Source organism: Gopherus flavomarginatus, chromosome 24, assembly GCF_025201925.1.
Source record: "Gopherus flavomarginatus isolate rGopFla2 chromosome 24, rGopFla2.mat.asm, whole genome shotgun sequence".
NCBI lineage: Eukaryota > Metazoa > Chordata > Testudines > Testudinidae > Gopherus > Gopherus flavomarginatus.
Window position 1 is genome coordinate 5,351,437 of NC_066640.1, and position 54,630 is coordinate 5,406,066.

The following is a 54,630-nucleotide window of genomic DNA, read 5'->3' on the forward strand; positions in this document are numbered from 1 at the left end:
CCCCCAGCCAGCCCCCTTCATCCCCAATCCTCATTACACTTCAGCCACCCCTTGGTCACTCAGCCTGGCCGTCAGTGGTTTGATCTGCACCTGTGGGTCCTAACCTAGCTCCAGGGTTTGTTTGTATCGATGCTTCAGAGAGGGGTGGGATTTTCTGCTGCTCTGGTAAAATCAATGCCACCTCCCTAGTAGTGCAACAGTTCTGGCCAGTGAGCTGGAGAGAGCTGCTGTGTAGCGGCATTATTGTCCTGAGCGGACTGACAACACCCATAGGAGCACCTGTCCCGAAGCACAACTGCCCCCAGGCTTGGGGGAGCGTGTAAAGCGTTAGCTCCACCGGCTCGGCACAGCAGAACCTTTGTGGGTGTAGATCAACTGGCACAAGCTAAATCAGTCTCACCCATTTAAAACCAACAGGAGAGTCCACACACCAAAGCTGCTCTGATTTAACTAAACCAATTTAAATGTCACGGGTGCAACCTGTGCGTGTCTAGACGAGCCCGAGGGGGCAGCGCTCAACGCATCCCACCTCGGCAACAGGCGAAGGCGGCTTTCAGTTGCCTAGCGATAGGCGAGGGAAGCCTGCCCGTTGCCTAGCAGAGGAGACGCGTGGGTGACACTTTCATGCAAGGAAGGAGAGAGACTCAGGCTATGTCTACACTACAGCCGCTACGGCGGGCCAGCGGGAGTGCCACAGTGCAGAGGTGGAAGTGGGGGGGGGGGTCCCACAGGTGTAGTTAATCCCCCTCTCAGAGGGACAGCAGCTGGGTCCACAGAAGGGTGGGTGCTCAGGGTGCACGACCGGTCACAGCTGTGGGTGACATTGCTGGATCAAGCCACTCTTGAAACACAGACGAGGCCTCGCTAGTGAGCCGCTGCGCACCCCGGGCTCGCTGGCGGAGGTGGGATGTTCCTGCTTCTGGCGTCGCTCGAGCATGGCACCAGTTTTCAGACCCCGCCGGCTGGAACCCGGGGCTGACGCACCCCGGAACGGCTCAGGAACTGCCAGGCAGAGCTTTTACAGGGAGCCAGGCAAAGTGTCTTGTGTGCGACTGACAGACGCTGGCCCGCCAGGACAGGCCCATCCAGCCAGCAGCAGGGCAGGCTTCCCGGGTGCTGTGCTCAGACTTGCCTGGGGCAAGAGGGCCTTTCTGTGCCATTTGGGCCCTGGCCTCCCTGCACCAGCTCCTGGGTGCTAAGTCTGCCATTGGAAGGGGCAGTTTGCACGTGGCGACACCTCTCGACTGGGAGCTGCCTGAGACCAACAGACTCCATGTACACAGGCCCCTGGGGGCCGCTCCTTGCAACCCCTCCTGAATTCCATCCGGTGACCTGGAGTTCTTTACCCAGGAGCCGTCCTCCCAAGCAGCCAGGCCCAGCCCCCCCCCCCACCGCCCCCCGGTTACAGGGTCCCCCTCTGGGGTCTTTGCTCTGCACTTGGAGGTTCAGCAGACTAGTGTAAATGAGGCTGGCATTTGAGCTGCATTTGCCAACCTAGACAATGGTAACAAAGTTTTCTGTGGGGCATTTCCTAGGTTTACCTTTTAAAGTGACCAGGATTCTTTCATGGGGTGCAGGAAATCTCCTTCCACTGCCCCCGGGACACAGTGTAGGCTCATGTATCTGTGTTTGGATCAGACCCATCTCTAGCTATAAATCCCAGCCACCTAGCAGCAGCATGCACAGGGTAACCATTCAGGGCACAGGGTGAGCTCCACTGACGGGCACTAAAGTACCAATATGGCCCCCAGTAACCGTGGTGTATTTATCCTCAATGCCCCATGAGGAGGGGAAAGTATCCATGGCAGTGGAGATGCTGAAGTCAAAGAGTCTGAGGATCTAGATCCACAAAAGGGTTCAGTGTCTAACTGCTATTTTAGGCACCTAAATCCCAGAATCAGGCCCCACTGGGATTCATAACACACACACACACAATCAGCTGCTGCTGAACCCTTTAAGTGCCTAAACTTAACTTTTATAGATAGGGAAACTGAGGCATCAAGCAGTGAAGGGATTTCTCAAAGCTGCCGCAGCCTCGCTCTTTAGAGCTAGGAACAGAACCCAGTGACCCAACTGCCTTCGGTCACACTCAAGTGAACAGGGGAAGATGCTCAGCGGCTTCCAGGAGGTGCCTGGTGTCTTCATTCCCCAGGTGGAGAGGGCCTGTCCCACCCCCCATTTCCAGTGGGGAATGCTGTTAGCCACTGGCACTACCTGGTCTTCAAAACCAAAACACAACAGTTGTATAACGGCAGGGCTCCATATGCAGGTGCAGAGCTGTTCCGCTGACTCATGCCAAGAGGCAGAGCAGATGTGACCCATTATCCCCACTCCATTCCAAAGGCAGAAGGTCTTGGAGCCAGGAGCTGGAGACAGTAGGTCCTGCAGAGAGAAATGCCACTGAACCTGCTCAGAAAGTAGCTGCAGAGCTCAGGGGTCTATCTGCCAGCCAACTTCTACCTTGGCGATTGGTTACTATCATTAAGGAGGGGTTGCCAATGTCTTTAGCTTCTGCAGCCAGAGCTTATTATCCATAGCAGGGCTCCTTATGTTCCTCCATTTTCCCCCTCACATCCCGCTCTATTTCAGGGACTCCCTGCACTTCCCCTATTTTCTCCCTGGCCAGGGGTTTGTGTGGCCCCTCTTCATACCTCCTCCCATACCCGTGTCAACCCCTGTGAGCAGCTGCGTGCACTCCCAATCCCCCAGTGGCAGGGTCCCCCATGGTTCTGTGTGGCCCCCCATTCCAGCCGCATCCCCCATTTCTCCCTCCATGTCAGGGGCTACGTACACCCCCCACGCCCGTGGTGTTCAGAAGTCATTGCATTACAGACTTACAGAGAAGTGCCATCCCGCTGAGGGTCAGGCCTCATGAGCTCAGTCAATGGAAGCTCGGCCAGCAAGGTGGGCAGGCACCCGAAAGAGGGCAGGGCTGGGTCCGATCAATATTCTTTGGATTGGGGACTGCCCTGCTGAAAGGAGGATGTGGGAAGAGGGAACAGACAAGCTCGAAAGAAGCATCCCAAGAATTAAATGTGTCACGAGTCAAAATATTTCACTGACTTCTTTTTTTTAATAAAAAATGTATTTTAAAATACAGCACCAAGACAGTGCAACGTTTTCAACCCATCCTTCCAGGCCAGCGACCTGAAGAACAGACACCTGGTTAAAAAAGGGACTGACCAACCAACCCCACATTTTGCAAAAGAAAGTTCCCAGGAGGTCTGCTCCCTCCCAGCACCCCGCTCCCGCCTGAGAAGAGACACAGGCTCCTGCTGTCCTGCAAATGCCCAGGATGGTTCCCATCCAAGAACCGGCAGGCCAGTGACCGACACACTCCTACAGCGCTTTGGGCTGGATCTGCCCGAGTTCCACCAGCCAGCCCACAGCTCCGATTCTCTTCCCCGGCCTGCGCCCACAGCCAGCGCCTCAGTTTAAAAGCCGCATCACCGTGTGTTCTGAACCCAGAGGTTGTTGAAACTGAACATTAAACAGGGTGGGGGGACCCCGCTCGTTACAGCATCTGTGCTAGTCACACTTCACTCAGCTCAGCCCCCGTGCTGGTTTTTCATGGATCAGCACAAGATCTGGGCTCAGGACATTGCAAAGGGTCTTGTTTTGATATATCATGTCCTCCCCTGAGCAGAGATCCATGGGGAGAGGGATGCGGGAGGCATGGACTGGAATCCCACCCCCTGCTGGCCAGGGAGCACGAGTGCACCCTCCTGCAAACCCTACACGTGGGTTCCACCCACTGGCTTCTCACCCGCACAGGACACATATGGGAGCGCAACACCCACTATGCTTCCCAGGGTCCACTCCCCCTCCTCCACTCAAACAGCAGAATTGCCACAGTCAAGCTGTACGGTTTGACCCACAAACTGTTAGACAAAATCTAGAGCTTCCTGCTGGCAGCATCAGAGAACCCATCTCCCTCCGAAGTGGCAGGGATCCTCCCCACTCACAGCTTGATCCTGAACAGGGAACATGCGGCTCCTGCTGGGAATAGAATCTGCCACTGGGTGGGGAGTGGGAGGTCAGCCAGCAAAGCGAAGTTTGGTGATGCAGCAACCAGCTCCTAACACAGCGTCCACCAGCTTCCCCTGCAGCCAGAGACACCGAGAAATAGAGGGGAACCATCAATGGCACATAGCCAGCCTTTTCGACTGCTTTTCTTCCCCTACCTTGTTTCAGCCCACGATCCCTCGCCAGCCCTGACGAGACAGGCAAGCCAGTATAAAACCCAGAGCCCCCTGCATTAGAGATTGAGCCTCCCAACCTCAGCTGGGTTCAACAAACAGGAGAAAGGCCCCGTTTGCCCTTCCATGAGGATTTCTTGTGGCCTCTAAGCAAACTCAGAGCCAGTCCCGGTGGAGCGTTAGAGGAATTTCTGAACCGACACTGATCCAGTGGGCTTGAAATTTGCCAAACCAAGGTCATTCTTCCCTAGCTGAGGTGTGGACGTCAGAGATCGCAGCCTCGTGGTTGGGTTTGGGGAAGCAGCTGGCAGGGGGTTGGACTAGATGACCTCCTGAGGTCCCTTCCACGCCTGATATTCTAGGATCCTGGTGAGGCACCCCCAGTCTGTCTTAAAAAATAACCAGTTGCTAGAAACGGAGGCAAAAAGGTTCTTTTACCCATTCCTAACAAAAGAATTGATTTGGCAACAATAAACCACTCCCCAAAAGTTCTGTCTGCTAAGAGCCAGCACCCCCACCCCACCACGCAGGGCCTTGACTTTGTGGCTCTTTGAATAAACACAGAGAACGACCAGACCAATTAACCAGATTTCTCTTTGGAAAGTGGCTTCTGTAACATTAAACCTCCTTGACCTCCCAAGCTATCCCTGCTCCCCAAGGAAACGTTCAAACAGGATCCAGTTCTCCCCAAGCTCACTGCCCCTCACGGGAGGGGGAGAAGCTTTGGTTGCCCAGACACAGAGCACCTGTTGTTTTGCAGCATGGCCGAGCGTGGTGCAAACCGTGCCCAGGGATCCCTTTACCTGCCTCCCAGGGCGACCAGACAGCAAATGTGAAAAATTGGGACGGAGTGGGGGGTAATAGGAGCCTATATAAGAAAAAGCCCCAAATACTGGGACTGGCCCTATAAAATCGGGCCATCTGGTCACCCTGCCGCCTCCTCTACAAAGGAATGGGACGGCAGCTCAGCAGCCTTATGCACCCGATTGGGAAGGGAAGTAAAAACTACCTCTCCCTGACAATGCCACTTGGGGAGATTCAAGGGGGCCGAATCCAAGGACTCCAGTGGGGATGTAGCCAGGATGCCAAGATGAAACCTCTGACTCTTGCCCTTCTAACAGGGAGCGTAGCCACTAGGACTTGGGATACCTGGGTTCTATTCCCAGCTGACCTTGGACAAGTCACTTCCCCTCTGTGCCTCAGTTTCCCCCCATGTATAAAATGGTCATGATACTGACTCTCCTTGGTCCAGTGCTTTGAGATCTAGGAGGATAAGAGCTACGGGATTATTCTCGTAAGGGCCACGGGCTCTCTGCTGAGCATGAGGCGCCAGGCCTGGGTTTTAGGTCTCGTCCCAAAAGAGGGCTCCTCTGTCAGCACAGTTCTTCTTAACGGGCTGCAGTGGGCTGGGAGGGAAGGGCGCCACCCATTGCCTCAGCACTCCCTACAGATCCGCTGGCCTCCAATGGCCCCAGGCTGACGCTCATTGGCTGAGAGGCTTATGGGAACAGCTCCCTTAGGCCAGGGCCATGCTAACCCTTCAGTCCTCCAGGCCAGTTGACATTAGTACTCAGCCCCTTTATGGCCCTTTGCATCCGAGGATCCCAAAGCACTTAACCTCGGCTTCCAGAGGACAGGGGACCACCATCTCAAAGCACTTAACCCTGGCTTCCAGGGGACAACCCTCCCAAAGCACTTAACCTCAGCTTCCAGGGGACAACCATCCCAAAGCACTTAACCTCGGCTTCCAGGGGACAGGGGACCACCATCCCAAAGCACTTAACCCTGACTTCCAGGGGACGACCATCGCAAAGCACTTAACCTCCTTCCAGGGGACGACCTATTCATTTTTGGCTTGGGGGTCTGAAATGCTCTTCCTTTTCCATACCCTGTGTCCCAGGGCAGAAGGGGAAGGGCCATGCCCTGAAAGCAAGCAGTGGGTCAGGCCGGGAGATTGGACAGAGGATAGGATGGGATGCAGAGGAGACCCCCTACGTTCCAGAGGTGGGCCAGGATCTGCGGGGCTGTAGGAAGCAGGGTATAAGCTCTATGGCATTTCTGCCATTCACTAGAGACAGGAGGTCATTTTATGTCCGTCTTTGGCACTGGTGCGAACGCTGCTAGACTAGCGCGGCCAGGCCTGGTGTGCACAATTCAGAGAGGATGTTGATACACTGGTGAGGGGTCAGAGAAGAGCCACGAGGCTGACTGAAGGATTGGAAAGCCAGAGTGACTCGGTTTAGCTTAACGAAGGGAAAGCTAAGACTGGGGGCAGGGGGGGACGACTTCGTCACAGTCGCTAAGTGTCTGCACAGGGAACAAATACTGACTAATGTGGGGGGAGGGATAGCTCAGCGGTGAGCACTGGCCTGCTAAACCCAGGGTTGTGAGTTCAATCCTTGAGGGGGCCATTTGGGGAACTAGGGTAAAAATCTGTCTGGAGATTGGTCCTGCTTTGAGCAGGGGGTTGGACTAGATACCTCCTGAGGTCCCTTCCACCCCTGATAGTCTATAATGGGTTCTTCACTCCAGCAGAGGAAGTCGCACAGGACCCAACAGCTGCAGGTTGAAGCAAGACAAATTCTGACGGGTAGTAAGCTGCATGTTTCTAATGGTGAGAGTCATTAACTATGTGAACAACTCCCCAAGGGTTGCGGTGGCTTCTCTGCCACTATTCTAAATCAAGAGTGGCTCTTTCTATAGGCTCTGCTCCAGGAATCAGTTTGGAGCAGGTCTCTGGCCTGTGCGATGCAGGAGCTCAGACCAGATGATCCCAATGGTTCCTTCTGGCCTTCACATCAGCAGAACATAAGAGCGGCCAGACTGGGTCAGACCAAAGGTCCATCTAGCCCCGTGTCCTGTCTTCCAACAGTGGCCAATGCCAGGTGCCCCAGAGGGAATGAACAGAACAGGGAATCATCCAGTGATCCATCCCCTGTCACCCATTCCCAGCTTCTGGCAAACAGAGGCTAGGGACACCATCCCTGCCCATCCCGGCTAACAGCCATTGACGGACCTGTCCTCCAGGAACTTTAGTTCTTTTTTGAACACTATTATAGTCTTGGCCTTCACAATACTCTCTGGCAAGGAGTTCCACAAGTTAACTGTGCGTTGCGTGAAAAAATACTTCCTTTTGTTTTAAACCTGCTGCCTATTTATTGATCCCTAGTTCTTGTGTTATGAGAAGGAGTAAATAACACTTCCTTATTTACTTTCTCCACAGCTGTCATGATTTTATAGACCTCTATCATATCTCCCCTTAGTCACCTCTTTTCCAAGCAGAAACATCCCAGTCTTATTAATCTATCCTCATAGGGCAGCCGTTCCATACCCCTAATCACCCTTTTCTGAACCTTTTCCAATTCCATTATATTTTTTGAGATGGGACAAACACATCTGCATGCAGTAAGTAGAAGCATTTGAAAGGTCAGGCCCAAGGACACATCTGGTGCTTCTCTGCAACCAGAGGTCAGAAAACATTACAAAAACCTCACAGCCCGAGCATGAGGTTAAGAGTCACCCTGCTGCCAGTGTACTGAGGGGAAACTGAGGCACAGAGAGACACTGCTTGCCTGAGATCTCACAGCAAGCCGGGGCTGAGCTGGGAATAGACCTCAACTCCCAGGCATGCGCTGCAATAGGCAGAGCTGTACAGACTGGCAGATGGGGTGCAAACAGAGGAAACTCCAAATTAAGTGTGGACCGGGCCAGGGGCAGATCTAGCTTTGAAATTCCCATGTGTAATCCTGCGTCTACGAGCCACTGAATACTCCGAAGACCTAAGCACCAATTATGTCCTGTTTAAGCCTAAGCCACATGGTTGATCTTCTGCCTAAGAGGTCAATTTCACATATAAAAAAGTGCCACCTCTTGTTAAATCTACTTAGCAAGGGCCTCTGAGACAAGCAGATCCGATTTTGGACCTCTCCCCCTGTGACTGGGGATGGGGGGGTGTCAGGATAGGAGGATTTGACTTAACACAGAGGCTACACAGATTTTTTTTAAAAAAAGACAGGAAGGAGACAAAAGAACTGATCAACAGCTTTACCTCCAGCCGAAATATACAAAGCACAAAGAACTGCTTTCCAAACACCCCCACACCCTCCCCCTGATAGCACGGGTGCCAGCTGGCTCCTTGTCACCCAGTCAGTCGTGGTTCCAAACTGCTCTGTAAAAGTCACACTAAAAAAGTAAGGTTTTTTTTCCCCAAAAAAAGCAGCAGCAGCAGCAGCATTTTATTTTACAGTATAGAGATCTATTTTTACAACTCCAACTCTGACAGAGAAGAGACTCTGTAGAAATATCACATGCACACGGAATAAAGTTATTCCCTCTTGTAAGAAAAGAAACCATCTCGCCACGCTTATTAAAAATCACAAGCCAGAAAAATACCCACTTTGCATGGAATCTGGGGAGCCCAGATATAAACCTGCATCTTTTGCTTGCTCTTGGTTGAGACGGATCTTGGTTACACTAGGTATGGGCTTCTCAAACGGGGGGTCGGGACCCCTCAGGGGTCACAAGGTTGTTACATGGGGGGGATCGCAAGCTGTCGGCCTCCACCCCAAACTCTGCTTTGCCTCCAGCATTTATAATGGTGTTAAATATATTTAAAAGTGTTTTTAATGTATTGGGGGGGTCGCACTCAGAAGCTTGCTATTGGAAAGGGGTCACCAGTACAAAAGTTTGAGAACCACTGGGAGGGTGAAGGGATTCGGTCTTTTCCATACGGGAACCACCCTCCACTTTAACTGGGACCCATCCCCCCTTTCCATTCAGCAGTACGAGAAGAGGGCAGAACCCTCAGGAAAAAAGACCCTCGACACCCCTGTAAATCCAGAGTGACTCCATTGGAGTTCTAGATTTACTCTCCATGTAATCAAGAGCAGAATCCAACTGCATAGACAGAGAAATGCGGGGGGGGGGGGGGGGCGGTTGGGGGAGGGGAAGATCTAGGGCCCAGACCTGAATGGGAGCTTTGCATGAGTAAGGACAGCAGGAGTGGGCCCCTTGCAAGGTATGCTCCCAGGAACAGCAGCTGCAAGGAGATTATGCCCCCGTGACAATGGAGTTTGCCCCATTCCCTGCCCCCCTACCCTCCCTGACACTGGTGCCTTGAGGAACCTTCAGGGATAAAGGGACTGGATTAATAAAGACACTGAAAACCCACCAGGCCTCACCCCCAAGGAAACACCAGGCCCGGGAGGCAGAATACAAAGAACCTACAGCATCAGAGGGGCAAACACACTACAGCTTGGGGCAGCCTACGGCAGCGTCTGGGGCCCCAACTGCATCATATTTGTAAAGGGCCTATAAAAACAACCACTGTCGGGTGCCAGAGAAGCTGCTCTGCTGATGGGGCAGAGCATCCAGGGAGCCAGGTTCGCCAGCCAGGAGAGGTGGCATGAAGCCGTGTTACTAGAGATGTCCCAGGACAGCCTCTCCACACACTCCCGGGGGGTGGAGGCTGGGGGGCAGCCAGTCCAAAACGCATTTTCCTCCAAAGCAGGAGCCGTTCATTGGGACGGGGGAGAATGACCCATTCCAGTTCAACTCCTTGGGGGAAAGGGAGAAATCAGTAATAAATAAGGAGGAAGTAAGTGCATGGAGTCCCAATCTAGCTTTGGTGGGGGTCAAGTGGCCCTGCTCAAGGTTCTGGCCACCCCTCACCGCAGTGGGGAAACTGAGGTCATGCTGGTCCCTGGCTGCATATGGGCCAGCAGGGACCTGATTAACCCACAGGCTTCAGCGATGCTTCCTGGGGTCTTCGCAGGTGCCATCTACACTAAGCAAAACCAGTCCAGCCTACAGGTCCCCCTCTACACACACAGGAAGTTACCCCTGAATCCGCCCCCCTCCAGCAAAGATGCCAAGTACTACAGGACAGGAGCATCGGGGACCCCAGAATGCACTGGGGCAGCCCAGCTAAGGCAGGCTGGGTCCGAACTGCTCCAGGTCAGGGCTACGAACCGGGGCACTGCCGGCTGCTGCAGAGCAAGTGACAGCCCTGCACCCGGCGCCAGTCTCACCCCCACCAGCTCAGGCCACGAACCGCTTCATGCCCCAGCCACGGAGCCCCTCCTGAAAGGTTGTTTCTAGATCACCTGCTTTAGCCCTCTCCTCACAGGTCCATTAACTGCCCCTCCTTTCCTCTCCTCCTCCACCCACTTAGCCATTTCGTAAGCCACTCTATTCCCCCTCCACCCCCCCGAGCCCCATCCCCATCACAAGGGCCCTGGGACTGCCCCAGAGAATAGTCACCCAGCGACACCTTTGCTGGTGGTAAATGTTGGGCTCCTTCAACAGTTCTCGCTGGAAACAGGTCTCCCTCAAGCTTCAGCCGTGCAAGCAGGAGAGAACCAGGCAATTTGTGAGCTGCAAAGCCCAGCCTGATGGGCACAGGCAGGAAAGGATGCTGAGCCCCATTGCACGACACTGACGTGAGAAGGGACACACTGGCTAATGCATTTCAGTGTATTCTACCCAAGGTGGCCTCTGGCGAGCCGCCACTCCCGGAGCCAGGGCCCTCCAGCTGGGCTGGCATCTCTTCCCGGCAGCTCTGAGCTCTCTTGTGCCCCAGTTCAGGAGGCCGGAGACAAGGTCCAACCAGAGGAGCTCCACACAGTCCTCAAGCTCCAACGCTGGAATCCCAGCTGCTGCCAGATCGGGTCCCTATCACAGCAAGCTGCCGGCTCCTTCGAGACAGTCCAACAACCTGGGCCATTTGAGACAGTCCGACAGAGATTGATCCAGCAGAGCTGGGACCCAGGGGCCACGCGGAATACGGAGCGAGGGCAAAGGAGGCCAACTCCCAGCCGTGCCAAGCTTGAGGAACTCTCAGCAGACCCATCCCAGACACGTCTCTGAAGCGTTCCAGGGGACGAGGTTCTCTCCAGAGAGCCCAGGGAAAGCACTGGGGGGTGGGCGGGTTGCTTCTTGATCTAAGGCACGCCTGGATTGAGAGAGGCGTGGGCGTGGAGCACCCTATCCCCATAACAGGTGCAGCGTGGGCGTTGGTAGGGCCAGTTCCCTCCTTGGTCCAACACAGGAGGGGAGAGCTGGGCCAGCCGGGCCAGTGGCTTTGTTACACAGGCAGCGGAACCCTGGGAACTGCCCGTGACCCAACAAACTCGTTCCACCAAGGCCAATCGGCCTGGGCTCACGTGCCGTGGGGAAGGCTGATGTTCAGCCTTCTGGCCAGCGGCACGGCACTGCACACAAGAGGCCAGGCCGATCCCCAACGCAAGCAGAACACCCGTGTCTATAAAATCAGCATCACCTACGCCAACACGGGGGAGCGCCTTGTCCCCATCTAGCGGTCAGACCCCAGAGATCACTACTGCGACAGAACTAAGGGAGCTGGGCTCTGAGCTCAGGAGACAAACTCACGGCTTTTAGAGCCAAAGGTCCCAGGTTCAGTCCCTGCAGCTGACTCAACCAGGGCCATTACTGCACCCCACCCACCCACCCTGCCGCCCTGACCTACCTCAGGGCTGGGTCTACACTGGGACCTTACACCAGCACAGCTACATCTCTGATGGGCGTGAGAAATCCACTCCCCGGAGCGGCGTAGTTCAGCCAACCAAACCCCTGGTGCAGACAGCGCTAGGGTGATGGAAGAATTCGTTCACTGACCCAGCTACCACCTCTCAGGAAGGTGGATTGCCCACGTCAACGGGAGAACCCCGGCCTAGGTGGGGTCGACACCCAAGTGCTCCAGCAGTGCAGCTGCAGCAGGTTAAGTGTAGACACACCCTTAGTGATTTCAGTGCATCTACTTGCAGCAGTATCAAATGGAGCGTCCCACTTGGCTGAGAAAGGCTGCTATGTAACCACTGTTGTACCAATAAACTAGTCCACCCTGATCCATGCACTTGACCTAGTGCAGTTCTGGGACAGGCCTGCTCGCGATGAACTGAAGGCACTTGGCCCTATATTTCCAGCAGTGACTGGTGATTTTTTGGGTGCACCACCTGACCCACCTCAAAGGGAACCCCTGTGTCTTTAAAGTGCTGAGCACTCTCTGGAAAAAAAATTAAATTACAAGTTTTCAGGAAAATCCACAGCACCCCCCAAATCACTGAGAACCGAAATGCAGACCCAAGCTTCCTATAAAACAGCTGCACACAGCCAGGTTCCAGCAGCAATATGCTGCGTAGACAAATATTCAATCTGCACCCACTTCAGAGAGGCTGACTGGGGAGCCTGTCCCCTCCCCCTCCCCCTTTATACCCCTCCACCCCGATTCCACAGCTATAAAAAACCGATTTTGTCCATAAATAGATTCCTGCCTAAAAAGCCCAGCCCTGTCCCATGGCAGGGGCTGGATGGAGAGTCACTCGAAAGGTACATCTCCCCGACACTGCAGTCAATCTGTGTCCACTGGCCAGATACTCACGGCTTGCAGAGACCTCAGAAGGTTGCAGCCGGAGGCACGTCAGTCTGTATAAATAAATATTCAGAATGCCCCGCTGGGGGAGGGGGAGAGGAATACATATATATATACATATATGTTGGGCTTCCCTTGGAGGCAGAGGGGTGAATTTCAGAGGAGCAGATCCTGGTTTCCAGGAGGAGAGGGGAGGGGAAGTGGGAGACGCAGGGGACTTCAGCCACCGGCCATCTCCTCCCTGAGCAGCCTTCTGTCCCAAGAGAGAAGAAGTCACAGCCTCTGGGGACGGGAGGCAGAACTGGCCTGGTTTAAGCTGCCTTCAAGGGGTCCCCAAGGTGCAAGTTGGAACCGTCCCTAGGGTGCCCCCAGCTGGGGAACTGTCACTGCACCAGCACCAGGAGGGTAAACCAGAGAGGAGGCAAGGGGCCTTGATTTGCCCCTTAGCATCTCCAGGACGAAACAGCCCCGCACGAGTCGAGCCAGTAGAGTCTGGTATCGTGGTAGCTGGGGGTTCCCGGAGAGGCGCCACCTCCCACCACCATGCGGGAATCTGCCCAGGAGAGGGGCAACCAGGGCGAGGTCCTAGCCTTCCCCCCGCCCAGGTCCTTCCACAGCCGCAAAGGGGGAGCATCATGGCCTGCGGGACTGGACGCCCGACCGCTGTCCCATGCAGGCCGGGGGTGGAGGATGCTGGATGTCATCACGAAGCCAGGTGGGGAAAGGCTGCTGCTCGAAGACACCCAGAACACAAGGTGGAAGGGCCCCACGAGCAGGGACCCATCAGGGAGGAGCGGACAGTTCGCTCGCCCCACAGATCCAAGGGCAGCCTTGACACCGGGCATTCTCGGCGGCTTCTTGGGCTGGCCTGGGCCAGGCGGCACCTTTTGGGGTTCGTGCCACTTGGTCCCTGCTCGGAGCAGCACCAGCCCCTACAGGAACTTGGCCGGGCTGGGGGAAGGGCTGGCGACGGGGCTCCCCGCCAGGCTGCCGGGCGCTGAGTCGCTGGGGGAGACGCTGGGGCAGCCCTGCCGCTTGACCATGGAGGGGTGGAAGGTGGGGTGGCGGCGGGCATGCTTGGTGAGGTGGTCACTGCGCATGAAGCGTTTCTCGCAGAGCGGGCAGGCAAACTTCTTCTCCCCAGTGTGGGTGCGGTAGTGCCGGGCCAGCTCATCCGAGCGCGCAAACTTCTTGGAACAGTCGGGCCAGGTGCACGGGAACGGCCTCTCACCTAGGGGGAGGGGGAAAGAGGGTGAGACGCAGCAAGGAGCCCAGGGGGGATGTCCCCGAGCCCTCTTCCCTGACCCCTTTGGACTCCCCCAGACAGTCCCCACACCCTCACCCCACCACATCCCTAACCCCTTTGGACTCCCCCAGACAGTCCCTGTGCCCCCCCACCTCTGACCCCTTTGGGCTCCCCCAGTCCTCCTGCTCCAACAGCACAGGCTCTTAACACTTAAAACCAAGGAGAATCTCCACCAGCCATTTACACTGTAGGGCCTATGACACACAGCTGAGCAGTTTCAATTCCACCCAGTGGAGGGCAGTGTTCCACAGAGCAGTCCAATAACAGTGTTGGACAAACAATCCAGGTGCATTGTGAGTTGGGGGCTCCAAGTACTGGGCATTTTGCTCTAGCCAGGGGCAGCTGGCTTGGCAGGCCAGTGACATGATCTCATGGAGCACAGTGTGAGCTCCGAGTCCCTGGACTGACCTGGGGAAGGGCTCAGAGCTTGAGAAAGATGCAAAGAGAAAGGGAAAGTTCATCAGTCATTTCAGCTCCTACCCCTCCAAAACAATCTCCCTTGTCCCAGCTAGGTGGCAGCACGCTAATTATGGATGGTGACACACAGCACGTTTCCCTGGGTTTGGGGCTATTTCTGCCACGTGAGCCTTTTCCCCAGAAGAGTCAGAGCGCGGATCCCGGACAGCTGCAATCAGCGTCTCGCGTCTCGCATTACCAGGGGACTGGGACCGCATGCGCCTTGCTCTGCTCCTGGTGTCCCTGAACCGCCCTGCAGCAGAACTGGGGACACCGGGAGGCACTGAACTGGAACAGCAGGGGGGCTGCGGGTCAGGGGCAGTTCAGTTCTCCTGCAACTAGTGTGACCAGACGGCAAGTATGAAAAATCGGGACAGGGGATGGGGGGTCATAGCTGCCCACAGAAGAAAAAGCCCCAATTATCGGGACCGTCACTATAAAATAGGGACATCTGGTCACCCTACCTGCAACAGACCCACCTCCCCGACTCCGGGCTCTGCCACTGGAGCAGGACTTGTGTGATAGACAGAAGCTAGGGGGCGCTGTGCTGGGACAAGTCCAATGCCCACTGGCCCCAGAAACACAAATGGCCTGTGGGCCCCCCACCGTCCACGGGCAGCCGGGGAACGAGAAGTGCACAGCAGACAGACTCAGCCGAGAGCTCCAAACCCACCCAACCCCTGGGGCTTGTTTTCTGGTTCTAATCCGCCCCCATCTGCCTAATCCTGATGCAAAGCAACTGACCTGAGCAAGAATAAAAACAGACCCAGAGAGGACGAAGGCAAAATTAAAACCTCAGATTAAGATGCTGCCGGCTCCTGCCTCCCCAGAGACTAATTAGATGCTCGGCACAGGGCTTCCAACCTAGCCCCCAGTTCATCAATCTCTCTCCACCTGCAGGGACTGCTGCCTCTCTTACTAGGGCACCCCCTGCTAGTCAGGTGCAGACTATGCCGCATGTCTGGACTCCCGAGCTTGTCCGGACTGAAGGTCTTTCGAAGACAGCCAGGAGCATCAGTACCAGAGACACAAGGGCCGGGTGTTCCTGGGGGCACGTGCAAGGGGCAATTGGGCTGACAAAGCCGAGAGCCACTTGCAGTGAGACACCGAGAGAACCCCAGGGCTTGATCTGCCTGGGCTCCGTTCCGGGTTACGGCAGGTTCTCGCAATCACAAGCATGACAGGATCGTCACTGGATCAGTAGTGAGCGAAATTCCAACCCAATCCCACTTGCATCTCTGGCCTTTCTTCCGGCTTCACCCACCCAGCCCCTCACCCCCAGCAGACTGGTCCCAAGGCCCAGGACGGGAGTATCACGGCCTGGACTCACGGCTGTTTCAGGTCTGACCCTGCCTGACTCCTCCATGCCACGTATCAGCGGTTTTCCCACTGTGCAGCTGAACAGTTATTGAAACACCTACATCTACAGTTGCAGAGGCAGAAACTAGGGCCAAGTTAAACTTTCTTAAACTTTTTTTTTCCACATTGTATAACACAGTGAGGACTGCAGAGGAATTGCCAGATTGGATCAGATCAGGGGCCCTTCGAGACCATTCTCCTGTCTCCAACAGTGGCTAGCACCAGCTGCTTCAGCAGGAGGTGCAAGAAACTCAGCAGTGATGGGGTCATCTGCCCCCAGCAAAGCCGGCTCCTGACCCCTATGGCTAGGGGACAATTCATGCCCTGAGTTGGGTTTATCTCCCTGCCAAAACTCTTGTATCTTTAAACTACACTGTTCAACTCTTTGATCTTTTTTTTAATCCCACAAAACTCTTGACCCCGGTGATCCCTTGTGGCAAGGAGTTCCCCAGGCCGGCAAGAAGATACTTCACCCATCTATTGCTGGTCGAATGATGGGGTGTCAAGGTTTTAACGTCAGCATAGATTTGGGGCGACCAGCCTCCCCTACTCACAGCTTCGGCCCGGAATGCGACAAGACCACCCCACGCTTATGACTATGAAACATTTAAACCGTATCACCCTGCTCTGTGAAGCCCGCGCACGAGAGGCTTTCCCCTGACTGCACAATCACCAGTTGGCACAACCTTACGCAGCCGTTTTTGACAGGAAAACACAGCCCCCGTCACTGGTGACAAAAAGCTCTTCCTGACTGCGTAAGCCCAGGGCGAAGGAGTGAGGTGAGTAAAGGAGTCAGAAGCAGCTCCAATTTCAAGAACTTTTTCCCAGCACCAGCGTGAGTCACAGCCCAAGTTTGGCAGAAGAGCGTGGGATGTTCAGGGGACCCTTTCAAGGTAAAATGAAATCGAAGTCTTTGCTTATTCCTGTCGCCCCTGACCCTGCAAACCGCTCCTGGCAGGCTTAACTGGGCTCCCTTTGTCTTCAGGAGGGCTCCTCATGGTATCACGCTAAGCGCACAGGTCTAACAGATGTTTTGCCATCACTGACCTGAATTTAACAGATGTGTGTATTATCCTTACAATAGAACCTGGTGGCACCGATCAGGGGCCAGGAGCTAGGGTGACCCTATGTTCCATTTTGGCTGGGCCAGTCATAGAATATCAGGGTTGGAAGGGACTTCAGGAGGTATCTAGCCCAACCCCCTGCTCAAAGCAGGACCAACCCCAACTAAATCAGAAAAAAAAACCAACCCACTTAGGGCATATTCCCAAGCACCAGGCGTTCCTCTAGTGGCTACCAGCCCACAGGGAAACAGTCCCCCTTTTTAAGCCCCATCCCAGGCGTCCTGACTTTTTTGGCAAAACTGGGCATTCGTCCTGTTTGCTCTGACCAACTGATCATCAGCTGGCAAGAGCAAACAGGACCACGCGGGTGGAGGGGAGGGGGCGGACTTGGGCCAGCCTTGCACAGTGGCCTGTTTTCACTTTGGGAAATATGGTCACCTCAGCCAGGCCCAACTGCAGTAGGCACCCCTCCCCCAGCACAGAAAGCGAAGGTCCCTGCCCCGCCTGTGATGCATTATGTGGCCTGTTCTTGCTGCCTGGAGTTTTGTACTAGTAACACCACCGCAGAGGATTAATAATGAATGCCTTGAGAGTCTGGTTTGCTTGTCTGTATTCCCAGGTTCGCATCCCCGCACGAGCCACTGACTGCTTTCACGTTGCACTTCTCAAGGCCCAGATCCTTCGCCCTCTTCATTAAAATACTTCTACTCAGCTCAGATTCTGCACAAACAAGAGGGAGCCGGTGCAGCAGCTAGATGGGCGAGGGGCTGTAAGAATTCCTGGCTCTACCACCAACTCCCGGCATGACCCAGGGCAAGTCACGGCCCTCCTGGGCCTCAGTTTCCCCATCTGTGAAACAGGGATACCACTACTTCCCCTGTGTTTTGAAAAGCTTTGCTCCCTGATGGCTGGGACATGCTTTGAAAACCCTGGCAACTCGACGGGGAAAAGCGTTCGGCTGCTCTGCGCCCACTAAGATGGCAACACACAGTGCGAATCGATGGGGATGCCTACTCTTACACCGGCAACAGGAGGGGTTCTCCTGTCGCTGTGGTTAACCCCCAGCCCCAAGAGGCAGTAGCAGGGTCAGCAGAATTCTTTCGTTGCCCCAACGCTGCCCACGCCTGTCTCCCAGGGGGTGGATTTGTCACACCTGGAGAGACGTAGCTAAGCCGATGTAAGTTTTCAGTGCAGACCAACCCTAAGAAACTGGTCAGCGTCCCTTTGAGTTCAGATCCTGCCCTGGACCCTGCCTCTCCCTTTGTTAGGCAGCCTGAGCCCTGCCGCTCCTCCCCAGCGCACGCAGAGAAATGCCCGCTGCCAATCCATGCCCACTCGCACCTCCCGTCAGACCCCAGCTGGCGCCCGAGTGCAATGCGTCAGCTGCTTCGGTTGTCCTGCCTCCAACGGGGGGAGCCAGATGCTCAGGGCAGGAGGCAAGAGCGGGGGATGGGAAAGCACACTTCAGGCCCCAGGATGTGCAGCCCAGCCCTCCGCCCTGGAGAACAGCTTGTGTCACGCAAGAGGCCAGAGAGCCGCGCGGTGTTGGAGCCGGCCCATCGCTCCGCATAAGCGTCAAAAGCTCCTCAGGTCAGGCCCCTTCCCTGCCCCTTCTCTGCCTCCCACACTGGGCCTGCTGTCTGCACGAGGGGGAAGCCAGGGGACAGCATCGCCAGGCAAGCGGTGGGGGAAATCCGCTACGGCTGGGTTTGCCGGCGGGCTCTGGCTCAAAGGGGACACAGGCTAGGCCAGCCGCCAACAGAGAGCAGGGTGGGTCGCTCTCCCTGTAGGGATGCTCCCTGGCAGTGCCAGGCCTGGACAGTTTTTGGAACCAGATTCCTGTGTAAGGAGCTAAACCTGGGAAGCTCTGCTCTGATCCTGTTCATTTCACCACCCCTCCCCGCATAAAGCCCATGGTCCCTCCTGGCGCATCCAGCCTGTACAGAGCATTCCCACAGCACTGTCTCTGCAAGGCACTGAACGGACGCTGACTTGCACCAAGGTGGGCAAATGCTACCACCGCTTAGCCAAGGACGGGACAGCGGCCCCAAGGTCACCCGCTCAAGGTCACAGCAGAGCTGCTAACGGGACCAAGTCATCTTGGGTCGCAGCTCACTGCCCCGAGCGCACTCCCGGCCTGCCTCCGCTGCCATGTGAGCAAAGTTGCCCGCGGTTTGCCAAGCTAAACACTTTGGTTTCCTGTTGGCTAGGGCCAGGGAGTCATTCAGTGCCAGGGGGCCCAGGTGAGGGGCGGAGAGGAGGCGCTAACCTTTGAACTTCAGAGGGCGTGAGACCAAGCCCACCAGGCTAATTCAATGCAACCCTCCCCCCTCAAGAGTAATTGCACGGCCCTCTCCCCCGCAGCTCTCAGGGGCTGCTGAGAGGCTGACGCAGGCAGCATGGGGACTGCCCCATGACTCATCCTGCCAGCCCAGCTCAGCAGGGGTTGGGTGCAGGCGCTGGGAAACCCTTTTGTCTTGAAGCAAAAACAAACATTAAAGCCAGGAACAAAAAGCCTCACGCAAGGCGCCAAAGGGCCGAGCCCCAGGCCAGACATTGCAGCTCAGGCTGATCCTCCCTAGAAGGGTGGAAAGAGGAGGCCCAAAGGGCAAGAATTCAATGCAGGAACTAGAGCGAGAGCAGGGCCCTGGCTCTGGGTCGGAGGAGAGCCAGTGGCAGAGGTCCCAGCCCAGCGGCAGCACCAGTTTTGGGTTCACAGAGGCACGGTTAGTTCCTGGCAGGGGATTTGTGGGCAGGGGTGGGGGGAGGCAGTGCCAGCAGTTGCTTTGGGAACTCCATGGGTTAACGCCACATGCAGGCAACTCTCCCGCAAGCCACGCTGCAGAAGAGACAGGCACACGGGCTCCTGCAGCCGGGGAATCTCACGCACCATCTGTGCTGCCAGCGCCGAGCGAGCTCAGTTGCAGCAGCGGGGTGAGACGAGGACAGCGGCTCCGTCAGCACAGCCAGCCCTCCCAGTGCATGGAGGCTGCCCCCTCCTCCACGCCCCGGGCTTTCACTCAGCGGTTCAAACCCTGCTCCAGATCCAGGGCATCTGGGGAGGCCGGGACTGTGCCCGCAGGATGGTCAAAAGGCGGGGGGGTGGGGGAGGGGAGGTTCTGTCAGAGCCTAACCCAGGCATCTCAGGGCAGCTCCAGCCCCCGCAGTTCAGCCCAGTGCAGAGAGAATCTCGCCACTCCAGTGGTTTCCTAACAGCAGGGATTTAAAGGGGACATGGTCAAACAGTTTAGACCCCAGATTCGACACCCCTCGGACGCTGCGATCAGGCACCCTCCGTGCTCGGTACCAATCGTGCCACCTCCAGAGAAGCACACACCAATTGCCACACTCTTCCTACATCCCCCCGGCCATGGAAGTACCAGCTGCCCGCCTGCTGCAGGTGGGGGCTGGGGCGTGCAAAGGAGCTACAGGAGTCAGGTGTCCACATCGCACTGAAGGTCCGGGGGAGCTGAGCGTAACTCCCTCAGGGGCTTTGAAAATCCCAGGCAGCTCCTGCGCAGCTTCATTGACCTGCAGGACCTAGTCAACAAGGCAGGGGGCTGGGAGCGAGAACTCCTCTGTTCGGTTCCCGGCTCTGCCACCAACTCCCAGCATGATCTTCAGTGAGTCACCCAACCACGCTGTGCTCCTGGGGAGGGAGGTGCAGCTGTGGGCGCCCCGAGAGACAAACGAGGCGTTCACAACAGGGGGCAGGGCGGCCTGGGACTCTGGAGAGCTGGAGCCACCATGGTGTCCGGGGACCAAACACAAGGACTTCCAGCTGGATGGTCTCTTTCCCCTCCACATTGGGGACAGTTGTTCTGTAGGTTCTCGCCAGCACAGAAGGCCGGTGTCCGGGCATCTCCCACTCACTAGGGTGCTACCGGAGGAGAGGCCTTAGCAAAGGGCTGGCTCTGAAACTGATCCACGTAGAGGCCTCAACCTTCCCTCCTCCGCTCCAGAGCTCCCTCCTGCCACGCAGGCCTATGCCTAGGCTGCCCCATCCCTGGCAGTTCACCCTCGGGGTCCAGCCCTCTGCAAAGGCCGAACTAACTCCCCCAGAAGCCTGGCTCCAGCCCCCCATCGCCCCCAGGGGACCTGGCTTCTCCCCACCTCCCTCCCACCATCGGCTCAGGTTACAAGAACCCTCTAAACCAGCCACTCTCTAGCCCTTCCTTTGTAGAGGACGGGGGCGGAGGTGGCTCCGCTGATGTCCTGAGCCCTCACCCCCTACCAAGTGCCCCAGCTCCTAGTGCCTCTATTTCAAACCACGCTGCCTCGTCAAGTTCAAACCATCCCGAGTCCAGCCGATATGCCACAATGGGGCCTTTCATCCCCCAAGGACGCGACAGCAGGCCCTGCACACAATGCCACGGGCCCGAGCCCAGCTGCCTCTCCGTGGGCATGCCAGAGCCAACCTGCCAGGTGAGCAAAGCCCCCCGGGATGCCGGCTTGGGATAAGCGAGACACACAAAGTCTGCCCTGACACGGGAACCCGTGAGGCGTAGCCGGCTGACAGGGGTGGGGGGCGTCCCTCCCAGCGGGAAACTCAAGACCACCTCAGCGAGATCTTGTTCAGGACTATTTTCTACCCAAGGTGGAGGGAGTGCCTGCGGCTAGCCATGTGGTGACTTCCCAGGTGCTAGCCGCCCTCTGGCTCCACCTTTCAGGTTATTGGCTCCAGGCCACCTTGCAGATCTTCAGTTCAGGGCCAGATTCCCAATATGAGCTGAGGCTCAAATTTTCAAGTGCTCCGAATCCACAGTCGAGGCCTTATTTGAAAAGGATTTCAGCCCACATCACGTGGGGGAAAACCAGGACCCCACTGTGCCAGGCGCTGCACAATCACAGAAGGGGTCTGACATCTGAAGTCATGCATGTTCTGGTTGCAGCTGGGCAAAAGGTACCCTTCCCCCCACTCCATACACCAGCTGCTGGGAGGAAGCTGGCACAGGGGGTTGTGTGCATGGCACTTCTACTACTCAAATTCTACCTCAGCTTTCACCCCCACCCCCACCTTCAGGAATAACTCCAGTCCCCATCTCTGCTACGGCGGCTCCTCACAGCTTTCCCCTGAGGGCCTCGGCAGCCTTCCTGACAGTTCCACAGAACTCAGCAGCACCCTGCCAGTGTCACTTCGCGAGTTGCTAATTGTAAAGCTATGAGCTGCACCCAAAGCACTGGACCTAACTGCCTGCAGGCTGAGGAAGATACTGAGGAAGATAACATTGCCTCGGGTCACGCTGGCTTTCCCATTTGGAGGGTCCTCCGCATTGCCACAATGCACAGAAACTCTGGCCTTGTCTATCACAAAAGCTGTACCACTTTAACCACATCAGCATGGTAAAAGGGGGACAACATCCTTAGTGTGGATGGAGTTATACGGGGCCTGTTCTACAGCTAAAATCTAGCTCAATATAGCTACGTCTCTCGAAGTGCGCATAAAAGCCACAGCCTAGAGCCACACAGCCCTATCTCCCAGTGTACACACAACTAGGCTGAAGGAAGAAAGCTGTTGTCACTTGGAGAGGTGTGGTCCCTACACTGACAGAAGAACCCCTTCTGTAGGCTGCATCTATACTACAGGGTTATCCTGGCATAGCTACGCTGGTATAGTCCCCACAGTTATACCAGTGTAAAAAATGTATAGTCCAGGCCTCAAATGCTGCATGGACCAATGGCTTCACGTCCCTGCTCCAGACTCTGCAGGGCAAGTTTCCTATTCACCGTGGGCAGGGGGATTTTTCAATAGCGATCTCTTCTAGGCTCTAATTTGGGAGAGTCTTTATCACATTGGGGAAGGCTATTATGCCCCAGGAGAACCCCTTTTACATATGCACATGACCATTAGCCAGCTACTACCCTGCCTAAATTAACCCAGCCTATGGTCAGCTCTTAGAACTCATTGCAGTTGCGGCCTTATGTGAAGCCAAGGTATGGTGAATCCGTGCAGATCACCATACATCAGTGCATTCGCACTGAAACAGTAGGGCTCTGCACTGGTGCAGCACCATCAGTGTAACTACCCCAATCAGGATGAGGCCGGTTGACCAGGTCTCTTGCCAGGCAGACCAGGAGAGGCCACTCCTATAGTCCAGCCCACGCCGCCTCCCGCCCCCCCGGCCCCCTCAGTGGTAACAGGGAGCCAGCGAACCAGCATGGCAATTCCACACTGAAATCAAAGGATAACCAAGTGCTCTCAGCAAAGCCAAACCAACCCCCTACTCCCATCCCCGACAACACGACTGACTATATACACCATTGATCAAGGCAGGGCTCATAGACTTTAAGGTCAGAAGAGACCATTATGATCGTCTAGTCTGACCTCCTGCACGACGCAGGCCATAGAACCTTACCCACCTACTCCTGCATCAACCCCCTGACCTATGTCTGAGTTACTGAAGTCCTCAAATCGTGGTTTGAAGACCTCAAGCTGCAGAGAATCCTCCAGCAAGTGACCTGTGCCCCATGCCGCAGAGGAAGGTGTAAAACCTCCAGGGCTCATGGGTCATGTCGAATAGCAGATCTTTCCAGGCAGCGGTTCCCAACTCCTACTATCATGTTATGGTGCCTGAGAGGCCCTGGAATGAAGCCAGATATGGCTTCACACGCAGCCTCACTGGGACACCAGGTTTCACGTCTAGGCATCTTGCTGCCTGATAACGAAGGTAGCAATTGTGGGAAGAGGCTGCTGACTCCATGAGACTCTCTGCTCCTCCTGAGGTTGGGCAGACACACTGACGGCCCACTCCTGACCCCCAGCAAACCCACAAGACCCCACCAATTCACTGGCGAGAGGCAGGAGAGCTGGGCCCAATTGCTTTGGGTCTCTGTATAACCCCAAACTTTCACGACCTCTGGGTTGGCAGCCGTCCAGATCCGAACTCTGCTAAGACATAAGTCCTGGATCCAAATGCTTCCTAATGCTGGGGTGCAAGACACCCACAATGGGCCGGTATCTGTCATCCTAACAATTAGCCACCCCCTACCATATATTTCAGTGTAGTTTACATTAAGTGTGAGCTTAACACTGTAAAAGGGGCCAGTTTGACAGCCCAGCATGCACAATTCACGGCCCGGGGTCATTCAGGCCAGATTGACACAACAGACTCCTGCCAGCATCCCCACGTTGGTCAGGGGTGCGATCTCTGACCCACTCAGCCGGGCTGGCAGGAGCCCCTCGGATAGGCACAGTTATAGCAGCAAAAAAGCGCAGTTTTACCAGGCCAGCTTATTTCACATGAGGGAGCTCACAGCAGATCTAAGATGCATCCACACTAAGCGCACATCGCAGGGGTGCTCTGTGGGTACACACCAGTACCTGGCTCAGTCTCCCCAGGAATCTGCAGGTAAGGCCAACTGAACCAAGAACAGTATCCCAGACACTCCCTCAGCCCCTGCCCTGTTCACCCTGTGGCTAGAGCCAAGGCTTACTACGGGCGTCTTATCTTTCCTCCCCCATAGTGCCAACCTGCCCAATCAGAAACAACAAGAGAGGTGTGTGTGTGTGGTGGGGGGAATTAATGACACTCCCGCCCTGATCTCCTCTGCTCTATTCAGTGCCAATGCTCCACCCTCCTTGCCTGGCACCAGTACAGGGTGCAGCAGCCTCCCCAGTGCATCAGGGCGAGACTGGCAAAAAACCAGGCAGCTTCTGCCCTGCCCTGCCCTGGATTTCCCCCCCTCCCCCTTTACCTTCATTTCTGCCTCCTGCCTCTCACCAGCCCCACCCACCAGTTTACTCAGAGAGGCACCAGGCAGCCTTGTGCCCGGTGGAGAGGCGCCAGACTCAGTGTGCAGGAAGCACCAGCCCCAGGATTCGGGGGCAGGCCAGGCCTCCTGCCCCCCCCCCCCCCCCAATACAAGCCACACAGGCCACTTTCAAAAGTCGAAGGGCTTCAGCCACCTGCAGAGGTCCCCAGGGATGGGGCGCTACTCTGGGATACCAGGGGCAAGGAAGAGACCGGGGGAGGGGGTCACACTGGGCAGCAGGCTCCAGGACTGACGTGAGCACACTTCTGATCCAGCCCCCCCCCCCCGCACACGAAAAGCAAGCTGCCGCGCTGCATGGCAGAGAAGGCAGGAAAGCGTGTCACAGGCATGGCCACGCCCCCCAGGCAGCCCAAGCCCCGCCCACCCCACAGAAGGGTGGGGGGAGGGGGAATAGACTGGGCTCCTGACCCTTTGGGGCTGGCAACTGAGGGATTTGAGGCCAATGGAAATAAAGTCGCGTTGTTCCACGCGGCGGAGATGGGGGGAGTTGGACACAACTTCAGATCGCTTAACAACCCCCCCCAGCAAAAAGTGACATCACCCTGTCCCCCCCGCGTCCACCCGCCACAGGGAGGTCTCCGGGGTAGGTCATGGGGGAGGGGTCACAGCCCCCGGGGCGAAGGAGGAAGGGAGATCGGTGCAGGATAAAAGCACCATCTGAAAAAGCGACGTGGGGGGGGTGTTCCTATCTGTGGGGGAGGGGGCATGGGGTACTGAGGAGATGCGAAAGGATTGGAGAGCTGGGGGGGTGGCGGGACCCCAGGAGGGAAAGGGGGGGCAGGGAGAGAAAGAGGAGGCGGGTAAAGGCGGGGGCCCCTCGTGGGTGGGGAAGGAGGGAAAACGCGCGCAGGAGCGAGGGGGAGGAAAGTGGGGCCGGGGGAGGAGCGTGAGGGCGGAGGCAGGTGGGCGGGGTCCCCGCGCAAGTCGGGGGCAGGTGGGGTCCCCACGCCGGGAGAAGGGGCAGAGTGGGGGAGGCGGCCTCACCTGTGTGCGTCCTCAGATGCGCCTTCAGGTGGGACGATTTGCCATAAACTTTGCAGCAGCCCTGGAAGGGACAGCGGTGCCGCTTGCCCGGGGAGGACAGGCTGGGGCTGTGGCCGGGCAGCGGGGCTCGCTGGGGTCCGCCGCCCCCGTCGGACAGGGTGGTGTAGCCGCTCTCCAGGTCCCCCCCTCCGGCCGACGAGGACGAGTTGCTGCTCTCCGAGTGCGCCGAACCGGGGCGCGCCCTGCAGCCGGCCGCCGCCGGGGCTGCGCCCCGGAGGGTGTCCCGCACCTCCCGGTCCTCGCTGCTAGCGGGATCGGGGCTGGGGAGGCTGGAGGCGGCGGCGGGGTGGATCAGAGCCCCGCTGGAGATGGACACCAGGCACTCGGCAGCGAGGTAATCCAGGCAGGACATGGCTCTCCAAGGGGGGTCCCGGCGGGACTGAACGTGGGGGCCGGAGCTGCTCCACTCGCCTCGCCCGGTTCCTGGGCGAGATCCGCAGCCTTTGTGTCTCCAGGCAGCCGAGAAAGCGGCGGCTGCTAAGGCTCGGGTGGCCCCTGCTCCGCCTCCGAGCGCACCGAGTGGCTGCGCCGCGCCCTGGCTCTGGGAGAGAGACGGGGACACCCGTCCCCGCCCTGCCGGGAGCGCACGCACCGCCCTAGGGCGTGGGCTGCAACGAGGGGACGGGCGGGCCCAGCCCAGGGCTCCCCCCACTCCCCGCCGGGCTCCGCCTCTTGGCACATCGGCCCACACGCCAGCGGAAGGAGCGCATGGGGGGATGCAATGGCCCTCGGTGAGGAGAGCGGTCGGGGGCTGCTGCTAGCCCGCCCCCATCTCCGCGTGTCTCAGCACGGGGCGGGCGGCTGGCCCCTCCCCCGGGCACAAGCGGCATGATGCGAGCCCCTTCCCATCCGTGCCATGCTGCCTCTGCCCTCCCTCCCAGCCCTCCCCTAAAGCCAGCACCGCCTCTGCTCCCATCACACCAGCCAAGCTCTTCCCCCCCACGCTTTAACATGCTTCTCCTCTGCTGATCACCATGATGTGGAGTGTGGCCCCCGTGCTCCCACCCTGCGGCCCCTGGAGTAGGCCCACAGGGCACATTCCCTTCCCCGTTCAAACCAGAGCAAAGGGGCCCACGACCTCTCCTGCAACTCGTGTTGCAAATTCCCAATCCCCCAGTGTTATCCAGGATACCCTGCATGCAGGGGGAGATCCCAGCCTCTCCTCTGCCCCCCATCAGCCCTTGGTCTAGTTAGTATGTGCCAGGCCAACTCACCAAGCACCCAGTTCAGCACCTGCTAAGGCCCTGTGTTTGCAGCACCCTCACTAGGCATGACAGACAGAAACGGCCATAGGCAGAGTGGGGAAACAGCCCCTGGGCCCAACTCACCGTTCTTGCCAAACCAGGATTGTTCTAGCATAATAAGTCTATCCAGGAAGTGGCTCCAGAAGAAACTGAGGCAGAGCTAGAACTGGGGAGAGTAGTGATACTGTCCACAATCCCCCCTGCCCCCAGGATGTCACTAAGATCAGGTGGGGAAAACTGTAACAAACATAGGATCATGTGTGTTCTGCTGGGATGCCGCTAAGTGATGCTCAGCTATGCCCATGGGCAGGGGGCTGAATCAAGGCAGGGGCATGTGCCCAGGGCCCTGCCTGCCAGTCACCCAAGTGATGTCGGTCTCTGGAGCCTTGTCGACACACAGAACTGTTCTGGTGTAAAGCCGTATACAGTTATACTGGTGCAGCCAGGGGCGGCTCCAGGAACCAGCGCTCCAAGCTGCAGGGGGGGCGCCCTGCCGGTCCCTGCAAGGGCCACAGTCAGGCAGCCTTCGGCGGCGTTACTGCAGGAGGTCCGCCAGTCCTATGGATTCGGCAGCAATTCGGCGGTGGGTACGCCAAAGCCGCAAGGCCAGCGGACCTCCCGCAGGCAAGTCGCTGAATCCGCGGGACCAGGGACCTCCCACAGGCAAGCCACCGAAGGCTGCCTAACTGCTGTGCTTGGGGCAGCAAAAACCTAGAGCAAAAACCTGGGGACTACATACAGTTTATTCTGCCACAGGAAGGGCAGTGAGCTATACACACGTTACCTTTATACCAGCATAACACACTAAGGCTTGTACCAGTATAACCTGATTGGTTCAAAAGCCACTTCCCCTCACTGAAATAGTTATATCGCCACTCAATGAGTTTGCAGACCAGGTTTAAACTGTTACTTAAATTGTGTCTAGCCCTTGTGGCTGTGAAGACAGCCGGGGGGGGGGGGGGGGGGAACGGACGGAGGGAAGTGAGTAACCACCGCAGTGATGCATGCCTGAGGCTGCAGACAGTTTCTGGCTGAGAGAGGGAGCCCTGGCCCCTACACTCCCCACCGCGGCAGACCAGGCTCCTGCTGTGTGGGGAAAGGCTTGGATGCCCCTGAGCTCTTCAGGGTGTGTTGCCCCTCTGGTGAGGCTCATGCCCAGTCCCCACTTTGGCCTTGTGTCTCCCAGGGTCAGAGTGGGGGAAGCATGGGGGTGTCTCCTAAATGCCACTAACTCATGGCACCAAAATGAAACTGCACTCAGGGCACATCTGTGACCCTTCTTTGCCATGTGCTTTCATCAGTGAAGCAGTTAAAAAAGTTGAGGTGCAAGGATTCATTATCGGACAGCTGAGTAACAGGAACGAGGCACATCACATTTCTCAGAGGCCCTGTTTCGGGCTGGCGGGCTGCAGGCTCTCAGACCTCACTGCTCACTCACATGTTCGTGCGTTTCTCTGTGACCCTTATGACTGGAGGGCTTTTCGCCCACTAATGAAAGCTGAGATTCTAACCCTCCTACTCCTGGGCTAAAGCCAGCTTCTGCCTATTAGGGGGCAGGCGGCTGGAGATAGGCAGGATGGTCTGATGGGTCTTGCTATGCCTCTGGAGGACAAGATGGCTGCCTCCAAAGAGGGCCACTCACCTAGCCCAATACAAGTCCTGGGTTAAGAGATCCTTGAGACTTCCTTCAGGGTTTGACAGGAGCATTCATATGCACGGGGCAGGGGAACAGGTCCTATCGCGTTCATGCTACCTTTTTTAGCTCCCTTCGGCGACACAGGGCTTGGGGCAGTTATGAAGCCATCCTGGAGAGGGTCGTCATAACTAACAGCCTTTGGTGGCTGCTTGGGTAGTGGAGCCAGACAGAAAAGCTAGCGATAGGCATCAGGCAGAGAGTAGCTAAAGGGCAGCAGAATGCCGGCCGTGCTCTGCAGAATGGGGCCTCTCAGTTCCTATAGGGGCATTTAGGTTAAGGTTAACAAGGTGACCACCAAGCTGTTCTCAGCTCATTGCACTTTAGCACCCCCTACTGGTTTGTTGGCAGCAGTCCCTGGGTTCCGGGACAAGAGAGAGCAGCGATTCCAAGGCAGATTTGTAGTAAACTGCAGCAGCCAGCATGGAACAGTCTCTGCAGGGTGTCTCAGACAGCAGGTGCTTTGCTGCCAAGTGAGATTGTCTGGCATGTGCGTATTAGACAGGGGAGGGGACTAGAACTGAGCACACAAGAACAATAGAACACAAGGCGATAAGGCACTTCCCCCTACTTCCTGTCCTCGCTCCAGGCTGGTAGTGTTGGTGGTTGTTGAATAGCTGCAGTTAAACCCCAGAGTCAGCTGCATTCCAAAAGCAGGTGGGATCCCTACATTGTTCAAGAGGTTTGTGCAAACCATAGAGGTCTTGCAAAACTTACCAGACACTTACTGACCAGATTTGGGGATGCAAGGGTTAGGACAATGGACTTGTCAGCTCCTGTTTATCTCTGAATATTGGAGATAGGGCTATCTAGCCCTCCTGAAGTCTAGTTTTCCTGGGTCTTTCTCCACTGTGACCAGCTTAGTGCCTGCACCATGATTATCAGCTTCATAGCTGCCCATAGGACTGGAGTCTTGTGTTCATTCCATCACTGCTGCTTGGGGAAAGCAGAAGAGGTGGCGCGCTGCCCGTCTGCAGACTCAGGAAGACAGACAGCACTGCATCAGGCCAAATGGCAAATGGCAAATGGCAGCTCTGCTTCAAAGGCCGTGCCTTTAACTTGGGCTCAGACGTTTAAAGTTGGTGTAAGTGAGCTATTAAACACCCTGAGATCAGACTTTTTCCCACATCTTTGTAATCAACGACAGTAGGGTTTTTTTAAAAAATCACTGTGATGCTCTGTACCTCGGGGGAAATACCTACACCCCCATGTTCATCTTTATAAAATGATTGTGTGATACGCAAAGTTTGTCATGTTGCGTGTCTTCAGAAAGTTCATAATGCCCTGAGCATGGTTGTTATAGTGATTGATTGTTACTGTAACATTACAGTAAGGTTATAATTTCATGTATATAGTTATGAGGCTGAAAATGTATCCTCATGGCTTAAAGCAAGCCCAGGCAAAAACTCTCCAAGAGCAGAGAGGCAGTTCACACCTCATCAGGGCATGGATGGGACAAACCCAGGCTAGCTTTACAAGGAACAATGGACACTGGCTTAGGCAGCAACAAAAAAATCTGTTCGACCAGGGGTGGCCAACATGAACCTGAGAAGGAGTCAGAATTTACCAGTGTACATTGCCAAAGAGTCACAGTAATACATCAGCAGCCCCCATCAGCTCCCGCCCCCCCCCAGCACCTCCCACCCTCTGGCAACCCCACCGATCAGTGCCTCCCCCTCCCTCCCCGCACCTCCCGATCAGCTGTTTCGTGGGGTGCAGGAGGCTCTGGGGAGGAGGAACGAAGGCACGGCAGGCTCAGGGGAAGGGATGGAGTGGGGGCAGGACCTGGAGCAAAGCCAGGGGCTGAGCAGTGAGCACCCACCGGCACATTGGAAAGTTGGCGCCTGTAACTCCAGCCCCAGAGTATACAAGGAGCCACATATTAACTCCAGAGCCACAGGTTGGCCACCCCTGTGCTAGACCCTCGAGGGAGTCACCCCCTTCCTTTACCAAATCTGACTTGTTCTGCTTTGACTTAAAATCGATCTTTATAGTTACTGAATCTGTTTGTTTATTCTACCTGAAGCAGTGCGTTTGGTCTGCAGTGTGTCAGAGGCTCCCCCTGCGATAACAAGCCTGGTACATATCAATTTCTTTGTTAAATTGATGAACTTATATAAGCTTGCAGCGTCCAGCGGGCATAACTGGACGTTGCAAGATGGAGGTTCTTAGGGTTGTGTCTGGGACTGGAGATATTGGCTAGTGTCATTCGGTTGCACAATCCAAAGCGCAGCTTACATGCCAGAGGCTGTGCGTGACCAGCCCAGGAGTGAGGGTGCTCACAGCCGAGCGGGGTAAGGCCAGCTCCCAAAGTCAAGGCTCGGAGTGACCTAGCAGACCACGAGTCCAGATGACACCAGAGGGGAACGTCACAATCCCCCAACAGCATTTGCGGCCCAAACAAGAACCTGAAAGTGAAACAGATTTTGCCAATTTTCATTGTCCAAGGCCAGAGAAATGCAAGCAACAAATTAGTGACAGGCCGCCAGCTAAGTTTAAAGGGCCGCTGTCAATTGAAAAGGCACGACAAACGCCCCCTTTTCTCAGCGCTCGAGAACAGCCGCTGTGCGCTCACGCTGGCAAGGCCTGGTTCTCCAGACTCTCCGCTTTCGTTTGAATATCGCAAGCAAGGCTGGAGCTGTGGAGAAACGCTCAGCTGCCGTGGGTGAGGCTAACTGATGCAGAGATGAGGCTGCACAGTGCCTGGAACCCGGGCTTTGAGCCGTGGGAGCTGCCCCCTTCATCTCACTGGGTGGCTGACTCAGATGACCCCCAGTAATCATTTAAATGTCAGCGCTGTTACCTGTTGTGTTTCTCAGGTAAGAAAGGCGAGAGGAGTCCCAGATCGACAGTTTTCTGTGCGTGACGGCTCATTTTACATCCACCTGCTCCCTAGCACACTCGCTCACAAGCACTGCTCACACTACAAGGACAGGCCTGAGTCATAAAGCCAGGATCCAGAACCATCTCAGGGGGTGTTCAGATCTGGGCCTAAAGGATGAGCTGCTACGTTCCAACCGCCCTCCTCCCCCCAACTGGGTTTGGATGTGGGGCTTTGGTCCTGCCTGTATTGTTCCCCGGTGTTTTACTCTCTGGGGGAAGGGAACCAGTGACTCAGCACACGTATTCTCAACTTGGGGGGCACAATCAGATTTCAGGGGGTCCCAACCACCCTCCCTCAGTTTATAATGAGATGGAGGGGGCTCCTAGGTCGTTTTCCTCTTGTAACAGGGCACAGAATGGTTGAAAGCCACTGACTTAGGCAGTCGTGCACCAGAAAGCCGGCACGTTTGTTACACGCCTTGTACAAACTCCCCTAAGCAGAGCCTGGCAGCAGCAGCAGCTGGCTACTCCTCTCCTGCGGGGTGACTAGCACCCCGCTAGCACGAGCCAGGGCCAGACTATGAACAAGCCAGAGCTGGTGATGGCACAGAGCATTACAGCTGCCATGGAAACAGGTGAAGGGAATCAGGAAGTGAAAGTGACAACGTCTGTTCCCTGGGCGGAAGAGTGGGCTGCGTTTTAGCCTTCCTTCCCAGGGCAGCCACCCGCAGCCCCGTGGCCAGAGGGGGATTTTGTACAGCCCCTCAGGTAGTAATGTAGCCTCATCCAGACACTGGGAAACTCAGTCTGTAGTGCAGGCCTTGGCATCACATGGGGAAACAGGGGTAATGTTCAAAGTGAGCAACTGGAGTGTCCGGCTCCGGCCAACCTGATAACCATCTCCCCAGGCTGCAGCCACACAGCCCAGCCCCGGCTTTCCAGCACCCTTGACAGCATGGGGCAAGGTGCTGGTGCATCCAGGAAAAGCCGGTCCCTGCTGCTAAGCCTGAGAAACGCTGAGCTGCCCAAGTTTAGTTCCAACTTAATCCATGTGCAAGTTGCTACAACTCACTGGGGTGTTTTGGTTGCTAGCTCCCAGCACCAAAAGAAAGGAGAAGGGTCAATGGGAAATCAGAACCCTGAGACTGACAGTCCCCAGGAACAATGGGGAGAAGATAATGCTCCAGGTAGGCTGATTGACAGGGCAGGCAAGATAATCAGGGAGACAGCAGGCCAGGGTGGGGCCCGTCCTAGGAGCAGGAATTGCCTGAGTGGGGCCAAGCTAAGGAGAGAGCAGGGGCCCAAGCTGAGCTAGGAGCAGAGCCAGGGCCAGCCAGAGGGGCCAGAAAAGCAGCCCAGGAAGCGGGTCAGAGCTGGGAGCAGAGTCATAGAAGCAGCCCAGGGAGCAGAACTGCAGCAACCAGAGCCAGAGGGGCCAGAGATGCAGCCCAGGGGGCTGGAGGCAGAGCAGCAGCAGCAGCAGCCGTGCTGAGACAATGTGGAGCTGAAGCCCGGGCTGGAGCCGTTCGGAGCTGGGTGCGGTGAGCAGCTGGGAAGAGCGAGGGGGAGCCTGGGCAGCGGACCCAGTGCAGGGAGGCGCCCCCAGCCAAGAGGCCTTGGAGGGGGATTGTAACCCCGATGGGGTGGGAGCGACGCTGGGAAGAAGGGCCCTGCCACTTGCCTGAGGGCATGTGGCCACCACCAGAGCAAGTGTCCGACCTGCAGCGTCCCTGCAGCACGACCACGGTCTGGGCAGGAGGCCTGGGACATGAGGAACGGACTGTGAACTGCCCTGACATCTCGGAGACGCTGGTCGTGACATCCCTGTGCCACAGAGCGGGGTGATGGTTTTCCTTTAATCTTTCCCATGTTTTCCTTATTTTTTTACATTGGTTGCTGTTCAATACATTGTATTTGCTTTGAGCTGTATGCAATGATCAGGATCAGGGAAGCGTCCAGAGCAGAGAGAGCCCCCCGGAGTGGGGACACCCTAGCCCCTGCCCTAAGTGACCATGACAAGACTGGGGGTCAAGCCCCCCTGGAATCCTGGGGCCAGCCCTGTCGGGGTTGCAAGGACTGTGCCACATGGGAGGGAGGAAGGGGAGCCCTCAAGGGCAGGGAGGCTTCTGGGTAAAGGGAGTGGGAGCAGGAACTCAAATCCTTTTTGATCCTTTCTCTAGCCCACTTCACCGGGGCGTGTATAAGCCAGGAAAGTTCCCCACAATAGCGTGACCATAGCCCCACTTACACATGCACATTCTCGGGGTGTGGTCTCAGCTGGGGCAAGTACAAGTAATAATAATACAAGATGGGGCCCGGCTTTGGCTCCCTCGCAATCCACAAAATTCCCACTGAGCCCCATAGGCACCTAAACTCCCTCTGCACTTAAGCTTCTGGCGTAAAATGTTCCTGCCGTGCCTACGTTCCCGCCTCTGGGCACACAAGCTGGTCCCAAGCCAAGGGGAGGTGGGTGTTCAGCCGCCTAAGTCACATGCAGGCCCCACTCTGATAGGTGCACTTAGACACTGCTTCTCAAGTTGGGTCCTGCTCCAAACCTGGCCAGAGGAGGAGACCCTAGCACCTGCCTTCTAACGTGAGCCCACGGGTTGGGGCATGTGTATGGGCAACCCAGGTTCAATTCCCCCATCTCCATTAGAGGTCTTCCCCCTCACCAGAGCATGCACCAACTGCTGGGTGATGGGCCCCCCTCATGGGGGGTTCCCTCAGACACTGTTCCATGGTGGGTAAGAGTGTTTGGAGCAGGGGAAGTGGACCTGGGGTCTCCCACTTGCCAGGTGGGTTCCCTAATTGCTGGGCTAGAGTCAGTCCCACGCGCTGGCCCACTGTGGATAAATATTTTGATCATCACTGGGCCGGACTCAGGAGTCGGAGGGCCCTGCTGAGCCAGGGCAGATCCCTGCTTGAATCTTTTCTCCCTCTGGCTGAGAGGAGAATGGAACTGGGGTTTGCCCCAGGCCAGGTGAGTGCTCCAACCGCTGGGCTAAAGGGGGGTACCACCTTCTCCAGGGCCGTGCTTAGGACTTACGGGGCCCTACGCAGTATTATTAAACTGGTGTCCCTACGCCGGCGCATTCGGCTCTGTGAATACGACCCCTGCCTTCTGCCTAGTAAGGAGACTGCAGCGCATGCTGGGTGTGCAGGAGCTGATGCGCTCTTACCTGCCATCCTGGTCATAGGCACACACTCTATGGGTGGGTGCTCCGGGCCTGGAGCACCCACGGGAAAATTTAGTGGGTGTAGAGCACCCACCGGCACCAAGCTCCCTCCCTCTACCCTCCTCCCCCCACACCTCTAGTGCACCAGCGGCCCTGCACTTACCAACTCCTCCCTCTCCTTCCCAGTGCTTCCAGAGCACCACAAACAGCTGATTTGCGGGGTTCTAGCTCTGTGGGGGGCGGGGAGGAGCGGGGATGGGGCACACTCGGTGAGGGTGGAGCAGAGGAGGGAAGAGGCAGGGTGGGGGCTGGAGGGAAGGGGTGGAGTGAGGGCAGGGCCTGGAGCAGAGGCAAGGTCAAACACTCCCTGGCAAGATGAGAAGTCGGCACCTATGGTCCCTAAATTTTCGGGTGCCCTATGCAGCCACGTATGCTGCATCTACCCAAGGACGGCCCTGGCCTTCGCCTCTGTCCGTTTTGCGTGGCACGAGACAGGCACACAAGAAACACCTTAGTCACTTACGCCATTAGAACCCCGGAGAGGGAGTCCTGTTCATGGATTCCTAACAGATCTAAGCACTTTCTTGTTGCTCAGACTTAGGTGCCAATCTTCAAGAGAGAGGCGGGCAGGGCTTATCACACACACCCTTCATCAGTGTCTCCCACTGGCTAGCTTCGTCTTCCCACCAAGCACCCTGGTTTTGTGGATTGTGTTCCTGGGCACCTGTCTCTCCCCATCCATAGGCTAGAGAGCCTCGGCGTCTAACTCGGCTTTGCAAATCCCAGAGCGTTCCTGTGGTTGTCCAGGCGCTGTGACACACAGCATTGCAAAGCCTAAGTCCCTTTGTAGGTCCCACCCTAACTGACTAGCCCAAGGTCACAGGAAAAGTCCTCAGCAAAGCAGGGAATTGAGGATTCTAGCCACTGGACCCTCCTTCCTCTCCTTCTGCTTATGTCACTTCCTTAGGCCTCCACTGCTTGCCAAAGTCTTGCAAGAGAAAGTTCAGCTGGACCTGACGCATCAAACCCCAAATAAACTTTAGTGCTCCCCCAACCTTAAAGGAAACCAAAACAAACTTTGAGGCCATCTTTGTGGCTCCCAAACCCGCCGGGAAAGGGGATAGACAACCCAGGGGCTTGCTTTGCAACTCATCTTTATAGCCAGAATAGCTGTAAGGCCTGGTTTTCAGATGTGCCAAGCACTTGCAGCTGCAACGGGAGGTGCTGGTGCACAGCACCTCTCACAACCAGGCTTTGAGTGGGGTGAAAAAAATCTTGTCATGCTCGGAGGCGGGGGTGGGGGGGGAATGCTGTGAGAGTCCATGCATGAAACAATGTGACTCTGTATGCAAGGGGCGGGAAGGCGGCTGCTAGGCAACGAGGGAGGGTGGAGCAGACGTGGGCGTGTGTCTGCCACGGGAGAGGATTGGCAATGATGCAAACCAGTGGTGGAGGAAGGGCCCAGAATCGACTGAATGCCGCAAGTCAGATTCCTGGATGTGGAATTTTCTGGGGCATCAGCCTCGCTAGGAATCGTTCCTTGCCATCCTCACCCGACGGCGACCAGTGCCCGGTGCAGATGCTCTCATCCCAGAATAAGAGTTGCCCTTCTCTGGTTTAGCTCAATCCACTTCCATCTCTCCTGCGACAGCTCTTCTGGTCAATTTGCCCATGTTAGACAAGCCCCAGTGTCATTCTACTGGTATAATCTCTAGTGTGGACACAGTTATATTGCTATAAAAGTGCCTTATACCAGGTGCCTTATTCCTCTTCCCGTAGGGGAGTGGCTATACCAGCATACACCAGTATAACTGTGTCCATGCAAGATGCGCTGTGCTGTTTAATGCACCTGCTCTAATTAAAGTGGGGCTGATTCTGTATGCTGGCAAGGCCTTAGATTTGATCTTGTGCAACTGACGTCAAAGCGTTTTCTTGAATGGGTGCAGGAGCCGACCCTTAGCTCCTGTATAGTGAGTGATCCCCTCGGAGTGAGGGAGCCTCCTCGCTTACGTGGCGTTTGCGCACACATCAGTCGGAGGACTTGGCCAGACAAGGAGTCAGCGCACAGCCAGCTGGGGTGGGAGTCTCCCTCTCAATAACTTCCATGCGGACCCCGCAGCCTGTCCCTCGTGCACTTGGACGTGGTGCACTTTGAAACGGGGACCAGTCTTCACTGGGGGTTGGGTCCACACGGCCACAGCGCCGGGGTGGGGATTTTCCACATCCCTGGGGACATAACTATGACAACCTATAAGTGTAGACCAGGCCTAAGAGCATCCACACGGGATGTAATGTGGTTTAACTAACCCGTTTTAAAAGTTAATTCGAATTGACTTGCCTGAGAGCCCCATGTAGACAAGGCCAGGCCAGCAAGAAGGGGACAGAGCCTTGCTGTGGAAGCTGGTAGCAAGCTCCCCACCTCCCGGCTGTGTGACACCTGCAAAAGGTGTTGAGAGGCGGTAGCCTGATTGCCCACCTCCCCTGGGGATGGGTGTTAGCCAGACAACGTAGAGCCTGACATAAGGATCAAAGATCCAATGGTCCTCGCCTTCCCTGAGGCTGCTGGCTCAGACCCAGGGCAAGTTAGAGCAACCCCAAGGTTCCTCCTAACTTATGCCCTACCTCAGTGGTCCCTTGCAGCATAGACAAACAGCCAACGTGTCACAGTCTGGCCATGCGTCCTCAGGCCTCCAGCTCAGAGCAGCCCCTAAACCCGAGGGTGTTCCCGAGGTGGGGCTTAGGGCTGCAAAGAGACCACTGAGCATGACGAATCCCGCAAGCATGGACAGCTGCTACAGAGGGGAACCCATTCAGCATGAGCCCTGCGGGCTGTGGCTCTGGGATCGCCCATCAAATAGCTTCCAGTCCAGCCTACGTGCTGCTGGAGAAGGTTTGGTGGAGGCAGTATTGGAACAACGCCCCTAGTGGACATGCAGCCAGGCAAAAGAGTCCTTTTGTTCGTATAGCTTACGCCAGCGTCCCAGACAAAATAACTAGCGCTGGTTGAAAATGTTTCGACGGACCATTGGAAAATGGAGTTTGGTCAAAAGGACATAAAAGGTTGTTACAAGGAGGAGGGAGAAAAATGATTCTTCTTAACCTCTGAGGACAGGACAAGAAGCAATGGGCTTAGATTGCAGCAAGGGAGGTTTAGGTTGGACATTAGGAAAAACTTCCTAACTGTCAGAGTGGTTAAGCACTGGAATAGATTGCCTAGGGAGGTTGTGGAATCTCGATCATTGGGGATTTTTAAGACAAACACCTGTCAGGGATGGTCTAGATAATACTGAGTCCTGCCTTGAGTGCAGGGGACTGGACTAGATGACCTCTCGAGGTCCCTTCCAGTCCCATGATTCTATGAAAATCTAAACGTTGTGCGAGAACGTGTCAATTTTGAAGACATTTTCCACATGAAACGGACTAAACAAACCCTTTTGAGTTTCTCGTTTCGATAACGTCAAAAACATTTTGTTTCTATGCGGCAAAAAGGTTTTGTTTCAACTTTATTGTCTGGCTTCATTTTCTTTCAGTTTTGATATGAACTGTTAATATTAATGTTCACGATCGCAACACTGACCTAGTGGCTTATTAACATAACACTGTATTGTCTTGTATGCCCTCGACATGCTAGTTAATATTTTCTCTTACAGCGTTTGGAGTCATGTTATCGAAAGGAAATGCTTTTACCGCCATTGAAATGAAACATTTCAACGGAACGAAATGGGCCGGAATTGATATTTTTTGGAATTTGCATCCCATGGAAAATTTTGGCTTTTTGTTCCGATTCAGAATGCAAACAAAATTTGGAAACAGTCTTTTCTGCAGTAGGGAGTTTCCCTTTGCCAGCCAGCTGTACTAATTAGCTGTGCTAATAAAAGGATTATTTTGCTGGCATAATTGGGTCTACACTCAGGCTTTTGCTGGTATCAACAGCTCATTAAAAATTCCCCCTCCCCCAACTGGCTTTGCTTTGCTGGCAAAAGTCTTAGTATGGCCCCACTCTGCCTCAGTTTCCATGTTGGTGGCTGCAGACAAGCCCCTGTTTGTAGCTTGGGTGCAATTGCCATGAGCTGAGAAGCGGCAGGGCCCCCGGCACCATGATCACACACAGGGATGTCCTGCCAGCCCACACACTCCAGGCGCTTCACCCTCCCACAGGCAGGAAAGGCTGCGGCTCAGAGGGGAAGTCACTCACCCTGCTTTCATCAGGGCTGGCTGCCTCCGGAAGCAGAGTTCAGGCAGGTCCCAGGGCCCCAAGATGTGAACGTCTCTCAGACGTCACTAAATCGCTCAGAAGATAAGGAGCCAGGGAAGGAGAGCAGGACTCTGCTTTTCTGGAGCAGCAGTTTGACAACACCCGAGTGGTCAGTAAATATCATTGCCCCCCATTTTCCAGATGGATAAACTGAGGCACATTGATTTTCTCAAGGTCTCAGGGGGCTCAGAGTTAGAGGAGTGGGCTGGGTGTCAGGACACCTGGGTTCTATTCCTAACTGCTAGCCCCCCCGTCTCCACCCATAGCCAGAACTCTGGACTCCAGGCTCCCAGGCCACTGCTTTAACCACTAGACTTGCATCCTCTCTTTGTCCAGAAAGCAGAAAGGTGGGTGGAGGTCTGTATACCAAAGGAACAAGAAGGCAAAACGGAGATCTGGGACGGGGCAGGTTTTCTAAACAGGCTGTGATGCATTCATCAGAGCTTCGTGGGTGTTCAGGGACAGGACCGGAGCGGAGCAGTCGATCCAAGCCCTGCGTATCGAGCACTTGGACAGGGTGTGGCTGCCTTGTCGGCTTCGCTGCTGCAGGTTCTGGCCGCAGTGTTAGCTCTCCCCTATGAGGTTACTGACAGGTGCCCACCAACAAAGCCCCCTGCCATGAAGGAGAACATGGGTCTTCCTTGCCCATGGCTGTGGGGATCTGGATTAAATGCACGCCATGGTTTCAGTTTAGGATGGAGAGGGAAAGAGCCAGGACAATTCTTTAATCCAAACCAGATTTGAGTGGCTAGTTTCACCTTGTCAGCCGTTGACCCCAGGGCAAAGCGAGTGTCATACACTGTCAGATCAGAACTGTTGCCTCCTGCACCCATGTTGTCCTGCACAGAGAGCAGGGCAATGGTGGTATCACCAACCCTCGTGCTATGTGGGTTTTTTCTTAAAGCCCAGCTCCTGGAGTCATGAGAATTCTGGCCCTATAATAGTTTACACCAGATGAGGATCTGCCCCTAGGTTTCTAGCCTTCATGGCTGTGGACAATGGGATTGGCATGCAGCCTAAAGGAAAATAAAATGAACCCCAAATGGCTTTTTAAAAGAAAAAAAAAACTCATGATTTTTGGACCCTTTGGGCAGGTAAAGCTGCAGTGGAGACCCAGACCTCAGACTCCTGCCCACCTGTGACTTTCACAACTTCTCTCAGGGTGAGCCCAAACCCTAAGCAAGAGACCACACTGGCAACAGGGGCTAAGAATCTGCACACCCCCAGCTGCTGTGTTGGAAACTTGCAGGGAGCCTGAGGCTTGTACCCTAATTTACATAAATATTTGCATTAAAAATAAACTCTCACAGCCCTGCCCTCCTCTCTTCCCTGATGGATGAGCAGATAGCCTCGAGCTGAGTCTGTGTAAGCATAACCCACTGCCTGTGTTATAGTTCCTGCCTGAGCCTTGGTGGAGCTGAGCCCACCTCTCGCCCAAGCTGTGCTAGCACCTGCTTTTGGCTCTGGACCCCCAGTTCAATCCCTGGTGTGTCAGCCACCCCCACAGGAGAGGCCGCAGTTATCACCAGCTTGGAAGGCAGGGCTGCCAGGGAGTTGCTCTGGTTGCAGGGTTACGGCCTGGCTGAGTGAAGGAATAGCGTCACCGGGAAATCCAGGCACTCCTGGCCCTCGTGCAAAGAAGATCACCACAAACCCTGCAGCTGGTCATGTTTGTTCTCCCCCTCCAGCGACAGAGGTGGGGAATCCTATAGGCCGGGTCTGCCAGTGTTATTCACCAGCACTACCCAAGACAGTGTGGCCCAGAGGCTAGAGCACCCCACTTGGACTCAGGATACCTGGGCTCTGATTCTGACGCTGCTCGCAGGGCACATCCCTTCCCTTTGCCTTGGTTTCTCCATCGGTAGAATAGGCACCGGCTTTGTAAACTACCTTGAGATCTCTGGGTGAAAGGTGCCAGGTAAGGAGAACTTGAGAATGAATTCAGCAAGGGGCAATGGCCAGCCTGGAGTTGTACCAGCTTCTCCCTAGTCACCTCTGCCCTGACCTGCAGTACTCACTCCTTATTCACTCCTCAGCCTTTCTTGATCACCTCAGTGGGTGTGTGGAGCAGTGACCCTGAATTCACTGAGGCAGGATTTGAACTCAACCCCCTAGGGGTGAAGCAGGAATGCATAGACACATGGTGCTGAGCACCTCATGCTCCAGCTTAATGAGGATATACTATAGATGGAACGGTGAAACAGCGCACTGTTATATCAATAACTCTTTCTCTCAACAGGATAGCAAGAGTGCCCATGAAAGGTTGTAATGACTGTCCTCTACTGGATGGATTCCGTACTGCTCAGGTGTGTGTCATGGGCCCCACAGGGACAGCAGCAAATGGAGATTTCCCTTTAATTCAAGTGGCAGAGGCTTGTGCATTTGGGGCCTGACTGAAGTCAGTGGTTGCTGGATTGGTCCTTTAGAGCAGAAGTATCCTGGGTTCTTTCCCCAGTGTTGCTGTGACATACTTAAGTGGATATGGATTTATTACAATATATACTTTGCCCAAACAATCTTGAGTGCTGTAGCCCTCCCAGGGTATGTGCTTAAAGATACTTAAAGGGCTGTTCTCACACTGTCATTATATTTTACAATACTTATTGCCATTACTTATCCTACTTTAGAGTATTAATACTGCAATTGCAAAAAACTCATAAAAACTTGTTGGGACGAGGACTTTTTTAATTCACAGTGCCTGATACACTGATGTCCTGATCTCTGATATGTGCTACCAAAGTACAAATGGTAACTGTCACAAGTCAATGTTATTTTCACCAGTAATGCAGTTGGTTTGCTTTCTGCATTTCAGCCAAAGCAGCATGGTCAGTTTCCCTTTCAGTTTATAGTCAGTTCCACTACCTAATTCTCTGGCACTTCAGCAAAGCTGTCCCCTGCTGTGGGGAAATGGAGACAGGATATCAACCCCATCTTTCAAAAGCATGAGACTGACTTAAAAAGATCATGATTTAAAAAAAAAATGTTATGGGGAGAGAGTATTTGCTTTAGGGTTGGGGTGGGGTTAGGAATCAAGTGTTCAAGCTTTTCTCTGCAGGAATGATGACTAGCAATTTACTTTGTTTTAAAACAAAACTTGAGAGTCTACCATAATCCCATGACTCCAGGACCTGGGACTCTAAGAAAAAACACCAAATAGTGTAAGAGACAGTTATTTTTTTTAATGCACAGAAGTTTCCTAGTCATATTTACTCATTAAAAAATGCCCCTTTAACAGAAAGTCTGAAGACCAGATCCCACCATCTTTACTCACCCTGAGTAGCCTCTTTCTCTAAGCATTGTTCCATTGAAACGAACAGGAGTACTTTCAAAGGTGCTCTCCAATGGGAGCAAGGCCTGGTTTCTATTCAAAGTCTTATCAGTTTAATTTTAAATCAGGTTAAAAACCAGTTTAGTTAACGAGGTGTCAACCACTGAGTGGGGACACCCTTAATTGGCTTCAAGCCAGGCATACACTTTTTTTGTTTCACTGATAAAGGATCAAATTAGGCTGAATTGATATAAGGCTGGTTTAATTCAGATTGAGAATGTTCACACTGTGGCTGGCACCTGCTGAACTAAATCAGCTTTTAAAAAAAAAATCAAACTTTACCTTGGCTTAAATTGATGCATTTTGGAACAGAAGGTGAGGTCCAAGACCAGAGGTAGGATCTAGCTCAGGCCTGCCTAGGATGACATCCTGAATGGCTCATGCGATTAAAAAACACTCTGAAAGCAGCCGGCTTTTGTAAACCATTTATTGGTTTGGCATCACTGGGGATCAGTATTTAACCCCCGCTCCCTCCAGTGTTGCCCCAAATACTGGAAAACTCACCTTCCTTCCCTTCTCACAGGGGCTCCTCCCAGCATCGGCTCTAAAGCCCTGGACCTCAGAGCATGCCCAGAGGTCAGGACAGGGAGCAGGCCTGCTGGGCATGGGTCTCATTCTGGTCTGCCTGGCTTGCGGGGCCCAGCTGTCTCCTTGGCTCTATAGTTTCCTGTCTCCCCAATCCCCTTGCTGCAGATCTGGAGTCCAGTGGGGAGAAGATGGAGACAGGACAGGCTGGGCGGGGGCTTGGGGCTTTATCTCCCGGCAGCCCTCACCTTCCAGGCAGCCAGAGCAGAGGGGCTCCTGGCAGCTCAGGCCAGGGGGATACAGCCGGTGTGGATGAGCCTGGAGCATTGCTGGAGCCCGGGATCTGCACAAACCCTTGGGAGAAGGCCTCCCTGCCTCTTGCATGGGGTCAAATCCCCCTGATGCAGTGGAGCGGGGAAATCCTCTCCCAGAGGAGCAGATCACATCATCCCCCCTGCCTGTTCAGCTGAATGCTGCTCTCCGCACTCTGTGCCCCACAGGGGCCGGCCGTGCCCCGCACATAGCAACTGCCCCCCAGGGGAGACAGCCTCTCAGCCTGATAGCTCACTGCCTTCAGATGCTTCCCCATCTGCATCCCTCTTACCCATCCCACCCAACCTGCCCGCTGCCTGCACCCTTGTTGAGGCCCTTCCAATGTCTGTCCCCCACCGTGGGACTTGCAGACAGGGGATCCCTACATGCCGATGGGACACGCCGGGGACACCGGCCTGCCTAACAACCTCACGCCGCCGACTTTGCCTCACTCGCCCCGGGCGGGTACTGACAGAAGAGACCCCACCCGGAGATGCCATTTCTTGACAGCGGCTGTGTGATCGGGTAGCCTCCCCCCCACCGAACAGTGCCCAATGATTCACCCATTTCATGGGCAGGGCGGTGCTAACACAGGCTGGGATCTTTGAAGGGAGCATCCGGTTCCCACCAAATCCAAAAGGAGCCAGACAAATAACTCCCCATCGCACCTTCGAAACTCCCACCAGAAGCGGTAGCACCCTAGTTCTTTCCCAAGCTCACCCAGCAGGACCCCCTGCCCCTCCTTCTGTCTCTCTGGGTACGTCTAGACTGCAAAGAAAAATCCGCAGGGCTGAGTCTCAGAGCCCGGGTCAGTTTGCAGTGTAGATGTACCCTCTCTCGCCTCAAGGAAACTCTCAGTCTTCTCTGCACCTGAGTGGGCCCAGTGGGACCCACCTGATCTGGTCGCCAGGATGAGTCAGCAGAACAGCTCTGCGCTGCCTGATGCCTAGTCATGGGCTGGCTTGAATCCTCCCCCTACCCCATCTCCCTGTGGTAGCCCCCTTGAGTAAGACAAACCCTCCAGTGTCCAGGATGGAGGGGAGGCTCCTAATGCTGCCCTTCTTGGGAGGGCTGGTCTTGACTGGCAGGGAGGCTCCCATGTCTTCATATCAGGTCTGTTCTGGTGAGGGCTTTGGCAGCCACGTGGGCTTCCCTTCACCGTCCCAGCCTCCAAGCATCTCTCAGGCATAGGATGACAAAGGGAAACTCACAGGGCACATCGGAGAGGCCTTTCACAGCGGGAACTCGGTGCCCTTCCTCAAATCGCCCTCGCTTGCTCCACAGATGTGGGACAGGGATGAGGGGCAGGGACAGTGAGGGGATTCAGAGTCCCAAGCCAGGGGAAGGCAAAAGTCGGGGTGGGGGGGAGGGAGAAGGGGGAGGAGAGAGGTGGGAAGGCAGTGGGAGAAGGGGAGAAGAGGAGAAGAAAAGGACCCAAGGGGGGGAGGGGAGGAGGAATGGCGGGGTAGCCCCTTCAGCATCACAGCTGCAAAAGAAAATTAAAAAAGGGCCATAAATCTCTTATTTCCTAGAAATGAGCCAGGTTAAAAAAACACCAGTGTGAGGTTGTGTATGTGAGTATATGTGTGTGTGCAAGGAGGCGTGGGCATGCAAAGATTATATGTCTAGTGCTCTCAAGGGGCCCCCGAGCCTCGTGGGTTGGGGGGGGGCTACCCCAGGCTGGGCAGGGCTGCAAACCGGAGGGCTGAAACACAGGTGAATTTCCACTGGCCGCTGGGCATCGCGTGGTTCAGTGCAGCGTGGGCAGGAGCGTGGCCCTGCCCACCAGGGCGCGGGATCGAGTGACCTCCGACTCGAGGCCCTTGGCTCTTGTTCCTGTGACTGGGGTGTAGCGCAGTGGCTTGGAGGCCTCGAGGTCGGCTACCAACCCCCTAGCCTTTTCCAGCCCCTCGCCACGTCCAGAGACACCCCACGGGCTGCGGAGCGCTGCCCAGCGGGCACTTTCCTGTACTCAGTACTGCTGTAATTGAAGCCACTGCGAGAGAGTTCCCCAGACCCCACACATCTAGGGAGGCCAGAGTGTGTGAGAAAAATCCACACTTTTTTTGGGTGGGAGAAGGTAGAGTTGTGTAATAAAACAAAGTCCCTAATATCAGGACATCAGGTCGTCCTGTGACGCCCATTAGTCCTCACTGCTCCGTCAGTGCTCAGTGACTAGCAGGGAGTCTCCGGCCACCATCTGGGCACAGATCCAAACTGAGCTTCTTGGGTGGGCCCAGCAGTGTGTGGGGGGTCCTGTCTCTGCAAAGACGGGGCTTGGGTGTGAGGTTCCCAAGGCTGCCGACTTGCAGAGACCGACCCAGAGCCAGTCCTGCCAGGGGGGCTGACGGAGCAAAGGAGGGGATGGATATTGTCCAGACTCATTGGAATTCCCCCTGGCCACCGCGCTCCCATCGCAGATCAGGACTTTATCTGGTTTCTATGGTGACCAACCAGTTTACACCCACTCCAGATTGTGCCGATCCACCACCTTGTACGGTGAACAAGGGGGTGAGGCCCAGAGGCAGAGCTGGGCTTCAGTAATCATCCCCCACCCCGTCCAAATGCTGGCGTTTCCTGTGCGGCCTTGTCTCCCCCCCCACAACCCTGCTCTGCTCCCCACTCGTCTCTTGTCTGGCTCCCCACCTTGCTCCCCTGGAACCTCGTGCTGAGCTTCAAACATAGCTAACGCCAACCTCTAGCTCTTAACATGTTTCATCCATAGACCTCAAAGCACTTTACCAAGGCCAGTATCATTGTACAACTGGGGAAACCGAGGCACAGGCAGGCGAAGCGACTCACCCCAGCTCACCCAACAAAGCTGTGACAGAGTCAGGACTAGAACCTGGCTCTTTCTAGTGGTACCTAGAAGGAACCACGGAGCAGCAGCAGTTTTGGCTATTCACTTTTTTAACATATGGAGTGAATTTAGTGCTGGCAAAATGTGCCAGGCTGGGACTGAGGACCCTGAGAGAAGCAGCAAGAGAAGTTAGGGCTGTTATTGCATCCAGAGCCAGGCAACATTTTGTCACAGAAGAGTTATTTTGATGTAAAAAAAAAAGTTTTTAGAAGGAAACAAAAATTACTGCAATTTTTTGGGTTCCTTGTCAATTTTCCATTGTTTGGCTTAAACACACCAGATTGTTTAGTCTCGGCGCAAACTGGAAATGTTCAGTTCCTTTCGGTTTTTCGAAAGGAAAAAAAAAGTTTCCTTTTTCTAGTTTTCTCTTTTTGTATTTTGGGGGGTTCTCCCCTTTTTCTCCCCAAACCTACCCCCAACCTGCAAAAACCCAACCCGTGTTTGGTTGTCAAAATAAAACAAAACAAATATGTTCATTTCGTTTCATGTCATTTTGGTTTGTCAAAAAAGCGGGAAATTCTACAAAAAGTTTCAAATGAAAACAATGGTTCACCTCTTCCAAAATTGGCCATGGAAAACATGCACCTGGTTTTGGCCAGCCTTGATCTGCATCTGGAGCTGAAGAATTAAATCCCCCTCCCCAGAAGGCAGCCCCATAACCTCAGGGGCAGAGGGACTGCACACTTCCCAGCCCTGCCAGGGCCCGCCCCCTCCACGGGTGAGACAAAGGAATCTGGCCTCTGTGACTCATTTGTTCCTTGGCTAACGCTGCCAGGAAGGGAAAGGTTGAGATGTGAACAGCAGCTCCCTAACAGAGGGACTGGAATGCTTCCCAAGGCCTTTCACACAGCAATAGCCAGCACCTGGTGACAAAGTGTCTCACCTGAGCTGGATTTGAACCCGTGACCTACAAGTGGAAGGTGCTACAGAGCCTCTCATCAGCCTTATTACTGAGCTGGGGAACGTAACCCCTCTATTCCATTCTAGCCTATGTCATTAGCCTGCCCTTCCAGAGGGTCTTTCTTCTGTGGATCCTGCAGCCCCAGTGAGGTACCATTAAAGATCACTAACTTTGTTCCAGATGGGGGAAACTGAGGCACAGAGCAGGGGGCTGCTTCACAGCAAATCAGCAGCAGAGCTGGGAATGGCTCCTTGCCCTCCTGGCAAGGCCAACTGCCTGGGCCTGAACAGCGTGTCTGCCTCGGCACTACATCAGGATCCTGGCATACAGTGCCAAGGGGCCAATGGCAGCAGGGGGGGAGCTGGGGCTCTTGCTGCCTGGCTCAGCAGCGGGGAAAGGGCACGGCCGAGCCTCTTGCCCTCAGTCATCCCTTCCATGCAAAGCACATCTGCCTGGAGCCTCCCACAGGTGGTGGGGCTGTGTGGGGCCACATCCCTGAGACACTCCATGAGATGGGCTGGGGGGACTCTGGCAGATCCCTCTGCCCTAGTCTCCAGGCCTCGGCGGGGAGGCAGAGATCAGGGTTCCTGCTGAGGAAGGGGCAGATGTCGAGTTATTTCCAGTCTCTGCCCCATCTCAGGGGCTTCACGGGCAGCCGGCTGCTGCTGCGTGGCTGGTCAGCCCTGGGGGACCAACCGCCTGCCTTTGCAGGCCGACAGGGACGGGCAGAGCTCATGGGCCCTGGGGCAGGTGATCCCCTCCCGGCTGAGCCGGCAAGCACAGAGACAGGACATGATAAGGGCGTGGGTGCTGCCTCTGCCCCCTCTCTACCACCCGCCCAGCCCGTTGGGAGATAACTCCCACCCCAATGGGCCAGGTGATGGGACTGACCTGGCTGGAGCATCTCTGCAGAATATACAGGGCCAGATGGCTGCTCCACTCTCCATCCTGGATCCTGCTGCCCTCTTCCACCCACTGCTCTCCCTGGCCGTGTGGCTGCAGAGCTAGGAATCAGCTCTGGTTACTAGCCATTACTCCGTTCAGTCCCAGACAGCCCCACCCTTATCCAGTGGCTTCTCTCCTGGCACAGGGCCCTGTATATCAGCTGGGAGGACAAGGAATGGCGACTGGTGGCTGAGGGATATTGGTGCCGTTAGAGCCGGGGGAATTCCGATCAGCTGGGAGGCTCCACTGCCTTGTGCCCTTTGGGTTCCCGTCTGGGGAAGTGCCAGCCAGCCAATGGGAGGACAAGAGCAATTCTGTGTGCCCTGAATGCCCAGCCGCATGCCAGACAAGCAGCCCCTTCCTCCCCTCCAACGCCAACATTTCTTCTCTTGAGCCATCTGTCTGACACATCCAGAGAGTGAGTCGTGCCAGGGGCTGGGGAGAAAGGCAGGGGCTGCACTCACCCTGGATTATATTCCACCCACGCCGACCCCCCTGCCCTCTAGCTTGAGAAACCCAACCAACGCCGCTGCCCTGATCACCGTCCGCCCAATGCGGCCAGCGCTCCCAGGACTTACTGAGCCACGCAGAAACTTGGACTCCGCAGCCTCACTCACACCCCTGGGGAGGCCAGACTCACGCCAGCTTCATCCGCCAGCATGCAGGGGGGAGGCAGGGCAGATTTTCTCTTTTCTCTCCATCTTCCCTTGGCGCTTTGCAGAGCCCATCACCCTGGTGTCCCCCTTCCTCCCTTTGGCTGGGTCTCCTCTCGCCAGCCTGAGCCCCTGCTGGACTCCCTCCTGGTCCTCGGCCTTTTATACCTTCTTTGTTCATATGACAAGCACGTGAAAACCGCAGTGGGGAAAGAAAGAAAGCTCCTTAAGAGGCCATAATTCAGTTTCCTGGGTCCCATGACCAGTCTCGGCCTGTGAACGGGGTCTCATGACTGTGACATGCAGACCCAAGCCATCAAAGGGCTCATTTATGCCCCGTGCTAATCTAACCGGGAACGAAACCCCCATTGCTGGATCATTTACTGGCTGGGGCAAAGCATGCTGCACTCCTCCAGCACCACCATCCCAGGCTGGCGCCGGCCCAACTGCCTTCTGGGGAGCGTGCCATGTGGATAGGAGATGACTGATGCCTGTCATTCGGCCAGGCCTATGCCATGCACATCCACTCTCTGAGCTGGGAATGGCCTATGCATAAACCATCCCCGCCAGCAGTGGGCAGAGGCAGAGTAAATGGGACCCTGGTTTAGATGGAGAAACTGAGTCAGCCCGGTGAAGCGAGGAGTCCAGGGGGTGGCAGTGGCAGGGAGGGGGAGATGTATGTATTCAGCCTCCACCAGCCTGATGCACAAGCAAAGCAAGCAGCCACTTGGGATCACCACCTGATGCCCCAGACCCCTAACCACAAGAAGAGAATACCAGAGTACGGGCCCTTGATGGAGAAGGCCCATGTCCCCCAGCTCAGGGCTCTAAGCTGGCGTGACCAGGATGCCTTGTCCTGCTGGTCTCGGCAGCTATGAAGGGACATGGGGCAGCTGGTTGGTCTGCCCTCATCTCATGCGGAGCTAACTGAGAGCTTGCGGCTTTTCCTAACTGCTGCAGATCTCAGCACAGTCATCTAGAGGAATCCGGACTGGACCAAGGGCCCATCTATCCCAACATCCCATCTCCAACACTGGCCCACCCCAGCTGCTTCCAAGGCAGCTGGAAGAAACCCTGGAGTGGATGGGTTAAGAAGCCCCCAGGGAATGTTTCCTCCTGACCCAACAGTTACAGGTCCGCCCACGCCCTGAAGCATCTTGATTTATCTCTCTGCCAAAGCTCCTGTTTATTTTTGAATATTTTCTCTTCAATGGTCTCGTTCTTCACAGAAATGTCCCATCCCTTTTTAAAGCCTGCGAAGTTCTTGGCCCCAGCAACAGCTTGTGGCAGTGACTCCCACAGATTATGTGGGCACTGTGTGTAAAAGCTTTTCCTTTGATCTGTTTCAGCTTGCCACCTTGCCATGGCTTGTTCTTGTACCCGATGTGCTCTCGCCACCAGGCTGGGCCCCTGCACCCTGCTGAGCCACGGGCCGTTCCTGGAGACTACGTCACCCAGGGTGGAGTGCGGTCATTACCCGTGCTCAATGGTGCGGGCTGGACAGGGAATTTCCGGGCCAAGCTCCTTGCACTGTGCTGGCTTCCCATCTTCTCCCATGTGCCACCAACCTCTAAGCCTTTATGGGCTGGCGTTTCAGAGGTGCTAAGCGCCCTCCAGTGGGAGCTGGGGCTGCTCAACCTGTCTGAAACAGGCCCTTGATGCTCAGGTCTGGCTGCTTTCCAGAGGGACAGCTCCTCCCAGCCATGTGGGGAATGAGTAAGAGCACCAGGAGGCTGGGGGAGTTGGGCGCGAGATTCCCGACTGCTATAGGCAGCGGCTCTGGCTTCCCTGGGCCTGCAATATCGGGTGGTTGGTGGAAGGGCCCTGCTACGCCAATCCCAAGTCCTGCCTCTGTGTTCCCCTCTGGCGCAAGCACCAAGGCTGTCACTGCTCACCATGAGCCAGACCGTGCAACTTACACCCGCCTTGTGCTAGCTGAATCAAGGCAGAGCAGAGGCCGGAGGAGACCACAGGGGACTGAGATGGGGGAGGCAGTGCCTGAACCTGTGTCCAGACCTCACCAGAAGACTCCATCTCTTTACCAATAAACACAGTGTGGAGTTGGAGGCAGGCTGGTAAGGTTCAGTACCTCACTGGTATCGACTCCCCTTGAAATCCCACTGCAATGGGAATTAGGCAACTAAATACTGTTCAGAACCTGGCCCAAAAGGTCCCAGACTCTAGGCAAGATCCTGATTAAAAGTCCCGCTGGGATTTTCAGCTGCAGAGGGAAGTGTGGGTGTCTGTTACCTCCCAGGCTTCAGGGATACCAGAGTGAGGGGCTTGGGCCATGGGCCCCATTCACCACTGCCCGGTTGTGTCACCTTGTACCGCATAGCAGAGTGTGCCTGCATCCCCATCATCTGGGGCAGTGCCCTTTGACATCCTCTGGGCATTGGTGTTAGGGGCTGCACAGGCTGGAGAATCAGGCCCACTGAGCTCCACCAATCCCAGCTGAGCTGCGGGCAGAAGCCAGCAAAGCCTGCTCCCGGCATGCACCGGGCTCAGCATGGAACAAAAGCCTGGGGTGGAGTTGTGTGTTAGGGACCAACCTTCTCCTTTGTGCTTCCAGAGGCTGCTCAGGAACCTGGACGGGACGATCCCACCTGGGGCGCTGAACTCTGGAAATCTGGCTCCCAAGGTGGGCGCTGAGTGCTCACTGCTCGGGCCTGGGCCTCCTTCGGAAGCAGCACTGCAAGGTCATGACACAATGTCACCTCGTCATGATGGAGCAGGACAACAGGGGGCATAAACCCTATAAACTCGGGGCCAGGCAGAGAAGACACAGACGCAAGGAGCTCCTGCTCTCAGCTCACTGAACCTGTTTCTCTTTCTCTTTCTTCTTCTCTTTCTCTGGTGATATTTTGCTTGTATGTTTACTATTATTTCTGTCCCGTCTGAAAACTCAAAGCCCATGGCTATGTCTACACTCAGGGCACTTCACCGATCCACCTATCCCAGTACAATATGCCAGTTAACCGTTCCCATTGTGGCTGCATCTTATACTGCCAAAGTCGTGCTTTTACCAGGGTCATTTATTCCAGCCTCCAGCCCGCAAACAAAACGAGCGATATCTGTAAAGTGCTGTTTTGCTAGTAGAACCTGTGCCTAGACCCAGGGCTCCTGCCGACACAGCTGTTTCGGTCCGGGCTCACAGCTACCATGACAGAAATGTTAAAAGACAATAATCTAATTGAATCTATCGTCCAAGATCATTGCCTCTCAATCATCAAATCTAGCACTGCGTCGAATCTGGTCATGTATCATCTAAAATATTAAATATTACTTTCATCTATCAATAATTTAGTTGACTCACCAATTACAGTACTGGACGATAGCCCGGGGGGTGGCCAAACATACTGACCTGCTGAGCCGAACATGACAATCTCCAGAAGTTTGAGAGCCGGGGCATGCCTGCCAGGAGCCGGGGCTTCAGTACCTGGGGAGGTGCCTGCCGGGGCTCCAGCCATGCTCCTGCTGAAGTCCTGCACCCCAGCAGGCCCACCTTGTGGGACTGAAGCCCCAAGACAACCCTCTCGTCTGGGCAGAAGCCCCTAGCCCCACCAGCCCAGTGCAAGGCAAAGGTCCTGAGCTCTCGCCCCCAACCCCCAGTCTGGTAGATGGAGAAGTGGGACTATGGGGGGGCACTTCAACTGTAAAAGAGCCACATGTGGCTTGCGAGCCACAGTTTGGCCACCCCGTTATAGCCGTTATCCTTCTAATCTATCTCTCTGCCATCTACTCTAATATAAACTCTCTTCTATCTAATCGATCAGTCTGCCTTTTATCTGTCATTCAGACTCGTATATCTACTGCACTGCTCTATTCTGCTCTGTCATCCATCAGCCGTTCTAGCTAATCTAGCTAATCTAATCTATCCCTTTTGGGCCTATCGTTCAATCTAAACTCTCATCTAGCTAGTTATCACCTAATCTCTCATCTCATCGAATCCCTATACTCATAGCTAATGTATTCCAGTCGAGCTACAGAATCAAAATATCCATCATCTCATACAAACCATTTGTCCTACTCCAGCAATCAGCTCAGCACAAATACCTAATTCATCAGTCAGCTAACGGCCCCCCTTGCAGGGGTGTGCACCGAAAGGCTCAGGGGCGAGCGGACAGGGTAGTGGGATGGGACTCAGGAGATGCTAATGCCAGTTTTACCATTAATCCGTAGTGGGACTTTGGGCAAGTGGCTTCACCTCTCTGTTTCTCTGTGGGTCTACATCGGTCATTAACGCTTCAGGGCAGGGCTTGTCCCTCACCATGGACCCCAGGGGTCCCCAATAACATGTATGAAGTGCCAAGCACTCGATTACTAGACAGTAGCTCCTTGGCCGTAGGGTTAGTTAGACCCCCGCCTTTCTTTCTATTTTGGGGATCGGTTTTGTGAGCAGGACTGTCCCTCTCCTGAGACAGTAAGTAAAAACTCCTAAGCCCAGGCCCTGCACACAGCCCTGGAGCCCAGATTCCAGGCCGCCAGGCTCACGTCAGCGCCTCAGGGGTCTTTATAAACAGGAAACAGGCAGCAGTAAGAGGATAAAAATACATTTGGCGCAAACAGAATGTTTCTGTGTCAGGATTAAGTCTGGCTCATCGGAGCCAGGGAGGGTGGTGGCTGCGGACAGAGGGCAGCGAGGGGGGATCAGGGCCAGAAGCTGACCTTCTATAGGATCAGGCATGTGTGAGTTCAAGTCCAAGGAGGACCCTAAGAGACACAGGTGTCTGTGTGCATGAGACCCAGTGGGCGGTCTGCAGGCAGGAGCCGTGTGACTCTGGGGAGAGAGACGGGAGGAAAACTCCGAGGGGTGGAGAAAGAGCAGCAGAGGAGGTAGCACGTTACATTTACAAGGCTAGGCCCTAGGAGTCCTAATTCCAGGCCCCCTCTCCTGTACACCCAGACACCCCACCCCTGCTCTAACCACTTGACCCCCCACTCCCCTCCAAGAGCTGGTAACAAAACCCAGGAGTCCTGACTCCTAGCACCCCTCCACCCCCCCGCCCTAACTACTAGACCCTACTCCCCTCCAAGAGCTGGGAAGAGAACCCAGGAGTCCGGACGCCCCAGTCCCCAGCTCTAATCAGTACATGGCTCTGCTACGACAGAGGGTGTGTCGTACTAGCCCATCCACATGCAGGGAGCTCCTGATGGCAGGCTCCGGCTCCACCCGCAGGCACACCCAGAAGCTGGGGAGAGACACCGAGGGTGGATACCGTGGGGAGCAGGGCAGGGCGAGCATCCTGGGGCATCGTAGGAGCCCGGAAGGCTGCGAGAGGCGCAGTGAGAGCGAGCAGAGCATTGAAGGGGCCCAGGCCAGGTTGCAGGGCCAGGCAAGAGAATGGGGCAGCCCACGCTGACTGGCAGTGCCTCTGCCTGCCCCTCCATGGCAGCAGCCCAGAGCCGAATGGCCAGACAGGGGGGTTGCCTTGTCCACGGGGCAACCCTGGGGCTGGGATGGAGGCCCCGGGCTGGTGTTTTCGGCCTCCTGCTGCTGTTGCCACCTCAGTTTCTCCTCCCGGCCTGAACAATGAGCTCCTTTGAGTCTTCCCAGCTGAGACTGGGCAGCCGAGCCGTGGCGTGGCCCATGCACATGACTGCCCCGGAGCCCCGCCAGACCCCTAAGGAGATTAGCGCGCGTCACCTGACCCTGCAGCAGGCCACGGGCCTTGGAGGGGACGTGCAGGGCAACAAGGAATCACAGACTCGGGGAGCAGGGGGAACCAGGACTCTGAGACCAGCCTTGGGGAGGGGAGCAGGCAGTGCTGGAACAGGGCTGCTTGGAGAAGGACGGGCAAATGGGCCGCATGGCAGCAGCCAGACTGTGCCTGGGACGAGGGAGCCCAGCTGGGGCTTGGTGCGGTGGGTTAGAGCAGCACCCCCGAGCGGGTCTGATTAGCTCTCCTGGAGCTCAGGCTTGGGCCCTTCCGCAAACTAGCCCCCGCACCCTCTCCCAGCCCTGCATGCGACCCGTCCCAGTCCGCCCCGAGCCCCTCCAGTGCATCCCAGGCTACGGGGCCACTGAGTGCACCAGTAGGGGCTGACCTGCCCAGTGCAGGGGGTGGGGGGAGGAGAGGGGATGGACGACTGTGATATGAGCAGGGACACACGGGCACCCTTGCCAGGCGGGGCGGGGAGTCGGATCATTTCTCATGCCAGGCCGCAACCCCAATTCCCCCACCCCCCCTTGAGCTCCAGCCCTGCCAGTGGGTGAGAGAAGCTGGTGTCCAACACCCCAGCGCCAGGTCTCTGATGCTCCCCCCACGGCCCACATCCTGAGGGGTGCAGGGGGGGCACAGTCAGCCCCCATTGGCTGGCCCCG

At 55.6% G+C, this 54,630-nt stretch overlaps 1 protein-coding gene and 1 long non-coding RNA gene across 2 annotated transcripts; both read right to left on the bottom strand.

Moving 5' to 3' along the window:
• Positions 1-3,053: 3,053 nt before the first annotated feature.
• LOC127040092 (uncharacterized) lies at positions 3,054-6,595 on the bottom strand. The gene is made up of 2 exons (XR_007771359.1): positions 5,984-6,595; positions 3,054-5,938 (listed from the first exon to the last, which is right to left on the bottom strand). It is a non-coding gene; the product is annotated as an uncharacterized LOC127040092 (long non-coding RNA).
• A 3,581-nt stretch (positions 6,596-10,176) lies between these two features.
• KLF16 (KLF transcription factor 16) lies at positions 10,177-26,180 on the bottom strand. The gene is made up of 2 exons (XM_050933822.1): positions 25,531-26,180; positions 10,177-13,819 (listed from the first exon to the last, which is right to left on the bottom strand). Exons 1-2 carry the CDS (start codon positions 25,940-25,942, stop codon positions 13,521-13,523), a joined length of 711 nt encoding a protein of 236 aa, XP_050789779.1. The 5' UTR covers positions 25,943-26,180; the 3' UTR covers positions 10,177-13,520.
• Positions 26,181-54,630: the final 28,450 nt, after the last annotated feature.

What these genes read in the sequence shown, in the direction of transcription:
- KLF16 (XM_050933822.1), bottom strand. Translation starts at nt 25,942, where the DNA reads ATGTCCTGCCTGGATTACCTCGCTGCCGAGTGCCTGGTGTCCATCTCC. An exon ending in GCATCTGAGGACGCACACAG is followed by an intron (nt 13,820 to 25,530) that starts GTGAGGCCGCCT and finishes CCCTCCCCCTAG; the next exon opens with GTGAGAGGCCGTTCCCGTGC.